Genomic DNA, 72,089 nt, shown 5'->3' on the forward strand with positions numbered 1-72,089 from the left:
TGTGTGAGGCTGAGAGCATCCAAAGAACTTGACAGTGGAGTGGGAAGGTGGTGAGCACAGGGCCTCAATGCACCATCCTCTAGGGACCAGTGCTCTTCAACACAGGAGACAGGCAAAGAATGGAGAGAGGGAGGGAGGGAGGGAGGGAGGGAGGGAGGGAGGGAGGGAGGGAGGGAGGGAGGGAGGGAGGGAGGGAGGGAGGGAGGGAGGGAGGGAGGGAGGGAGGGAGAGAAAGAGAGAGAAAGAAAGAGAGAGAATGGAGGAGTGCTTTGGGGTTTACAGTCTAAACCTGGAAGTGCATTACATCATCTTAACCCACATGTCATGAAAAAGAACTCAGTAATCTAGTCTCTTCTGACTGCAAAGATATGATATATATTTGGTCTTTGTCTGGTTCTTGCAAAAAAAAAAAAAAAAAAAAAAAAAAAAAAAAAAAAAAAAAAAAAAAAAAAACCTCCTAAAACCATTGAAATTGACTGTGATGAAAGTGATAAAGGTGGCTTTTGTCATATTAATAACATGACTCAGAAAGCACCTAAGGATGGGAGCTGGTTGCCAGTAGAGACAACCTCTTGATAAGTGTTGGAACTATTCAGTCCACATCTCTGACTTCTAGGGAAGGAAGAGGGGCTAAATATGAAGTTCAATCACCAATGGCTATTGACTTAATTGGCTATTGACTTAATCAATCATGCCTATGTAATAAAGACTTCATAAAATTAAAAAAGATAGAGTTTAGGGAACATCCCACAGGTAAAGTGCTGGGAGAGTGGCATACAGAAGCTCCTCAGAACTTATCCCAGACCTTGCCCTATGCATCTCTTCATGATGCTCTCCCATCAGGCTGTTCTTTGTTTAACAAACCAGTAATCTGGCACATGGACTTTCAGTTGTAAGTGAAGAGGGCAGTCTTGTAGGACTAAGCACATAACCTTGGGATCTGGAACTTCCCCATGTAGATAATATAGGGGGCACCCAACTGGTGTCAAAGAATTGCTTAGTGTGGGGAAAGAACCAGTACATCAGAATTGGTGTAAGAATGGAAAGGAAAAAAAAAAGGAGGAAAAAAAAAGGAGACTTCTAAATTTACTCTAGCTCTTGATGGAAAGAAGACAGAGAAACTGGGAGGAAATGACTCATTCACCAATAAGGGACTGGACAGTTTAGCTGAATAACAAGGACTTCGAAGGAGTAGAGATTGTGCCAGAAGTTACAAAAGCAGTGGACTGGGAGTGCCAATAGGAAGTAAGGGGGCTATCATTGAAAAGTATTTTCTTACCAAAAAGAAAGATCATCTCAGAAGCTTTTAAGATTACCTATTGTCTGTGTAAAGGAAATATTACAATGGATTCCAATGGAACTCAATACAACATCTTGAGTTCAAAACTCTGCTTTTCTTCTTCTTATCTATGTAACTATAGAAAAATTACTTGACTTTCTAAGACTTGGTTTTCTCATCTACAAAGTTGGAGTGATTACCGTCTTACCTCCCAAAGTTGTTAGTCTTAAATTAGATTAGTAGTGAATATAATAAGAATGCCTGGAATATAACAGGCACCTGGTAAATGTTTGCTATTGTTAACTACATCACTACTGAATAATCCTTTATATTTTGATTATTAAAGAAATAACTTTGTCTTATCTGACTTAAGTAGAAATTTCTAATAATGAGAAAACCCCATCCCAAGAGTATTTTATCTGGAATTTTCCTGTAATACAAAGTAATACTTTTCTGACTTAACCATCTCCAGAGGAGATAATAAAATACTGCAACAAAATGCTATCCCTGGAGGAGCTAGCCAGAGGAGACCAAAAGGACATAGGCCAAGAGCAGTGCAAGCCCAGACACCTCCACCCACACAAGAGAATCATGGACTGTCCCCATAATACATTTCCCCAAATTCCATGGCAAAATTCCCTTCCCATTCCTGAGAAGCACCAATACCTTAGGGCAAATCAATTTCTAGGAATAAGTCCACATGAGAGGTACAGGGACTTAGGGCCACAACATTCGAGTCAGGCTTAGCTAAGGAAATGAGATTGAATGCAAACAAGAAAGATGAGCAGCAAGAGGACCTCTATGAGAAAGAACTGGCAGGGGCCAAGAGCAGGACAGACCCAGCTCACTTGGGAGGAGGAAGAATGAAATGGAGGGTGGTAAACAAGACTACTCTGGGGACGCCAAAAAGTAGTGACACCAGATAAGTGTGCTAATCATGCCCTAAAGTAACAGCCGAGTGAAGCGTTGTGTGTTCAGAAACAGCTAAATGCTGACAGGGGCAGTCTCCTCATGTAGGGTGACCTTTCTTCCTTCTTTGCCTGGGATGGTCTTGATTTATAATTGCTGTCCCAACAGGATTCCTTTCCCCTTACAAAAGTATCATAGCTTCAGAAAAACAACCTTTGATTTGCTAGAGCTGTGGGCTCTTCTAGAAAAGCTAGAATCACTGAACATATTCAGAGGCACTTGAGTCATTTCTGGCCATATCAAGAAGAGCCTTAGGAGACAAGCCAGTAGATAGTAAAAGTCAGTGTAGCCTCTTGTGCTAACAGGAAGCTTTGATATAGCCAACGTAATGTGAACAGCCCTGAGAGAAGCCTTATAGTAAGAGGTTTTTCATCACAAATTGTAGCTGGGTTTTGAAAACTCCCAATGCACTTTGAGAGCACACAGCCTTGGATACTAATGGTTATCATGACAACTTCAAAGAGGCTTAGAAAGCCACATGTTTGCACATGGACTGCTGAGGTCAGTCTGGTAGAAAATTTTTTCCTTGGACAATTGAATAAAAAAGTGAGACTCATCTGAAAGGCAATCTGAGACCTTGATAGGAGTCTCTTGCATAGGGTACATTTAGGTTCCTCCCAAACTCTTTGCTTGCTGCCAGAAAGGCAGAACCTTCTTCTGGTTTGCTGAGTCTCTCTCATGGCCCAACCCAATATGCTATAATCGATATTAAACCACCTTCAGTACTATTATATGCCCAGGTTGCCCAAAGTCATACAATTTATCCCTACCACTGTGACATTTCATTGGAATAATTGAAGTAATTATGTAATGTTGAGCACAATTCAGGTTCTGCAGTTGGAAGAAAAGGCTGCTGTTGATTCAAAATGTAAGCCATGTTACTGGAGCACTCAAGTTGAGGCATCAATTCAACAATAACACATATAGTTTACACTTTTTAAAAACCTACACTGTACCAAGGTCTAGAGTCTCAGTCTTTAATAAAGTTACCATCTAAATCAAGACAAGTACGAAAGTAACTAGCATGCAATATTAATTTGAATGATAATCTGTTCTACGTGTAAATTTCATAATCATGATTTTTGCAGACCCAGTTATTTACATGGTCTTCAAGTAAAATTCAAGTTTTCTCTTTTGTTTTGTTTGTGTGTTTTTTCACCAACTACTAGATGAGATCATCTCAAGCTAAAGGATATTAATAGCAATTATTGCTCCACCATTGAATTTTCAATATATAAACCCATGTACAAAATCTGATGAAAATAATGCAACTTAAAAGATATATCATAACATCAGCATCTAGCCGAAACAGGTTTGGCTCAGTGGTAGAGCATCAGTCTGCGGACTGAAAGGTCCCGGGTTCGATTCCCGTCAAGGGCATGTACCTTGGTTGTGGGCACATCCCCAGTAGGGGGTGTGCAAGAGGCAACTGGTCGATGTTTCTCTCTCATTGACGTTTCTAGCTCTCTATCTCTCTCCTTTCCTCTCTGTAAAAAATCAATAAAATATACTAAAAATAAAAAATAAAAATAACATCAGCATCTAATGATTATTTCCCCTTTAAAGTTGTGACTATAAAAGACTTATTCCAATAATGCTGTTATTGTTCTAAATAATTTTAAAATCTTGCTTTGAATTTGGCTTTAGACCATCAGCCTATTCAATCAAAAACCCTCAATGGTTGAAAACTTCATACAGCTGTGATTTTTTTTTTTTAACAAATCATAAGGCATCATGATGAGTAACTTTTATCCAAGGTGTATAATCAGAATCACGGAATGGTGAAAATAAGAAAAGATTAAATTTTTGTTGTTGTTGCTGTTTTAAATCCTCACCCAAGAATATTTTTTCCCCATTGATTTCTAGAGAGAAATATAAGGCTGGGGGAGAGAAAGAGAAACATCCATAGGTTTGCCTACTGCATGTCCTCCATGGGGGCTGGGTTACCTGAAACATAGGTTCATGTCCGTGACTAGGAATCAAACCTGAGACCTTTCTGTCTATGGGCTGATGCTCTAACCACTGAGCAACTGGCCAGGGCAAGATTAATTGTATAAATAAATCTTTATTGCTCAGACTATTACAGGAGTTCCTCTTTTCCCCCCCCACATAGCTCCCCTCCACCTGATTCCCCACCACGAGCCCTTACCCCCCACCACTGTCTTCATCCATAGGTATAAGATTTTTGTCCAATCACTTCCCGCACCTAGAGACCTTCTTCCCTCTGAGAATTGTCAGTCTACTCCCTTCCTATGTCCCTGATTTTATTATATTCACCAGTCCATTCTGTTCTTCAGATTTTTATTCACTTGATTTTTAGATTCACTTGTTGGTAGGTATGTATTTGATGTCTTTTTGTTGTTCATACTTTTTACCTTTACCTTTTTTCTTCTTCTTCCTCTTCTTAAAGAATACCTTTCAGCATTTCATGTAGTCCTGGTTTGGTGTTGATGAACTCCTTTAACTTTTTCTTGTCTATGAAGCTCTTTATCTGATCTTCAATTCTGAATGATAGCTTTGCTGAGTAATCTTGGTTGTAGGTTCTTGCTATTCATCACTTTGAATATTTCTCGCCATTCCTGATTGGCCTGCATAGTGTATGTTGAGAAATCAGCTGACAGTCATATTGGTACTCCCTTGTAGGTAACTAACTGTTTTTTCTCTTGCTGCTTTCAAGATTCTCTCTTTGTCTTTTGCCTTTGGTATTTTAATTATGATGTGTCTTGGTATGGTCCTCTTTGGATTCCTCTTGTTTGGGGTTCTGTGTGCTTCCTGAACTTGTAAGTCTATTTCTTTCACCAGGTGGGGGAAATTTTCTGTCATTATTTCTTCTAATAGGTTTTCAGTATCTTTCTCTCTCTTCTTCTGGTACCCCAAAAATTCGGATGTTGGTACACTTGAAGATATCTGAGAGGCTCTTTACACTATCTTCTTATTTTTTATTCTTTTTTTCTTTTGTTTTCCTGGTTAGGTGTTGTTTCCTCATATTTCAGATCTTTGCTTTTATTCTTGGGGTACGTTGATCTACAGTTGAGTTTCCATTTATTATTTATTTCAGACAGTTATGCTTAATTTCTGACTGTTTTTTTTTTCTTTTTATCTTTTTTTTTTTCTTTTTTTGCATTTTCATTAAGGTTCTTGAATGTCTCACTAAGCTCCTCAGAAGTTTCACCAAGTTTCTTAGTGGTTTTTAGAAGATTCTGGAGTAACCTTATAAATTTGGTTTTGAACTCTATGTCCTCAGTAGTTTGCTTCCCTCCATTTCTTTCATTTGTGACATGTTTCTGTGTCTCCACATTTTGGCTGAATCCCTGTGTTGATGGAGTGGTTTTGTGTGGTAGGTGACCTATAATGGCCAGTAGCTCAGCCTCCCCAATCACCTGAGATGGACTCTCTTGGTACACCTCTTTGTGGGCTGAGTGCAAAGTCTTGGTGTAGTTAAGCCTTGATTGCTGTTGGTACACTGGGAGGAATTGACCTCCAGGCCAATTGGCTGTGAGGACCCGCTGTGTTTATAATGGAAGAACTGCTGTGCTGTGGAGACACGATTATGGTGCAGGACTTGTTTGGGGGGCGGGGGGGGGGGGGGGGGGGGGAGTTTGTGCTCACTGAGTCTGGCTCTTGAGTGTGTTACTTATGGATGTGAGGAGTTGAAATCTGGTTTCTCACACTGACCACTAGGTACACTGGCTTCTGGATCTCCAATGGGGTGCAGGTCAGCTACTGAGGCCACCCTGCAATAGCTACAGCAAGAACTACAGTTTTCTCCTCTTTCCTTGAGGTTTGGAGGGTTTGGAGCTGTCAGACCTGGATTTCAAGTTTGCTAGGGTAAACTGTGATAGGGAAGGCATTCATATGCAAAAGCCGCTGCTTGGAGCTTGGGTGGATTTGTAGGTTGTGTGGGGTAGGGTCTTAGGCATCACCAGGCTAGGGTGTGGCAAACAGCACCTCTGACCACGTTCCTGTGTCCTATGCCCCAGTGCAGCAAGCAATTATTCTTGCACGCAGCTCTGTAAGTAAGCCACCCTCACTTTCTGACCCAATGGCAGATAGTCCAGCTTCTCTCCATAGGAGTTTGGGTCCCCCATGTCTCCCCAGAAATTGGATTTCAGAGAAATTGGGAGCTTGTATCCCTTTGGGTTGAAGAAAGCAATGCCCACCACCAGCCCAGATTATGCCTCCATACCTCAGCTTTTCAGCACTGTGCATGTCTCATTGCTCTTTATTCTTTCCTTCTAGTTATAGAACTTCCACTCAGCCAGCTTTCCCATGGTTCTGGGTGATAGACATTTTATCTTTTAGTTGTAGTTTTTAAATTGTTGTTCAAGGCAACAGTTTAGGTGTTTACCTATGCTGCCATCTTGGATCCTCAAGATTTTTCTTTTTATATTTCATGAAATGATGATATGATAGATATAAGGGTGGTATATTAGTAATTTGAGAAACACTGGACAACAGAACTATTCAGAGGGGAAAATAAGCCACCATGGGCTCATCTGCAACTTAGCATTAAGAAGCTATAGAATATTCTGAAAAAATACTCTGTAGAATATTCTGTAGACTATTCTGGTAAAGAAAGCACAAATCTCTTATTTTTTAATGCCTTGTGCCCACCATAGTGAGTAGTATAGAGTAATCACCCCATAAATGTTTAAAGGATAAACTATAACAAAATTGGTTCTATTATCTTGTCAGAAGACAATAATTATGCCTTCAAATACATGTGAAAACAATGTAGAGAGCATTTCCCAAGTTACTATGCCATTATGTCATTTGTTTGCTATTTCTAGAATCTCTTTAACAGACTCAAATTCTCAACCTCGGGTTTTAGTTTAGAAATCGTCCTAATTTTTAAATATAAAAAGTACACAGAATACTAGAACAAATGTACTTATCAGCCAGAGTCAACAAATGCTATTGTTCATTCATTTTTTAGTACTCAAACAAAACAAAAAAATATATATAGTTGATATTCAATAATGCAATAGGCAGGATAAAGAAAAGACACCAAAAGTGCACTTAGAAAGCTGTGTCCTTTCCTATCTGGCTGCCTCTGTAACTTTCCACTTTTTTTTCTATTTGTATATTCTCCTGACTCTTCAAATTATACCTTTAAAACTTTGCTTTTACTTTGTGTCTCCACCTGGCTCTTGGAAAGACTTTTGTAATTTGGTGTTAATGGCATATTTTGGGCTGTAATCTCCATTTCACTTATTTGGAGTGCATTTTTCTCCAAATTTCTCTTCCTTTTCATTCAGCCAAACCTTAAAATAATAATAATTTCCTCCAACCACCCACCTTGAAGGCTCTTTTATACACTCCAGCTTACTCCCAGATATGTCCCCCAACCAGACCTTGTAGAATAAAAAGCTTCTCATTTTAAGAGAGAATCAAGCCATTAGGTGATGTTATTTTACTGTATTTAGGTACTATGTTTATCATGTTCTAATGCTCCATGCTTCTTGGCATCAAAGAACATTGCTTTATTGTGACATTTTCAAATGAAAACTACATGACAGTAACTGTTTCCAAAAAACTCTCATTTACCTTGGCAACATTTATGAGTGGTGGGGGGGAAATACAAAAAACCACCGCTTTGAGCAAAATGCTACAATGATTATTTAGCAAACAAGCTCCCATATTAGAGCAGCGGAGGGAAGATTGCTTCTACAGACTAAATTACACTTCACACACAGGCGCTGCTGAATGGCTTTCTACAGAGGTTACGTTTAAATTATAGCTCTTGCTAAGCAAACATCTCATGGTTTGTATGTGTGTTTGAATTATGCATCTAACAGGCAGCATGTTTATGGAAAAAAGTCAAGTCGATAGATTGCTAAATTGCTACAACGTTTATGAGGGACAAAAATAGCTGTGGTGCCGGACAATGAAGAAGCTCTGCGATGGGCCCCACTTACTCTCCAATAAAAAGAGGGTTCGGCCATCCTGAACCACAGTGAGCGATCAACCTCTGACTTCATTCAGAAGCATCACAATTTGCTTTAGTGCTTTCTCTTTAGAAATATAATTTGATGCCTCATGCTTGAAGATTCTGGAAAGTACATTGTATGGCTTCCAATTTTACTTTAATTCCTAGAAATGAGACAGATCTATATAAGTGGTCTGAATCCAGGAGGAATATGCTCTTAGTCCATCAAAACAGGCAAGTCAGGTAAAGGACAACATTAGCAAAAAATAATAATAATAATAATAATAATAATAATAATAAGTAAATGACAATCGACCTTTTCAGAATGTGCTAAGCTCCCAGGTACATCCTGAAGAACAACAGAGTGCACTGCAGCAGAGTGTGTCTTCCCAGTCTCAGTGTACACACATCCCCATAAAGGTGAAAAGGGGACAGATGGCCTTTACCTTCCCGTAAGTCTATAGCTGGTACAGAATGCATTTTTCTATCAAAAGCCCTTGGAAATGGAATGCTCTTTCATTTCTTAAGATTTACCACTCTTCCGCCTGTTGAAAATCCAGATTGAGTTCCTGCTGCAGTTAAGCACAGGTTACATTGGAGGAGTATGGTGGAAGCAAAGTCTTAGTCTAATCACCAGAGAACAACCATTTCTCCTGGATTCCAGTCCTCCCTGAGTAAAGATAATGAGGATGAAGAAAGTGTTGACTGACAAAAAAGACCCTCACAAAAATAACTGGAGAAAACCAAGCTATACAACTCCTGACATGTGACGGTCTAGAAAATGTAAAGGCACCAAACTATACTTCGGTGTATATGTGTGTCAGTTGAGGGCTTTAGGTATCAAAGTGGTCTGTGTGATTCAATTTATATAATATTCTTTAGAGAGCAGGTGAGAGGTTTTCCAAGGATGTGTAAGGCAAGGTGGAGACATATACTTCAAAAAGTAGGGTTTCAAAGGGTAGGGTTTACAGAAGGATTGTCAGATTGAGAAATAGCCTACAGCTGTTCAGGTTTTGGCCAACAGGGGGCAATAACATGCAGATTAAAATTCCCTGAGCTGTCTGGCAATAAGCAATCAGGTTGAGGGAAAGTGCCATTTAGCCATTTCAACAGGTAATCACATTATGTGACTCAGCCCTTGTTGAGTCTAAGTTTCATCAACCTTCTGATGCAATTCTTATAATTATGACATACTGGAATTGGCTCCCAGCAGCCATGAAGGGATCTTTGTGGTGATGAAACTATTTTTATCTGGATTGTAGTGGTGGCCACACAAATCTACATATGTGATAAAATGACACAGAACTTTTTATGTTTTGAATTATGTCCCCAAAATAACATATGTTGCAGCCATAAGCCCTAATATCTCAGAATGTGGTCTTATTTAGAAATAGGGTCCCTGAAGATGCCATTATGTAAGAAGAGGATACACTAGAGCAGAGTGATCCCCTAATTCATTATCACTGAGGTCCTTATAAGAAGGAAATTTGTACACACAGAAGGACGGGGATGTGAAGACACACAAGGAGAAGAGGGGCATGTGATGACAGAGGCAAAACTGGAGTTCTATGCCACAAACCAAGAAAGTGCATGGGTTACCAGAAGCTTCAAGAGGCAAGGAAAGATCCTCCCTAGATGTACAGGGGGTGGGAGGGAGCACGGCCCCAGCGACACTTCGATGTTGGACCGCTAGCCTCCAGAACTATGAGAGAATTCATTTCTATTGCTTTAAGCCATCAAGTTTGTGGCACTTTGTTACAATAGTCCTAAGAAATTAAAACACAACTAAATACACACATATACAAATGAATGCATTTAAAACTGGTGAAGTCTGATAAGATCAGTGGATTGTACCAATTTCCTAGATGTGATATTGTACTATAGTTGTGCAAGAATTACAATTGGGGGAAGTGAAGATCTACAGGACCTCTGTATATTATTTCTGATAACTGTATGTAAATCTACAATTGTTTCACAATAAAAGTATAAAAAAGTGCTCCCTTCAAGTCCATTGGCCCTTTGGGAAGTAGGTCAGGGAACTAAATCAATCCAATTTGAAAAAGAGAAAATCAGGGCTCAGGGAATTTAAACAAATGTTCAAAAATCATAGGATACTAAGAAATCCAGTTCTTGAATCTACAATTCACAAGTAGCAGTCCACCTTGTTTGCTATGCTATGATTATCATGTGCATCATTCAATTGTTTGAATTAACATGGGATGACAAAGATTTCAAGGTCACAGAATCAATATTGATTGTAGAAGAGGGAAGAAAAAGAAAAAAAATGTGGGAAAAGAAGTATAGAACACCCTGCCTTTTTTCCCAAGGAAAAGATATCTGATACTTTTTAACATAAGTTATAAGGAAGAGATGCTGAGGAGAAAACTGACTCTAAGACTGGTCATTGAGAAGGGGCATCACATCCCACCTGGCCAATTTCCTTTTACAATGAAAATGAGGGAAAATTTCACTGCTCTGTAAAGATCCCTCAGAAAACCCAGCCAAATTAAGAAATAAAGCTGTAAAAAAAAAAAAAAAAAGTGATATGAAGCGAGGCATCTAGAGTTTATTCATCACCAAACCCCAGAGCATTAGCGGTGCTCACACAAGCTATCACTTCATTATTGCATTCAAAAATGTCAGACACAGGGAGCGATTTGTCAGCCCTGTTACCTATGCTTGGCAAGCACTGTGCAAGCCTCTCTGGCAACCTGGGCGGTTTATCTGGATGCAGAAGACACAGAAAACATCAGCCACTGAACCATCATTCTAAAGATCAATGACTCAACCCACGTCTTGCCTGGGCTTAACAGGAAAACAGGAAGAAGTACCCAAATGATGTTTAGATTCATGTGTAGATCAGAAGTAATGGGAAAAAAGCACTACAGCAACATTAGTTATTTTCAATTAACATAGATCTTTTTCTCTCCAAGAAGTTTAATGGATTTGGAAAGCCCCAAGTAGATATCCTAGAGCAAAGGAATCATAAAGAGGGAGATGATAAAACATTTCCCCTAAAACTCAAAGTAACAACAGGATTTCAAATCTCCATAAACCAGAGTTTGAGAAAATCTTTTCAGTTCCTTGGGTTTCCACAGTCATCACCTAACCACTCTATTTTTGGAAGTAGGAGTTTCAGTGGATGACAATTCAGTTCTGCTACTGAGCGCTCAACTCCAGGCAGAACAAAGAAGCCAATCAGAAGCAATCTATAATAATAAAAGCATAATATGCAAATCGACCAAACAGCCAAACAGCAGAATGACTGTCTGATCTATCAATCGGGGTGCTCCACGATCGCCCCAAAGAGGGAGGTTCAGGCCACCAACCTGTGGGATGCAGTGGGTGGGCAGGGCCTCCCTCTGTGGGGGCAATCCATTGTGGAGCCCTGGCTGGGTGGGCAGGGCCTACCTTTTTGGAGTGATGGATCATGGGGCTCCCAGATCCTGAGAGGGCACAGGCTGGGCTGAGGGACACCCCCCCCCCTGAATTTTGTGCCCTGGGACCCTAGTCTACAAATACTAAGCTAATACAGAAGAAATCCAGAACAGACTCCTGCAGACATTGATTTTCTCTGTTTGAGGAAGCCCCCTTTATTTTCCAGTCATTGTGTCTAATGAGAGGAAACACAGAAGTAAATGGCACAGAAGCCAATCAGAATCTTTGCTTGCAGGTTTATTATTTATTGGCTTATTATCTGCCTGCACTGAGACAAATATAATTATGAAGCAATTATCCTACATTCTTCAGGGAAAGAAAACAAAAGGTCAGGGATATACTTTGTTCATCTGTTTAAGTTTTAAAAGACTATAAATTCAGGTAGTCATAATTGAAGTATTAAGAAGTTGTACAATTATTTGTGTTTCACTGAAAAGTCAATTGTCATTTTGTCTTATGTATCAATATTTCTGAAAATTTAGTGGGCAGGTGGATTAATAAGATATTTTGGTAAAGTGCAAATTCTAATACAAAAGATATGGGGTAGAGCCTAAAATTCTGCATTTCTTTTTTTATCGTTTAAGTTTTATTTTTAAGTACTTTTATTGATGTATTATTGACATATAAACATTGCATATGTTTAACATGTACAATTTGATGTTGGGGTTTTTTTTTAATTTTTAAAGTTTTTATTATTGACATATAATTTCCACTTAACAAAATGGATGAACTTCAATTGTACAGTTAAGGAGTTTTGACAAATGAGTATAACTAGTTAACAACTAGTATAACTACTAAAATCAAAATATAGAACATTTCCATCACATCAGATCATTCCCATCTATTGTGTGTATCCATAATTTGCTCCTTTTTTTACTGCTCAGTATTATTTTATTGGATGAATATACCAAAATTTAGTCATCCTATTGGTAGACATTTGAATTGTTTTTATTTTTTTATATATTTTTTAATATTGATTTCAAGAGGGAAGGAGAGAGAGAAACATCAATGATGAGAGAGAATCATTAATCGGTACACCCTCCACTGGGGATTGAGCTAGCAATCTGGGCATGTGCCCTGACTGGGAATCGAACTGTGACTTCCTGATTCCTGGGTAGATGTTCAACCACTGAGCCACATCGGCTGGGTTTGAATTGTTTTTAATGTTTGCTATTATGAGTAAAATTGCTATTGATATTTTTATTGGGACATAATTGATATATAGCATAATATTAGTTTCAGATGTACAGTATAATGCTTTGATATTTGTATATATTTTTAAATGATCACAAAAATAAGTTTAATTAACATCTCTTACCAGACATGGTTAAAAATTTATTTTTCCTGCACCTTTGTGTTTGACACCTATAGCTTTTGAAATGATCACCACAATCAAACTAATTAATATATCCATTGCTTCTACATAGTTGCCATACTTTTTTTCTTTTCTTTTTTTTTATAGTGAGACTTAAGATCTATCATCTTAGTAAATTTCAAGTATATAGTACAGTACTAACTTACATGCTACACATTAAATTGCAAAAACTAACATCTTGCATAACTTAGCACCTTTTAACTAATATTACCCCATTCCCCTTTCTTTACCCCCAAAGTCCTTGACATCATACTATTCTGTCTCTATGAGTTTGACTCCTTTAGATTCTATATATTAAGTGAGATCATACAGTATTTGTCTTTTGGAGTGTGAAATTTCATTTAGCTTAAGGTTCCTCCAAGCAGCAGGATTTTTTTCTTTTTTAAGACTGAATAATGTGTGTGTGTGTGTGTGTATGTGTGTGTGAATGTGTGTGTGTGTGTGTGTGTGTGTGTGTGTGTGTAAAGGGACTGAGGGGGAGAGAAAGAAAGGCAGAAGGGAGTGAGAGGGAACCAAATTGGAAAAATATTAATAGTTTTTTATTTTAGTTGTATATATACACCACATTATCTTTATTCATCCACTGACAGACATTTGGGTTGTTCCCTTATCTTGGCCATGATGACTAGTGCTACAATAAATGTTGCTACTGATCTCACACCACATCTTGTATACCAAGGTTTTAGTGCTCACTATCTGGGATAAAATGCAAGCATATTAGTCACTGTTTACACAAGGGCTATGTGAGTCTGTTTTCTTTACCAAGAAATTATTTCCCCAATTTATTATGTGTATGAAACACACAAAAGTGGGAAAAATAATACAATGAACTCATATACCCACCAATTATCCTACCAAATAAAAGAGTAATATGCAAATTAACCATTACTCTGCTACACCCACCAGCCATGCCCACCAGCCACGCCCACCAGCCAATCAGAGTGAGTATGCAAATAAACCTAACCAGGATGGCTAAGGCCATAGAGAACAGGAGGGAGGCTTGGGTTTCCCAGGACACAGAAGAAGCCAAGCTTTCCACCTGCTCTTGCCTGCCTAGCCCTCCACTCAAGGCTACAAAGTTTCAATTATAGAAGGTAAACAAATCCAAACAGAAATGGCAGCAGCCACAGAGCTGGAGAGAGCAGGCTAGAGTTGCCCCCAGCAAATGAGGAAGCAAAGCTTTCTGCACACCCTAGCCAGCCCAGGCCTCTGCTTAAGGTTACAAACTTTCAATTATAGAAGATAAATAAGTCCAAATAGAAATGGCTGCCGGCCATGGAGCTAGCAGGACGCTTGGCTCCGCGCCAGGCTACAAAGTTTCAATTGTAGAAGGTAAATAAATTCCAAATACCAGGGCCTCTGCTTTGGTCACCAGGGGGCATGGCTGGCCTGAAAACCACCACAGGTCTCTCATCCAGGCCGCCCCACACCCTAAGGGAACCCCCACCTTGATTCAAGACACCCTTCAGGACAAACCAGCTAGATCCCACCCATGCACCAGGCCTCTACCCTATCTAATAAAAGAGTAATATGCAGATTGACCATCACTCCAACACACAATAGCTGCCCCCATGTGAACACAAGAATGGCCAGCAGGAGAGGGCAGTTAGGAGGCACCAGGCCTGCAAGGAAAGGCAATTTAGAGGGCAGTTGGGAGGCACCAAGACTGCAAGGAAGAGCAGTTGGAGACGATCAACCCTGCAGATGAAGGCAGTTAGAGATGACCAGGCCTGCAGAGAAGGAAAGTTGGGGGCAAACAGGCTGGCAGGGGAGCAGTTAGACATCAATCAGGCTGGCATGGAAGTGGTTAGGTGATCAAGCTGGTTGGCAGAAGTGGTTAAAGGCAATCAGGAAGGTAGGCAGGCGAGCACTTGGGAGTCAGCAGTCCTGGATTGTGAGGGCAGTCGGACATCCTTCAAGGGGTCCCAGATTGGAGAGGGTTCAGGCTGGGCGGAGGGATGCCCCTTTCCCCGCATACATGAATTTCATGCACCGGGCCTCTAGTAGTCTATATTTGTCTAATAGCTTTCTCATAGTGTTATTGAATTTTGCCAGTAATTGAATCCTTTAAGCATCCTGGCATGATTTTTAATTACAGGCAAAATTCAATAACACTATGAGAAAGCTAGTAGTCTATATTTGTCTAATAGCTTTCTCATAGTGTTATTGAATTTTGCCTGTAATTAAAAATCATGCCAGGATGCTTAAAGGATTCAATTACTGGCAAACATTTTTAACAAGTCATCAAACATTCTTGGCAAGTATACCTAATAGGTGTTGCATGTATCATATTGTATCACTTCTAGAAGTTCATAAAGTTAGGTCATCCCACTATTAGTAGCGTCGACTTTGTTCATTGATTACAATAATAACTCAGATATCTCTATTATAAAGGCACCATTTTCCCTTACCAATTGCAGTCAGTAGTTAATTTGTGAGGTGATAGTTTAGCCATTTGTGAATATCCTACTTCCAAACAACATTTAATCTGATGGCTTTAGCTTTGATGCTTTATACTTACTTCAATCAGAAAATCACTTATGTCATTGGGGATTGAAAATGGCAATTTTCTAATTCGATCATTCCTTCTACATTTAGTAACTAGCATTCCCCACTCTTCCTCTCTCCCAGACCCCACAGTCCATCATAATGAACTCATGACATTTTATTCATCTAATGAGTTGTAATCAATCATAGTTATTATTCTTTTTGATGTTCAAATTGCCCCAAATTTACTCAGTGAGAGTCCCTTCCAGCTGAATTGTGGTCCCTAGGCATAATCGCATTCATCTTTGAGTGTACGTATCTTTATTTTCTGGCACAAGATGTCCTGGGCCCATCTTGTTCTTTCTCAGCCCAGACCTGGAGTCAGCCATGTCTCTAGGGAGCTCTGGTTGCCTCTATCGATAATGACAATTATAATTACAATCTAGATGCTAGGTGTACTCATTGCTACTCAAGTGTCATTGTTTCCAGGTTTGTTCAATGAGAGGTTGGAAATGTGTTTTTTAATTGAAAGTGCACATTGGTATTACTAATTTGAATTTAAATTACAGAACTTTTTAATTTTCTGTTTTATTCTCTTACAAAACCTTAATATATTTTTCTATTTCCTCAAGTCTATAACATACAAAAAGTTCAAAATTACACTTGTTACTGTTAGCAATAACTATTGCATGAAGTTTAATAGATTTCTTTGTCGTCTTTTTTTATAATCTTAAAACATATTCTACTAAGAGTATGCAAAGTCATGGGTACAGAAGTTACTTGAAATAATGTTTTCCCTATCAGTTTGACATAGATTTGTATTTTTCTATTAGGTTCAAATTTTAGTTAAGTTTTTGTATATGTAAAAAATGCATGGTTTAAAAATCAAATGATTCTCAAAGAAGTCTCAGCCCACTTTGAACTCCATTCCCTACTTCCTATTGGTAACCATTTCATTAGTTTCTATTTCTCTTTCTTGTATTTTTTGGCAAAAATAAGAGTAAGTTCATCTATGTATCCTTATTTCCCTTACTTCCTTACACAAAGGTTGCATAGTATATACTCTGCTTTTTTACTTTCTTTTTTCACCTTAATAAGATTTCGTAAAAATCACTAGATATCAGTTTATAAAGATGCTCTCATTCTGTCTCAACAGCTGCATAGCATTCCATTTTGGTGACACATCAGAAGATATTCAAACAGGTGTCTGTTGAAAGACATTAGAGTTGTTTCCAATATTTTGCTATTACAAATAATGCTGCAATGAATAACTTTCTGCATAGTTTCTTGATTTTGTTGAGAATTATCATTAGAATAAATTCATATGCTCATATAAAAGAATAAATATATATGCAGTTCTATCATATATTGCCAAATCCCTCATAGAAGTTGTACCTTTTTGGATGACCACCTGCCATGAACAAGTACTATTTCTCCATAATCTCACCAATACAGTGGAGTACAAATGTTTGAATACTTTAAAGTATAACAGATGAGAAATGATATCTCAATAGAATTTTTATTTGCCTTACTCTTTATGAGTAAGGCTAAGATTTTTTTTTATATGTTTAAGAGAAACTTGCCTTGCTTATCTATAAAATGTCTGTTTATGTCTTTTGTCTTATTTTTTCTAACATGTTTTGGTCTTTTTTTCTTCTAGTTACTATTGCTATATGAATAGCAGACAATGTATATTTTATGACCCAAAAAAAATTACCGAAAAATGAAAAGGGGATATTTCTTAATGGTGATAGGTCCATTTTTAAATTGTAAAATATGACCATTCTAAATCTGCATTCATATGACCTAAAAATAAATAAGGCAAAAAACTGGCTGAAGAAGACAAACCAGCAATACAAGTGTGATATTTAACACAGCTTTCTCTGTAAGCAATAAAGAGAAAAAAAGTCACTGAAAATGTAAAAGTTTAAATATTATTATTGCCAACTATGATCTGATTGATGTTTATAAAATACTGCATCCAGACCATATAGAATACAGTTTTCTGTTTGATGTGGGGAAGTTCCAAAAGATTACATACTATATGATATTCTTCCTTTATACAATGACTAAAACATATACCACTTTAGATATACACATAGATGCAATAAAACTATATTAAAAAGGCAGGAAAGATATGGGATGCAGGGCAATTGTTGCTTTAAGTTCAAAAAGAAAGAGAGATAAGATAAAGAAACTATATGGGGAGGAGAAACCAAGATGGTGTCATAGGTGAACACCTAAACTGCTGCCTCACACAACAATTTCAAAACTACAACTAAAAGACAAAATGGACATCATCCAGAACCACAGGAAGGCTGGCTGAGTTGAAATTCTACAAGTAGAAGGAAAGAGAAAAACACACTATGATTCATAAGAGCTGTGGAAGGCAGTGGTACGGAGGCACGCATGGAGAGGGCTGGCAACTGAGTAGACAGCTGGCTTTCTCAAGCAGAAGGGAGACAAAAGCTCCCTACCTCTCTGAACTCCAGTTACAGGTGAGACTCTGGAAACTCAGACTCATCCGTGAAGAAACTGGACTGTCTGGCAGTGGGCAGAACTCAAGGGTGGCTTTCTCTGAGGTGCTTGCAGCAATTACCAGGGGACACAGAGACCCAGGGGGTGCCTCTTAGGGCAGGGCTGACAGGAAGCCAGAGCTGGTTTCTCAACCCTAAGACTCTGCCCCACCCAAGCTGAGCACAGAGGCTTTTGCACATGAATGGGTCCTTTGAATTCTAAACTTACCTAACAAACTGCAGGTGAGTCAGTGACCCAAGGCCCCGCAGCAGCTTGCACTGCTACACAGCATTGGCCTCATCTGGGCACCTCCAAACCTAAACAAAGAAGAGGAATCTGCAGATCTCTCCATAGCTCCTACTGGGTGGCCTTAGGGAGAGACTTAAATCAGCACCTCCTTGGAGATCCAAGAGTCAGTGTACACAGGGGTCAGAGTGGGACCATCCAGATTACAACTCCTCATATCCATAAGGGACACACTCAGGGAGCAGACTCAGTGAGCATCAAAACCCCACTGAAGCAAGTCTTGTCTCATAAGAGTGTCTCCAGCACAGAAGTTTTCTCATCATAGACACAGCTGATCCTCACAGCCAATTGGCCTGGAGGACAATTCCTCCCAGTGATACCAACAACAATCAAGGCTTAACTACAAAACTGTGCACACAGTCCACAAAGGAGTGCACCAAGAGTGTCCACCTCAGGTAACTGGAGAGGCTGAGCCATTGGGGCCTATAGAACACCTAGCACACAAAGCCACTCTGTCAACTCAGGGAAGCAGCCAAAATGTGGAAACAAAGTAAGAGGTCACAAATGAAAGAAATGGAGGAAAGCAAATGACTGGATATAGAGTTCAAAACCAAGGTTATAGGTTTGTCAAGAATTTTCTAGAAACCACTGATAAATTTAGGACACCCTCGAGAATATGAAAAAGGACCAACTAGAAATTAAGCATACACGGAAATAAAAAAATATTATACAGAGATCCAACTGCAGACAAGGGGATCACAAGAATCAAGTCAAAGGTTTGAAATACAAAGAAGCAAAAAACACTCAACTGGAAAATCAAAAAGAAAAAAAGAATCCAAAAATATGAAGATAGTGTAAGGAGCCTCTGGGACAACTTCAAGCGTACCCACATCTACATTATGGGTGTGCCCGAAGAAGAAGAGAAAGATACTGAAAACTTATTTGAAGAAATAATGACAGAAAACTTCCCCCACCTGGTGAAAGAAATAGACTTAGGAGTCCAGGAAGTGCAGAGAACCCCAAACAAAAGAAATCTAAAAAGGACCATACCAAGACACATCATAATTAAAATGCCAAGAGAAAAAGAGAAAAAGATGATATTAAAAGCAGCAAGAGAAAAACAGTTAGTTACCTACATGGGAGTACCCATAGGACTGTCAGTTGACTTCTCAACAGAAACTATGCAGGCCAGATGGGAGTGGCAAGAAATATTCAAAATGATGAATAGCAAGAACCTACAACCTACTCCACCTATCAAAACTATCATTCAGAATTGAAGGTCATATAAATAGCTTTACAGATAAGAAAAAGCTAAAGGAGTTCATCACTACCAAACCAGTATTATATGAAATGCTGAAAGGTATTCTTTAAGAAGAGGAAGAATAAAAAGGTAAAGATAAAAATTATGAACAATAAATACATATCTAGCAACAAGTGAATCTAAAAATCAAGTAAATAAAAAATCTGATGAACAGAATGGACTGGTGAATATAATAGAATCAAGAGCATAAAAAGGGAGTGGACTAACAATTCTCAGGGGGAATTGGGTGTAGGGGTTGTGGGAAGAGACTGGACAAAAATCGTACACCTCTGGATGAGGACAGTGTGTGGGTGGGGGGGAGGTGGATAAAGGCAGAGGGTGGAGAGGGAACCGAGTGGAGGGGAGCTATGGGGGTGGGGTGGAAAGGAATAATTGTAATAAACTGAACAATAAAGATTTTTAAAAATAAAAAAAGCAAATTGGAAAAAAAAAAAAGCATATGGTTAGATGAAGAGACTCAAGGTCCTAGCTTTCATTTTGGATGGCAGTTTTATAAGAGTTATTTATATTAAATACATGATCAAACAAACAAATGTGAGTTGATGGTATGTTAGGAACCAAAGACGGATTAATCCACTTTTATGCATCTGAGATATAGGATAAACAAACATTAAAAAAAAAAAAACTTTCAATCTATGAAAGGTAATAAATGAACAATGTCCAAAGAAAAGAGAATAAGAGGGATTAATAAAGATAAAAATAACCATTAATGAAATAAAATACTAACAAAATGAAAACTATAGAAATTATCAATGGGGAAGAAAGGCTTATTCTTTAAAAAAAAAAAATAGCAAAGAATATCCTTTGGAGAAAATAAGAAAGTCAGTAATATGCCAGGATATATACTAAATATGTAATAAATCAGTGCTGGCTCTGTGGCTTAGCTGGTTAAAGCGCCTGTCTAGTAAATATGCAATAAATCATAATTTGGTTTTAAAAATACTTTCAAACTTTCTGAACACTATGGTAGAGAAAGCCCTAAAAAGTAGGGTGCTCGCTTCGGCAGCACATATACTAAAAGTAGGTATTTTTCTGGAGTCAAAAAATCATAATTCTAGCTTTTTTGACTGAATAGTCATTTTAAGTTATTTCCATACACTTTGCATATTTTTTTATATATCACTTAATGACTTTTAAAATCCTCACGCAACATATATTTTTATTGATTTGAGAGAGAGAGGAAGAGAGAGAGAAACATAGGTTATCTCCCGTACACACTCCCACCAAGGATCTGACATGCAACCTACTACGAATCAAACTGGCAACCCTTTGGTGAACAGGATGATACTCTAATGAACTAAGCCACCCAGCCAGGGCTATGCATTAGTTTTTAAATCAGCGTTTAAGCTACCATGGTAACCTGAGAGACCATCAACTCTGGATACCCAAGCATTTGATTTGCTTACAGAGGGAATAAAGGAAAGAAATTTGGGAATTTATCAGAGGAGTTCCAAATATTCCTTATTACTACATTTCCTTTTTCTTGTTTATAATGTAAACAGGAAGTTAAAATCGTAATTGTTTTATCTATGTCCATTACAATATGCTATTAAAAATCATCTTAATTAATCATTATCACTATTGGGTAGTGACTGCTTTACCCCCTGACTAACAGGTTCCATTTATGTCTTATTTGTTGAAAGTTCTCTGCATCTGCAAAGCAAAAGGGCAAATTGATTTATGAACAAGACTTATTGTCACAGCGGCAGATTTGTATAATGAGAAATATATTAAATCTAATGAAGGGAGAGCGTGCCTACGAAGTCAGCAAGTCTGCATTGTGATTAAATGGGTCAATATTCCTCAATGGATTAATTTAGACAGTGCACCAGGGTATACAGCCACAGCCAGACCCCTTTGCTCTAATGACAAATGCTAAGCAATGCTGCATATCTGTGCATATGTATTACATTTTTAAGGTATGATGATAAAGTAAGGTGTCACCCACAGACCTCTACATTAACAAGATGAATCCCAAGGATGCAGTTGTCCTACTGGTAGAGAACCAGGAAGATCTATCAACAGTGTCATCTTTTAATTTCTGCTTACAGTAAAGCATTTACTAAAAAATAGACACACTCTTTTACCTTTTCAACTGAGACTAGCTTACAGCATCTGAAAAACACTATGTGCAATCTATGTTAATTTCCCCTCTGGTCCTCAAGAGGGCCCAAGTCAGACACAGGACAATCAATTGCAGGCTCTGGTTTTCAAAGAGAAGAATGCTAGCTATTATTTAATTGTCTGCATTTACACCCCCCATACAACAAGCAATGTCATTTATGAGATTTGAAAGCAACAGTGAACCTGTCAGGACCCAGCAATCACCTTTCTGTAGTTTGGAACAAGTGCAGTTTCCAGTTGTTCCCCACCATTGTGACTACATAACGAAAAACCCTGTAACCTTCAGGTAGAGAGAACACAGAGGGAGTTCTATTGTGCCTTAAAAATAGCATGATTTTAGCACAATACTCTTGGGATATACAAGTATGCTCAACTCACATCACATAGAGACAAATGGGCTGTCTTAGGCCCTCAGTGCCATGTGGAAAATACTTCCAACACTTTACAAAACTACAGGTAGCATAGTAACATTTCCTTCACCCTTTTATTTTCTTCTAAGAGAACAGCATCTCAGGAGTGCCAGCACCAGAATTAAGAAACTGGAAGAAAATAGCTACTTTACTTGGGGTCCAGCAGCCTTAATAAAGAGGAAATGGAATTTCCATTGCCTTAAGTATTCATTCTGATGACTCAAGGACAGGGAGAAATGTAAACTATAGGTTCCTGTCTTTATAATAACTTGAAGAAAGGAAGAAAATGTAACTTCTACACAAATCAGGTGGGGTTTTTTTAATTCATTTTATTTTTTATTTTTTTTAATAAATCTTTATTGTTCATATTATTACAAATGTTCCACATTTTTTCCCTCCATTGCTCCCCTCCACCAGGTTCCCACCCTACCCTCTGCCCTTTCCCACCCCCCATTGTCATCCATAGGTACAGTTTATATTCAGTCTTTTCCCACACCCCCCTCTCCCCTTTTCCCCGAGAATTGTCAGTTCACTCCCCTTCCATACCTCTGATTCTATTATATTCACTAGTTAATATTGTTCATCAGATTTTTTTAATTCCCTTGGTTTTTAGATTCACTTGTTGATAGTTATGTATTTGTTGTTCATATCAAATCAGATGGTATTTAAAAAGCAGCAGTCACATGCACCCAAAAAAAAGGGGGCGAAGAGGCAGATTTCAGCTTCTGCTTTTGCATTCCCCTAGCAGTGGTTCTCAACCTTTCTAATGCCGGGAGCCTTTAATACACTTCCTCATGTTGTGGTAACCCACAACCATAAAATTATTTTTGTTGCTACCTCATAAATGTAATTTTGCTACTGTTATGAATCATAATGTAAATATCTGTGTTTTCCAATGGTCTCAGGCAACCTTGCTAGCAGTTCTCAACCTGTGGGTCATGACTGCTATTGAGCCTAAGACCATCAGAAAACACAGATATTTACATTATGATTCATTAACAGTAATAAAATTACAGTTATGAAGTAGCAACAAAAATAATTTTATGGTTGGGGGTCAGCACAACATGAGGAAATTAAAGAGTCGCGGCATTAGAAAGGTTGAGAACCACTAGACCATTGCAGGCCTACTGCAACCATCTGACCTGTTTGATGTGAGAAATATATGCAACTGAGTTGGTGGGAGGATTCAAATAAGCTGAAATTGGAATCCTATTGTGTAACATATGATCTATGTGACCCTAATTGTGCTCTCTATTCTTTAAAGAATTATTATTCCTAATGATCTCAACATTTCTAAATACTGATACTAATGCAATAAAACAGAAAAGAGACTTTTAAATCATTCTTCTGTTGAGCTTAAGGAGGGTGGCTCCTTGTACTAATGAAGCCTTTTTTGGTGGGGAATGTGGTAGGGAAGACACGCAAACAGAGAACTAAAAGAGGGAAAGAGATGAATTGCTATTGCTCTGCATAAGCAAGCTGTAGTTGTTGGCAAGACCTTGGGGGAAATCGTGTAAAGTACACCCTGCACCTTCAGCACTGAATGTTAAGGCTGGTAGGGAAAGAGAAATGAGACTTGAGAAGACATTCTGATAGTTGGGTTTCACCATGAATACCACTACTTCAGGTTATAAATAAAAGGGCTTCATGAATCCCTACAGAATAACCACCAAGTATTGTACAAAACCCTCGGGCAAGATTCTTCTCAGGGGCCAGGCTGCTTAGCTAGAAAAGCTACTTTTCCTGAGAGGATGAATTGATATGAACAGAAATTTTCTTTTTCTTTTTTTCCCTCCCAATCATTTCTATTCACTCCAGGAAACAACAAATTCACTTCCAACTATTTCTGAAAATAAGTCCAGGTGTTTGTAGCTCCAAGACAACAATGCTTAGTACCAGGGACTCAGACCTTCCCATAAAATCAGATATAGTTAATAACATATACAATTAAAATAAAGCTTACAATGTATCAGACACTGTTCTACATGCTTTACATATATTGACTCATTGATTCTTCACCACAAACTTATGAGGTAGACATTGATGTGATTTGGCTTCCAAATCTGTGCTCATAATACTACACTATAGTGCCTTTCAATACTTACATTAATATGGGTAGAAAGGGAAATAGTAAAAAGACCGAGTCAAACAGACATATACATAGAAAAAAATAAAATATAGAAAAACAGATATAAAAATAGATATAGATATGAGTACAGAAATATAAGCATAGATCTCAATGATTCACTAGAGAAAAAATATATATACAAATCAGCAAATAAAAAAAAATTCTGGAGGGAAAAAGATGCTGAGAAATGCAAAAAAGTTACAATTTGTTTGTTCTTTCCAGTAACTTGGTTTTACACATGAGAGTTGTGTTTGCATTTTGTTTTTATTTCTGTATATATAAACATAAAAAATTTTCAGGACACGAAGTTTGATAAGATCTGATTATGTCTGGAAGTGGTGGGTTTATAGTTAGGAGAATTAGAAAAGTTTCTGCTTCTGATCATGTTGGAGTAACTCTTACAGACTTTCTTGACGGAAACAACTAGAAAATTGGACAACAAAATATGAAGCAAGGGTTTTCAGACAATGGACAATAGGCAGCATAAAATGATGACCCCTGAGAAATTAAAAACAAAGTAGGTCCTATAATCAACCTAATTTCCCCCAAGGGGCACTTTCCAGTCTGTAACTCAGAGAAGGGAAGCTCTGCAGAGCACAGTGGTTTCATGAGATTGAGAAAATGAAGATGTGAGTCCAGGGACACTAAGGCAGCTGGAAATTTGTGAAACACAGTATTGACAAGAAGGAAACTATGTAGAAAAAGAGACCAAGAAAACTGTATAGGGGTCCCTGTGAATCTGTTTCTGAGAACTAAGTTGTACATGTGTAGAGTGGAACTCCATTAAAGTTCTCACCAGGCAGAATGTCGAGGCTTCATGAACACCAAGACATTCAAGAAAGATCTCAGTCAGGTCTTAGTAGTAGGATTATATTATACTAGCCATAGAGTAAACACTACATTTCAACCCTTAGTAATACTTCAAAAGTACTAAATCTTTAAATAAACTTGCTTGCCTACTAACCTGTTATTTAGAGGAAAAAATCCCCCCCAAAAAATCCAGACATTCAACAACATAAAAATATTCAACATCCAATCAAAAATTACTATATATGCAAAAAAGAACAGAAAAATGTGATCCATAACCAGAAGAAAAATTGACTACCAGAAGTAGACCTAGAAATGAAAATGGTAATGGATTTAAAATCATTATTAGAAATATGACCAAGGAGAGAGAGAAACATAAACCTAAGAAGAAAATAATATTATACTTTTAAATGGAACTTCTACAGCTGAAAAATACCATGTCAGAAATGACCAATTTATTTGAATGAGATTTATATCAGATTAGATACTGCATAAAATATGATCAATAAACCTACAGACATAACAATAAAAACCATCAAATTGACAGGAGAGAAAAACACACAGTGAACAACCACAAAAAGAAAAAAGAAAAAAACCTTCAGTGAACTATATTATAGAATAATATTACTAAGTGTGTAACATCTATGCAATTGTGTCCTGGAAAGACAGGAGAGAAAGAGGGAATGTGTTAGAAAAAAATAAATTAAAGGTCCAAACATTTCCCAAATGGGAGGAAAACCATTTATGATGAAAACTTTCCAAGATGTTAAACCTTAAGCAAAATTAACACAAAACCATAAAAGGCACATCAAAATCCAGTGAGTAAAACTTTCCGTCAATAATAAAGTGGGAGGGGGGTGAGGGGGAGGGGGTCTTAAAATCAGAGGGAGAAAAATTAAATGAGAGAAGATAATAATTATCACTGCCCGGCCGATGTGGCTCAGTAATTGAGTGTTGACCTATGAACCAGGAGGTAGGGGTTTAATTCCTGATCAGGACACATACCCAGGTTATGGGTTCGATCCCAGTGGGGGCCTTGTGGGAGGCAGCCAATCAGTGATTCTCTCTCATCATTGTTGTTGTTTCTATCTCACTCTCCTTCTCCTTTCCTCTCTGAAACCAATAAAATATATTTAAGGAAAAAAAGAATTATCACTGAGTTCTTGATAAAAATAAAATGCAAGAAGAAAATGGAGCATCTTTAAATCATTGCTGAAAAGAATAACAGATAAAATAAATTGCCAACTGCGTATATCCAATGAAAACACACTTCCAAATCCAATGGGGTTTTTCAGACAACCAAAAGTTAAGAAGAGTTGCCATCAATAGCCCTGCATTGTAAGAAATGTGAAAATTCTTCAGACTGAAGGAAAGACTAACACAAAGCAATAAGTAACATTAAAAATGGTAAATTATTTTTAAAATTTTTTAAATATCTTTAAAACATTTTAAAAGCAAACATTATAACATTATGTTGCACAATATGCAATATTATGTAGAAGAAAAACAATATTTTGTGCCACAAAAACCATATCCATCAAAATTTCATGCAAACGCCATATAGTGGAATACTAAAAATAAAAATAGCTATTGCTACACACAACATGTAAAAGTTCAAAACCATTATGCTGAGCAGAAGAAGCCAACACAAAGAAGTATATGCTGTACTGAAATTCTAAAATAATTTACAGTGAGTGGAGTCAAATCAGGGGTTGTCTAGGGTTGAGACTAACATGGACAGTAACTGCAAAGGAGCCCCAGGGAACCTTTTAGAGGAAATGAAAATATTCTATATTGATTTGAGTGGTGACTACAACATAAATGCATACATTAATCAAAATTCACTGAACTGTGCATACACTTAAGATGAGTTCAATTTATTATATGTAAATAACTCAACAATTTGGTTGTTGTTTTTTTTTTTTTTGAAGTTCCTAGAAGATCTTTACTGCTTCTCCACCCCATTTTTCAGTGAGGTAAGCTAAAAAACAGAGAGATTGAATGACTTAACAAATGTCACATTGTCCCTTTAAGCATTACTGAGAGTGGTGCTTAAAGCCTTAATATAAAGCACATTGCTTTTTATAACCAGGCATAGAACAAGAGAACAGGGGTAAAATGAATCAAATATGCTGGAAAATGAATTTATTCACAGAGAGAAACAGAAATGCTTAAAAGGGTGGCAGAAAAGGTTTTCGCTGTTGTTTCAGTACAGGGGTGGAGAATCGTTAGACCAATTTGGTACAAATTGTCTTAACTAATTCTCTATGTTGCCTCTTCCTCCCTGAGTCCTGAAAAGACCCCATTGAAAGTACTAGTATTCTCCCTACACAGAGAAAGTCCTTACATTTCATGTTCAGAGTCATTTATTTCTTGTTTTAAAACAAATTTCGAAACAAGCCTTCTCATGTGCTAAATTGGCATAATAATATTTTCAATTTATTTTAAAATGATCTGGCAAAAATGGATATATACTTTTATACACATATCTATACACATGTGGAGACCAAAGAGGACTTAGAAAAATGGCAAGACAGTAACAATCTCTAGATTTGAAAAGGTGGGTATGGGTGGATGGGAACTGGTATGCATATATGCATAACCCATGGACACAGACAATAGTGTGGAGAAGGCCTGGGACAGGAGGCAGGGGTGGGCTAGACAGATTCCATAGGGGGGAAAAGGGGACATCTGTGATACTTTCAACAATAAATTTTTTTTTTTAAAGAAAAATGTTTAAAATAAAATATTTGAAGTCCAGAGAAGAAAGAGAATAGCAAAAGGAATTTATTCATTAGAGACCTCAGGTCATTGCAAAAGGAGGAGGAGGGGACCCAGAGTGTAAAGTGGAGGAGGAGTAAAATAAAGAAGAGGATGTAGAGGGAGGAGGAGGAGCAGCATAACAGGAAGAGAGATGGGGAGGCAAGCGGACTCTGCAGGAGAAGCTCTCCTTCTCAGAAGCTTTTGCATGTGCCTGCAAGCCTTTTGGTAAATAGTGGCCACAGAGCCCTGACTGGTTTGGCTCAGCGGGTAGAGTGTTGGCCTGCGGACTCAAAAAAAAAAAAAAAAAAAAAAAAAAAATCAATAAATTACAAATAAATAAATAGTAGCCACAGGCACTAATTTTTTGGAAGAAACAGGCCTATCAACAACTGAACTGCAGAATTATTCAGGAATATCTCTGTGCTCTTATTGGAGGTAACTAAAAAGAAACGCTTTGATGCTTTTCCTTGCAAATTAAGAAAAAGCTCAGCTCCCTTACCTGGATAAACGCGCCCTTTTTTGATGTCCTCAGCCATGGGAAGCCCCCCCCCCCCCCCCCCCCCCCCCCGTGTGACCTCCAAGAGCCTCGCTGCTGGAGGGGGTCACAGCCAGGCTTACTGGGAAGGGTAGACGCTGTAGCCCACCCCTGAGCTTGCCCTGGCCCCAGCCCAACCCCCTTCCTGGGAAACAAAATAAAATGAAAGAAAACGCCTCTTCAACAACAGGGCTGTTTGGGGAGAGGCCGGGAAAATGAAGGCTAGAGAAGCCAAACTTTGATAAACTTAATTAAATTTCTAAATGAAAACAGAGGCAGCCTGTAGTGATTACTCTCTGTAACGGAGACTAATATTCCAATTAGGCTAATTCATCCCCTGATGCTCTAAACATAGCTATGGGCTTCATCCATATTTCTCCCCTCTCATCAGCGATAGATTTCCATCATTTTGGAAGCTCTGGTTTGGGTCTAAAAAAGCAAGGGCTCTTGGTCTCCTCTGAGAGGTCGTGTGTGGCTGAGGTCAGGGTGCCTGCCTTCCAGCACAGTTGGTTTTCTCTCCCCTCCCTTCTCTGAGCGCCCAGAATTTTCCTGCACCTTTCAAAAGCCTCGCTTCAGTTACCATTAATCTTGCTTGTCTTCTCACTGTCTTGTCAACCCTCCTCCAAAATTTTTTTAAAGTAAAATAAATGCGGCAGAGGAAGTGTTTCATTCTTTCTACTCAGAAGCGGAGACGAACAGCTATAAACCATGGCTGATTATTAGCACCAGAGAGCCAACTGCACTCCACTGCAAGCAGGCGTGCTCTCACATGGTGCCCGGGGCTCAGGGTGCCCCTCTCCCCCGGGGCAGCCACCAAACAGAACATGGGGAAGCAGGGGGCCTGCGTTTGCATCTCAGCTCCCCCCTTAGACATGCAGAAGCTACTCAATTATCCCGAGTCCACGCCTCCTCGTGTGTAAAATGAGGATAATCAGAATTTTTCTCAGAAGTACCCTTGGCAGTCCAGACCTGTCTCTTGCTTCAACAGTGTTCGGAGGGAACAGACCCAGGACGCCCCTTCTTCCAGCTCCGGCCTCTCTCCTGCGTCTCATCCAGTCACCACCTCCAGGACCACCTCCGGACCAGCCAACACACCGGGTGTTTCCTGCCTTAACTCCTTATTGCCCAATAACCATAAGCTCCCAAATTCAGCAATTATTCCACTCAGTGGAGGCTGGGTCACCGCCTGGCCCCCCTGCCCCTGCGGCTCCACACCCACCTCTCGGGGCTCCTGTTCCCGCCGGGAGGACGTGGCTCTCAGGCTGGGCCGCTCCTTCCTCGATGGCGGAGAAGCTGAGCGGCTCTAAGATGCAAAACCAGCGCGGGGGCCGCCTTCCCTGCCAGGACGTGCTGAAGCCCCCCCAGGACGAGGGGCAAACTCAGGGCGCCAGGAAGGCCGCCTGGTCTTGGGGAGGGGCCTGACCCAGGCCCTTTGGGAGCTGCAGGCCAGGGTCTCCCCGCAGACCCTCCTCTCGGTGACTTCCTGCAGAACCACTTCCGAGGTGAAACTGATCAAGAAGATGGGCCCCACCTGACTCACCCCGCAGGCTGCGGCCCAGGCTGGGCTGGGCGAGTCTCTCCCGGAGGCTCCCCTCCAGCACCGCCAGGAGCCTCTGGAGCCCAGAGGCCTTGGGAGCCCCTCTGCATCCCCTGGTGTCTGCTTTTCCCTGAGCCTCTCCCCAAACTACTAGCCATTCTGTTAACCACCCTGGAGCCCTCTCCCATGCATTGGACTGAATGAAACAATAAAGCTTTTCGCATAAAAAAAATAGTAATAATAATTTTCTCAGGTTTTGTTGTATATGTTAAATGATACATAAGAGCCGTTTTTGTTGCTTATTCTACTATATGTCTAGGAGAATGGTCGGCAAACCGCGGCTCGCAAGCCACAGGCAGCTCTTTGGCCCCTCAAGTGTGGCTCCGTGTCAGAACCACTTCTTCAAAATAGACTCGCCCAGGCTGAAAACCAACTTCTGTGCATGGGCCACAAAGTTTCAATCACACTGTATGTGCATGCCTGCACATGGTATTTTGTGGAAGAGCCACACTCAAGGGGCCAAAGAGCTGCATGTGGCTCGAGAGCCGCAGTTTGCCGACCACTGGCCTAGGACAATAAAAAGCACCTTACCTATACTATTTCATTTCATTCTCGAAACCCCCTTGAGAAAAGGAAACCCCAGCTTACAGAAAGGAAAGACCATGCTCAAGTTCACAGGCAGAGCCAACATGAGAATTCAAGTCTGTCTGATTTCCAAGTGTGCAGTCCCTTCAACCAATACCTTATGGATATGCCTGTTAGGAAAGGGTAAAACTACACACTATTTAAAAAACAGTTTCACTGTCTTCAATATCATACATTTACTCGAACTAATCACTAAAAAAAAAAAAACTTGTCAAATAGGAATCTTTCTCGATATACTTTAACGAACACATAAGAGTGTTTGTAATGAGCACATTGTTTATATGCCAATGGTATTACAAAGTGCTTGAAAATAGTTTGTTTTCTTAATTAGATTAAACAGGCTTCCTGCAATCTTCCTTACTTTATTGATTTACTTAATGAGCCTTTTTTTTCATAGATAGTACAAATGTAAATTTCAGCTTGGCCTGTGAACAAATTATCTTAAATTCTGAATCGGTGGGGCTTTAATTAATGAGGCTTTACTCTATATCACTAGTGAGGCACTAAGATTTATTATGTTAAAATAGTCATAATGAGAACAATTCTCCACATGTGGCTTAGGAAAATGGTCTTGCTCTGGTCACTAAACAAGGAATTGCTTTCCTCCCATGATTTTTCAGTTACTATTTTTCAGTTACCTGAAGTGGCTGCCTTATTGTCACATAAGGACCCAGTTAGAAGCAAAACACAGGAGACAGGAATTGAAGGGAATAAGGAATAAGGGAGGCCCTTTGAGAACGAATGGTTAAAGGCAGAGCAGGCACCAGGAGCTAAAACAAGTGCTGAGTCTGGGTCAGAGTGGCAGGAAGGGGGACCTAGCCTAGAGATTGGCAGTTCTGGCCACAATGTTAAACACTAGAGTTAAAGCAAAATGTGGCAGGTCGATCAGCAGGTGGTCAGAAGCCGAGTAGCAAGGCAGAAACTAAAGTTGAGATTTTATTTTGAGATTTTAATTGAGAGTGAGTGAAGTGGTCTCAGCAAGGCAAACAGAAAAGAGGTGGGCATACAAAATGCCAGGCCCCCTGAGCTTGCTATGGTGGCCCAAGTCACAACAGCTCCCCAGAGCAGCCAGCTGAGACTCCTATGGTTCCAAACTACTGGCCCCACTCAGGCATAACCACCTTCTAGGTAACCTTAGAGGCACCTAGACCACATCCAAATGATCTGGACATCCAAGATCTCAGCCACGCACTTCTCACCTCTAGGACATTGTCTAAGGCAGTGGTCAGCAAACTCATTAGTCAACAGAGCCAAATATCAACAGTACAACGATTGAAATGTCTTTTGAGAGCCAAATTTTTTAAACTTAAACCTCTTCTAATGCCACTTCTTCAAAATATAGTCACCCAGGCTGTGGTATTTTGTGGAAGAGCCACACTCAAGGGACCAAAGAGCCCCATGTGGCTTGCGAGCTGCAGTTTGCCGACCGACCGCTGGTCTAAGGGCTAAGCGAGACAATTGGCCCAAGGCAAGAGTTCAGTTATTTAGAGAACTATAAAGCTACATAAAATGACAGACATTGATTAATATTACTTAACCATTCATTGGCTGTTCTCTTTGTGCCTGGCAGTGTGCTAAGCATTTTACAAACACTATTGAATCCTCACAACCAGAATATTGAGAAAGCAAGCAATTTTGCCAAGGGATAGGGAATCTGCGAATCCTTTGTTTATCTATTCCTAAGAGCTCCAAGTAATTTAAATGTGTAATTAAGAACTTTACGGAAGAAAGGAGGAATAATTGGGGTGCTTTTCCAATGCCTAGCCCAATAAGTACCACTAAGCTGTTTTAGATATGGAGAAGCTAGGCTTAGAAATTTCAAATAACTTGTCATACAACCAGTAAGTGGCAAAGCTAAGGTGGGTCTGACTTGGAGGCGGGGACCAGAGCCCACAGAGAAACATGCAGTGATGTGCTATTGAGGAGATATAAAGGGTCGGGAACCAGTGAATAACTATGAGCAGACACAGCTGACTTCAGGTATCCAGAGCATCGGGGGGAAACTTACGTTGTCCTCAGACAACTGTGTCAGGGAATCATAAATGGTGAGCTATCGATTAACCAAAGGTTTGATCTAATCTGACAAAGCATTGTTTGTCTCAAGGCAGGACCTGTGTCCACATTAAAATAGACCTAGATTCTATGGCTGAAATAGGGAGGTGCTACCTGCATCCCATTTGTCCAGCTGATGACAGCTAGGACAAAATGGGATTATGGAAAATCCCAATAGGTGATGCCACAGAGCCTCTTTCTATTTGTGAATAATGGGCTTCCACCACCATACTCTACAAAAGCATCACCATCCCTTGAGGTAGTGGTAGAGAACTTGAGTTCCGGTGACACTCAGACCTAGGCTAGGATTCTTGTTCTGCCTATATTCATTAGTTATGTGATACTGGACAAGCAACTTAACCTTTAAGGCCTGCTTTCCATCTGTAAAGTAGTGGTACTAAAAATAGAAGCTGACTTCATAAAGTTGTCATAAGGATTAAAATAAATCGTGTATACAAAATGCTTAGCCAAGTGGTTGGTACACCGTGCTCATAAATGTCAGCTACTAATATTATTTATGCTTTTAGAAACTCTTTAACAATCACAGTTTCATCTGAGTTGGGGAAATCTGGTGTCAAGCTTAGCATATAGGTCTGAGGGCCTATATAAGATATCAAAATTGTCTTATCTCCATTTCTGTTCTGTTCTTCCAGGAAGTGACATTTCCAAACGGAGCTGGCAGGCCAGCAAAAACCATGTCCATGACCATTTCTTATTTCCTCTGCCCAGGTGGAAAAGGACAACAGTGAGGACATCGTTCACTAAACTTTGAAAATGTTCAACAACTAAGCACAGTAACCCTATGTGCTGAATGTCTCTTGGCACAGATACCAAATAACACAAGGGAAAAAACAGAAGTTGACCTTCAGAAATTCTGACTTCTTCTCTTCTCAGTACTTACAACTTTGCAGAATGTGGAACGGGTCCCTTAGGTGTGCCAGTTGACACTTACAAATAACTGACTCATGTCATTGCTATTTTAAAGTACACATGAACTGTCTCCCTAATTGTAAACTCTTTGAGGATGAAATCTTTGACTTATACTCTCTTCACTTTCCCTAGGGGCATCTAGAATAATGTTGTATGCATAAAAAGTATCCAATGAATATGCAACGGTTCGTTAATAGAGAGACTCAATCTTCAAAAATCTGCAGTTTTGTCGAGGTGGGGAGATCTCTGAATCCTTTGTTTGCTCATTCCTAAGAGCTCCAAGTGATGTGGATGTGTGATTAAGAACTTTATGGGAGTAAGCAGGAATAGTCGGGGTTGTTTTTCCAATGTCTAGCCCAATTGTACTAGAGAATCATGTACAGGGGATGCTTAGCCAGCAGGGCACTGAAGCCCTACATGCCTGGAGCGCTGAGGTCCTGACTCACTGATAGTGATTCCTCTGTACCTCATGGCTGAGAAGAGAAAGAATGGCATCCTAAAACCCAGGTCCAGGCATTTCTCAGTGTGAGATGTAACTGTCACCATCAGTAACTCAAAATAAGTAAAATCTCCTTGCCTGGAGATTGGCTTAGAACTGCTGGCCCAGTGTGGAAGCATAGGTGGGCATTGGGGACCCCTTCCAAGTCCAACATGACAATGTTATTACTTTTCCACTTACTGTAGACTGCAGGAGAGAGTCTGGCACTGAAAGCAAAGTATCACATAAAATTGAGCCACTGAGAGTCAAAATGTTTAGAAGAGCCATTTGGCAACTTCTATTACTTGCTTATTGACAGTGTAAACTTTGCTTGGCAAGTTGAAAAGCTGTGTCAAACAAACACTATCTCTGGCAATTAGAAACATTTAAATAAGCTAAGATAATCAATTATATCTTTCCATTTGCCAGACAGCAATTACAAGGTTTAATTTTCTGCTGATACACTTTCCAAACTATTGTCAGGGGGTGTTTGGGATCTATTAGGGACATGTATTGCAATTGCATTGATATGTTCTATGCTGAATTCCTATACCCACTTTCCTTGAGACTAACCCCACCCATACCTAGAAGTGAAATGATTGTATAATAAAAAAAGAAAAGACATAGAAATCTACTTAATTTTCTTATTTTACAACATTCATATCATCTTCTTGCCAGTTTTCCCACAGTTACCTAAAAATCAGTTGCATTAATGATAGAATCCAAATACAGAAAAACACTAAAGAAAACACATAATGCAAAAATAATAAGGAAGGAAGGAGGGAGAGAAAGAAAAAAAGAAAGAAATTAGAACACTAAATCTCTTATCATGGCCTAATAAAATTTGAAAAGAAAGTCCCCTGATAGAAAAAAAATTGATGTAGGATTTCAGTCAGCATAAAATAGATGTATTGACCTATTCGATGCCCTTGAGCAAATCCTGAAAATGCTAATATTAATTAAATTATGATATTTAAAATATAATTATTGCCAAGACCGGTTTGGCTCAATAGATAGAGCGTCAGCTTGGGGACTGAAAGGTCCCGGGTTCAATTCCGGTCAAGGGCATGTACCTTGATTGCGGGCATATCCCCAGTAGGGGGTGTGCAAGAGGCAGCTGATCGATGACTCTTTCTCATCGATGTTTCTAACTCTCTATCTCTCTCCCTTCCTCTCTGTACAAAATCAATAAAATATATAAAAATAAATAAATAAATAAATAAATAAATAAATAAATAAATAAAATAAAATAAAATATAATTATTTGGAAGATAACATAGACTATAAATAACTGTTTCCCCCAAAAGAAGATCTACTCCCAACTGAGGGACAAGATGCAGAAGTCCCTGTATCTGGAAAGCACTAGAAAACAGTGGTGTTTTTCTATGTGTCATTAGAAGTAAGTAACCAACCATATAAATGTAGATGAGCAGCCATCTCTTAGAAAACCGCAACCAGAGGGATGGCAAAAGTCCCTTCGTTTTAAAAATCTTGAATAAAAGAAAGTAAAATTCATCAGCATTTCTCCATCAACTGAAAAGGATCTATTATTTGGCTTGTATATTTCAGTCCACTCAACAAGCATTTCATTCAGTAAGAGTTAAAACACCCAAGCAGTCCATCTGTAACATATCCAGAAGATTTCCATCTGTTTTTGCTCAGATGTAGTTATCAAAATACCTTTATGTATAATTGACAAAGATGTCCTCAGTAGATGAGTAGATTTTTAAAATGGTGGTACATCCAGATAATAGAGTATTATTCAGTGCTAAAAAGAAATAAGTTATGAAGCCATGAAAGGACATTTTTAAAAACTTGGATGCATTTTACTAAGTGAAAGAAGTCAATCTGGAAATGCTAAATAGTGTGTGATTCTAAGAATATGACATTTTGGAAAAGGCAAAAAAACAACAACTATGAGACAGTAAAAAGATCAGTGGTTGCCAGAGGTTGGGGCAGAAATAAATAGATGAAGCACAGAGGATTTTTAGAGCAGTGAGAATACATTTTATAATATTATAATGAAAGGCATGTCATTATACACTTGTCCAAACCCATGGAATGCACACTACCAAGTGTGAATCACAATGTAAAATATGGACTTTGAGTGATAATGGTGTGCCAATGCAGGTTTATCTGCTATAACCAAATGCCACTCTAGTGAGGATTATTGATAATAGAAGAGGCTATGCATTGTAGGGGCAGGGAATACATGCGGCATCTTTGTACCTTCCTCTAAATTTTCCTATGAACCTAAAACTACTCTTTAAAACATAAAGTCTTTTTTTTTCTTTTTTTTTTTGTAATGTAGAGTGCTAACTTAAATTGCCCAGCATCTTGATAGAAAAAAGGGAGAGAGAGCAAACCTGAGAACTCAGTCAAAAACAGCTAAAAAGAACTCAGCTGGTGTGGCTTTGTGGTTGAGCATCAATCTATGAACCAGGAGGTCACAGTTCAATTCCTGTTGAGGGCGCATGCCTAGGTTTGGGGCTAGATCCCCAATGTGGGAGATGCAGTAGGCAGCCAATCAATGATCCTCTATTATCATTGATGTTTCTATCTCTTTCTCTCCCTCTCCCAATAAATCAATAAAAATGTGTTTGTTTGTTTTTTATAGTTGTGTGTTTTTTTATCTGAGAAGAGAAGTCTGAAGGTTCAGAACCTGAGTTCTAATGTCAATTTGCCACTTTGGTCATGTGACTTAGGAAAGTTATTCCAACCATTCTGGAGTTTGTTAAGAGCTGGCTCTTCCAGCTCATATTTTCCATAAACCTGTGGTATTCTGATCATTGAAAAGCTGTAATCCATTTTCCAAATTACTTGTTTTTATTTTAATTTAAAGCAGCCTTCTTTTTAAGTTTGTTGAACATAAGTTATTTAAGATGTTGAACATACCGTAAGTTATTTATCAGATGACTTATATATCATATATATAATGATATGGTCTGAATGTTTGTGTCCCCTCAAAATTTATAAGATGAAATCCTAATCCCCCAAAATGATAATGTTAGGAGGTAGGCCTTTGTGAGGTGCTGAGGACATGAGTGTGGAGCCCTCATAAATGGGATTAGTGTCCTTCAACAGAAGTTCCTGAGAGCTCCCTTGTCCTTTCCACCATATGAGGATACAGCAATGCAGAGGCTCCTCTGAACCAGGAAGAGAGTTCTCATCACATTACTTTGATCTTGGACTTCCCAGCCTATAGAACTGTTGTTTAAAGCTATCAGTCTGTGATATTTTGCTATCAAACAGATTAAGACATGTCATGTACAGTATATATAAATAACCTTTTATGAAGATAGTAGTAATCTGGATAAATTTAAGAAAAAGTATAAAGAAGAAAAAAATATTTTGTTTCAACCATAATCACTATTAACCTTTTGCTATAAATCTCTATAATCTTTAAATATATATATGTGTGTGTGTGTGTGTGTGTGTGTGTGTATACATGCTTTTGTAAAAAAAAAAAACATTGGAATCTGCTCTACTTTTTTTTTTTTCTTAACAAAATATTTTAAGCATTTTCCCATGGCATTAAAAATTCTTTGAGATCAATTATTTTTAATGGTCACACAGTATTCTAAATATAGATGTACTATAATTTATTTAACCAACCCCCTATTGTTTGACATTTAGGTTGTTTCTACTACTTGCTATTATAAAAAATGCTGTGATAAATTTAAAATCACATATAAATCTTTGGGCCTACCTATAATTATTGCCTTAAGATAAATTCCCAGGCTTTGAATTGTTGGGTCAAAGGGTAGGAATGTATTTAAGGTCTTTGGCACATATTTCCAAATTCCCCTCCAAGAAGCTTGCTCGAGTTTACAGGCCCACCAGCCATGTACAAAAGCATCAAATAATTTTAATAAATGCTTGAAGAATTTATGTATGGCTAGAAAATCTGACATTTGTTAGAGAGGAAATACATTACTTTAAATGGCATGCATCCCATAAGGTCTATCTTATTAATTAATTCAGAGGATCTTGGTTTCAGGTACATTATTTATGTGGGAGGCTTATCTTAAATATTGATATTGGTAGATTATCTAAAAAGATGATCTGAGATGTGAGATTCTGAAAGTTCATTGGCTGTTAGTTGTGATTTTATGCCTGGAGTTTTTCCCTCAATGAATATGTTTTGCTTTTATAAAGAAAATTAACAGAAAAAAAATAGTTATTAATTGGCTGAAAATATTTGATAGTTAAATTTATAGAACTTGTCCAGAAAATGAGATGCATCTGTTTGCATGTAAAACAACAAAGTCCAAGCAGTAGCTAGCAACTCATTTACTCTCCCAACTGCTACCCATTGGTGCTTCAGAGCTTCTGGCTGGAACATTCTGAATGGCAGAAACAAATCCAATGGTGATAGTCCCATTTTCCAAGCAAAGAAACTAAAGGCTAGAGATATAAATGGACTTTGCTAAAATCACAGCAAGCATTGTAACCACCACAAAACTCCAATTTTCTTTATTATATTGTGTATTTTCATCTATTCTATTAGTTTGTTTTGTTTTTTAATCACAACCCAAAACACAGCAACACCTGTGTTACATATGTTCAACAAAGGAAGGTCTTTCCCAAGGTTACATACCACTGGCAGGAGCACATGCCTGAAGGAGAATGTTCCAGCCAGAGATTCTGAGGGACCAATGGACCGCAATGCCCTGAGTCACTCAATCACACGCTCACTGGTCCATGGGCTGTAGGAGCTTTGAAGGGGTTGCTGCTGTCATCTGGCCTGGGGTTTGCAATTGTAGAACCACACAGATCCCTAATGCAGACAACAGAGTTATTATTGGCCAGAAATTAAGTGTTTACTTGGAAATAGGCCTACTTCTCTAGCAATACCCTAGGAAAAATAATTCAATTAGCAGTTGACACAATTTTGATCACAATTTTACCTTCACTTGAGTGCATTGCTACCTATCTCTGCATGTCAAAACCTTAGTTATTCCTCCATGTTAAACTCAAAAAGGGTCTCTTCCCAGATTCCCCAGTCAGAAATAATTATTCCCATCCCTGGTCTCTCAAAGTCCTTCATCTCTATCCCTTATTATACTTAGTAGTTCATATCTCACATTATAATTACTTATAAACACGTCATATCTGGTCCTCAATGACCTGGCAGTCTAGCTGAGGAGACCACTACCCTTTTTACCCATATGCCTTATAGAATTTTGTGCAATATATCAAAGCAGAAGCTGTTCAATGAATATTTATAGAATAATTGAGTGAATGAAAATGTATTACATGATCATTTCCTGCAGATCTGATTAAGTAGCTCAGATACTAAGCAACAACTCTCTAGAACTTTTTCAAAGTTGGCTCATGGATCCAGAGGTGAATTATAATGTCAACATAGATTTCCCCCTAAAACACAGAGCTTCATTAGTCCAGTTTAATTTTTTGTTTTAATAAGTTATAAAGGGACACCAAACGCAAGATGAGAAATGATAGCATATGCCCACTGCATGAACAAATTCACCATTCTGGAAATTTTTCTCATCTAGTTTTAAAACAGCCAGATCTTCCTCCAGTAAACACCTGTATTCACTGCCTCTCACAACCACATCAAAACTACAACAATCATCCAGAACAACCCGTAAGCTGGCTGAATGGAAGTCCTACAGCTAGAGAAGTAAAGTAGAAAGCACACTGAGACTGGTAGGAGGTTCAGAGGCACAGAATGGGCTTTTTTAATTGGGAGGGAGATCTCCTATGTGAAGGTCACCAGAGGAGCAAGGGGCCCCAACCCCACAGCAGACCCCCAGTTAAGGATCACAGAATGGGAAAGGAAGTCACCCTAACCTATGTGCTGTAAAAACCAGTGAAGATTTCAGCTCAGTGATAGAGGCTGCTGGAGACCCAACTACTACTCTTAAAAGACTGGCACCACAAACTGAACTTACAAGGTTCTGTTTCTTCTGAGCTTCAGTGCCAGGGCAAGGCTCTGGGGAACATATTTGTCTGACACCAGGGTAGAAACTTGGAGGAGGCTTTCTACCAGATAGGGGTAGTAGCAGGAATCACAGTTCCTGTGCTAGAACCTCCCTGGTAGCAGGGCTGATTGGCAGCCATTTCTGTTTGCTCCCCTTAGTGATTCCCTAAGACCCACCCCACCCCCACCTTGCCTCATCCAATTTACAAATCCACCCAAGCTGCATGCAGTGACTTTTGCATATTAATGGCATGTCCTTGAACATCTCAAACAAGCTGTAGCAGGGTCAGGGAGCCCCAAATCTATCAATAAAAGGCCCAAGATCAGGCACACACCAGCACCAGCTGGCCTTGCTTCATAGTTGGGCCTCATCTGGACACTTCCAAACCCAATACAAAGAGGAGGAATCTGCAGATCTCTCTGGAACTCCTGTTGGGTGGCCCCAGACAATGGTTGACTTTGCATCGCTCTGGAGACCCAAGAGCTAGTGTATCCAGTAATCAGTGTCTGATCATACCAGATTACAACTCTACACATCCATAAGTGACACACTCAAGGGGCAGACTCAGTGAGCACCAAAGCCCCACTGAAGCAAATCCTGTTCCATAGGGGTGTCTCCTACATAGAAGCTGCCCCACTGTAGGTGCAGCTGGTCCTGACAGCCAATTGGCCTGGATGTGACACCAATAGCAATCAAGTTTCAACTACAACAAGACTGTGCTCACATCCCACAAAGGGGTGCACCTAGAGCTCCAAGCTTAGGTGACAGGGGAGGCTGAGCCACTGAGCCCTATAGGACACCTACTACACAAGTCCACTCTACCAACTCAAGGAGTCTTAGCAGCTCTACCCAATACATAGAAGCAAACACAGGGAAGCAGCCAAAATGCAGAGGCAAAAAAAAAATATGTCACATAGTAAAGAAATAGAATAAACTCCTGGATATAGAATTCAAAACCACAGTTATAAAGTTACTCAAGAATTTTCTAGAAACCTCCAAGGGACTTAGTGAGACTTTTAAGGATCTTAGTGAGAATGCCAAACATATAGAAAAGGGCCAGTCAGAAATTAAGCATAAACTGATTGAAATAAAGAATAATTTACAGGGATTCAAAATAGAATAGAGGATTCTGAGAATCAAATCAATGATTTGAAATATGAGGAAGCAAAAACACTCAACCAGAAGAACAAAAAGAAATAAGAATCCAAAAATATGAAAATTGTGTAAGGAGCCTCTGGAATAACTTCAAGAATAACAACATTAGCATTATGGGGGTGCCAGAAGAAGAGGGAGAGCAAGATATTGAAAACCTATTTGAAGAAATAATGACAGAAAACTTCCCCTATCTGGTGAAAGAAATAAACTTCTAAGTCCAGGAAGCACAGAGAACCCCAAACAAAAAGAATCCAAAGAGCACCACACCAAGACATATCATAATTAAAATGCCAAGGGCTAAAAACAAATAGAGAATCTTAAAAGCAGCAAGAGAAAAGCAGTTAGTTAACTACCAGGGAATGCCCATATGACTATCAGCTGATTTCTCAACATAAAATATGCAGGCCATAAGGGAATGGCAAGAAATATTCAAAGTGATGAATACCAAGAACCTACAACCAAGATTATTCTACCAACCAAGCTATCATTTGGAATTGAAGGTCAGATAAAGAGCTTCACAGACAAGAAAAAACTAAAGGTATTCATCACCACCAAATCAGTTTTATATGAAATTTTGAAGGATATTCTTGAGGATGAGGAGGAAGAAGAAGAGGAAGAAGAAGAAGAAGAAGAAGAAGAAGAAGAAGAAGAAGAAGAAGAAGAAGAAGACCAAAAGTATGAACAACAAAATGGCAACAAATACATACCTATCAACAATTGAATCTAAAAATCAAAATAAACAAATAAGATACCTAATGAACTGGATAAGCTAGTAAATAAAGTAGAATCAGAGGTATGGAAATGGAACAGATAGATGCTTCTCAGAAAGAAAGGGGAGGGCAGGAAGAGATTAAACAAAGATCTTATATGCATATATGCGTTCCCTATGGACACAGACAATAGGGTGGCAAAGGCCTGAGGCAGGGTGGGAACTGGATGGAGGGGGATAATGGGGGGGGGGGGGGGGGAGAGGGATATCTGTGGTAATCTCAACAATAAATATTTTTAAAAGAATTAATAATATAAATAGATAAATAAATAAATAAATAAATAAAAGAGCCAGATCCTCAGCATTATAAATATTAAGTCTCCCATATTTGTCTGAGAGGGCCCAAGTGTAATATCTCAGCTTAGAGATAGTCTTGATAGTAAAAGTGAATATATTGCTCATAAAGTTATATGGTTCTTCTAGAAACAGTTATTAATATCCACTCCATATAAGCTCAGAGTAGATTATATGGAAATAACAGTAAACAAAGCAATATTTTATTTTTAATAGTATAGGACCTTTTTGAATAATTTTTAGGTAAGAACCTCTTAGTTTATCATTACAAATAAAATGTGTCCGTAAAGGTGAACACTCAGAGCCTATAAAACCTCAGTCAAGCACACAACTAATAGGAGTATGCAGACAGGCCTGGCAAAGAGACAGTCCCCATAGTGCATGGAACCACATTCAGGGTGTAAAAAAACAACAACGCCTATATAGTACAATACCTGTGTGATCCTGGGGTGAGCACTCCTAGAAGAGTGCCCAGGAGACATCAGCACAGAGATCAGAAACATGAGTTTATATGGGTGAAATGCTGAGCAAAGGTATTTGTAATTCTTACAACAACAATCTGATGTGAGCAAGGTAGTTATACAATACGGAATAGACCAATTGAACACATTTAACATGATGAACACTCACAAGGACAAGTATGAAGATTATGGAGAATTGCTGAAGCCACAGGAGAGTTAGTCAGAAAAGCAGTTAAATATAATATCTCTCATAACGTTAAGTCAAAGGGAAAGCTACTCTATATCCACAGTCCTGACCTGTGCTACAGAAAAGCAATATGGCTTAAAGAAATGAAGGACTGGACTTTGAGAGCTATAGGTTCAACTCCTAGTTCTGTTACTAAGCAACAGGAATATTTCCCCGTTTATTAAAGCAAATCTTTGTGAGGTATGAGTGTGAGTTATGAGGAAGATCAGAGGGCCTTGATGAGTGCACCAGCTGGTCCCTCATGAGCACAAGTGCATTGCAACCTGAAGTATTGCAATGCTTACTGAAATCATCTTTGAGAGATGGTTTATGATTAAAAACAGGTTTCTCTTCATTTCTTTGCTAGAAATGGTAGAACTGGTTATAACTAACCCATCCAGACAATTGTAATCAGAACAGTGTTTTCTCTGAAATAACAATGGGAAAAGTAGTTTGATATTGAAAGGAACTCCATCTGTGCTGCTAGTCTAATAATACAAGCTCTGGTTTCTTCATCCAGAGGTTTTCAATTTTCAGGTCATGCAATTCCATGGTTTCAGAGAAACTTGCCCAAATTATAGGGTAACAGCCTCTAGGAATTGCTGATATTTTATAAAATAAATGTAAGTGAAGGTATATGATCATGTATTTTAAAAATACTTTCTAGAATTGAATAGATTTGTGCTCATGTGTGTATTTAAACTATCTTATTTATATTATAAAAGCTCAATATAATTTTAGCTGATGTTTATTTGTGTCACTGATCATGAGATAAGAGCAGTGCAGAGAGATTCCTACTGTTAGAATAAAGTAGCTGTCAATTTTCTATCTATGACCTGCAATTTTAGCTATAAATATTTTGATACTGTTGGTGATGCAGAAAGATTAGTAAATGTTGTTCCCAATGTGACATACACCTTTTACTAATATAAACTATTTATTTTGGTGCCATACAATGCTTTTTATTTGGAATTCACTCTTTTCTAGTATTAATAGTTGTGACCTAGTTTTTGTCATTGTTGCTTATTTTTGGCTTGGGAGTTTGTTGCCTGTCTTTTACATACATGCATTCATCTGCCTGATATAGCTTTGCCTATTGATTTATATTTGATCAATTGGAGTTATTTTATTTTAGAAATGCCCTTATATAATATGAGACATTTTATTTTAAGTGAGTTTATTCCATTTATACTTATTTTTATAAGAAATATGGTGAGTCAATTTTTCATCTTATTTTATGTTTTTGTACTTTTATTTACTATCTTCTTGTAGTCTATATCTTTAGTGTTAATTTTTTGGTTATTTAATTTTTTATTATTTAAAAGATTTGTTGTCAGTCTCTTTTCAAAAATTACATGCTTTAACCCTCTGTTTGTTAACTTATCAACTTTGTGCAGTGTCTTTTAACTTCCAACTATGACAGATGAGGAAATTTGTACCCTCTTGTACTTCTAGTTATGTTATTATCATTTTTTACATTGTCAAGATTTATATTAGTTACATCCAATTCTGTTACAAAAACACCCATAGCTTTAAAAAAAAAGAAAAGAAAAACTTTTTTATGTGTTTAAATGGATGCATTGCCTACCTCTGGTCTTTCATAGTGCTGCTTCCCCATCGCTGAATCCTTTGTTTAATTTTATTTGTTGGCTGTTGGATTCCATCATAAATTGTTTTGAGGGGGTTCATGAGCATTACATTCCTCAATTACTTGCATGTTTAATAATGATTTCTTTCCATTTGGAAGACAAATTGGTATGGAATAAAATTCTCCCTTTTACCCCTATAGAGATCCGTAGACATTTATCCATCCTATGTTAAAATTAAATGTTAGAGTGGAGTAAGCTGAACTCACAGCTTCCCCCTTGCTTTTTCTACCTGGATGTACAGTATTTATCCTTCTCAATTACCAAATTAATTGGGCTACATCTCAATATATCGATATATTATTCTATATAATTTTTCTTCTCTTGAAACAGTGTGCTTTTTAGGACAATGGATTCTTGAAAGTTTTATTAAATTTGTATAATTTCTCTCATTATGGACATAATAAATTCCACTTTGTTTTACATTATCTATTTTTATCATTTATCTCTTGGTTCTTCTCCATTTGTTTTTATGTGATTTTCTGAAGCATCTTTTCTATATCCCTGACTCCATCTACTCTACTTATAGCTTCTAACATGGCCCTTTATCCTAGTAAAATGTTTATGGTTATTTTCAGTTTCTTTCCTGAATGCTGCCATCCACTTCTTATGCTACTTTATGTTACCTTTGAATTCTTATATCTTTTTGTCTCAGTTAGTTGGTGTTTTCAAAATTCAGAGTATTTTATTTTTATTTTATCTCTAGAATAAATAGTAGCTGTATAATCTTAAGCAATCCCATGTATAAGAAAACAGTTTCTCATCGCTATAAAAAATAAAAATAAAAAACAGAAATATCTCCCCATATCTCTACCTAAGTCATAGATTTGTTGTAAATATCAAAAATATCAATGACAAAAAAACACTTCTTAACACATAAATTATTTTACAAGTATAATCTATTACCCCAAAAATGGCACATCATACCACATAACAGTACCTTTGTTCATAACTACATAAAAGTTACTATTAAGCTTCAACAACTGCTAGCCACCACTTGCTGAGAACTTAAAATATGCTACTATATTTATCACAGAAGTTAGGTCATTTAATCTTATTGATAACACAATGAAATCAGTGTCATGGTATATAAAGTGTACATTCTATAGATGGGATTAATGATACTTAGAGAGTTTAAGTAATTTGCCCAAAATCACAGTTTGTAAATATCAGAGCTTAGATTAAAATGAGTGTGTCTGATATCACGTTCATGCTCCCTGCATCACTCTAAGCATACATAAGAAGCAAACAAAAAGATAAATGTATTTAAATTTCATATTCATTATAAACCCCTCAATATTTTTTATTAATCGGTACTTATGCATATACTGGAGGCCCAATGCACAAAATTTGTGCATGGGATTGGGGGTCTCTCAGCCCAGCCTGCACTCTCTCCAATCTGGGACTCCTCGGGGTATGTCCGACTGCCAGTTTAGGCCACAGGATCAAGCCTAAACTGGCAGTCAGAAACTCCTCTCACAATCCAGGACAGCTGGCTCCTAACTGCTCACCTGCCTGCCAGCCTGATCACCCCTAACTCCACCCCCACCTCCCACCCCCGCCAGCCTGATTGCCTTCAACTGCCCCCACCCCCTGCTGGTTTGGTCACTCCTCACTGCCCTCCCTGCTGGCCTGGTTGCCCCATGCTTGCTGTTTGGTCTTTTGGTTGCCCCTCATTGCTCCCCCTTCCAGCCTGGTTTCCCCATGCAGCCTGCTGTTCAGTCATTTGGTTGTCCCTCACTAACCCCCCTGCCTGCCTGGTTGCCCCATACAGCCTGCTGCTCAGTCATTTGGTTGTCCTTCACTAACCCCTCTGCTGCCCTTGCAGCCCCACTCAGTCTGTTCAGTTGTCCGTTCGGTTGTTTTAGTTGTGATGGCCCCTGACTCTTTATATATAGAGATTTTAGGGTGTTTTTAATAGATTATTTTTAGAGCAGTTTTAGGTTCACAGAAAAATTGAGTGGCAGGTAGAGAGATTTCCAATTACCTCCTGGCCCCACAGATGCACAGCCTTTCCCTCTATTTGCATCTTGCACCCGAGGGGTCCCTTTGTTGCAATTGATGAGCCTACCTTGATACATCCCTATCTCCAAAAGCATATAGTGTACATTAGTGCTTCTAATTCTCTTCTATCCCTTGTTCTTCCATTTCCTGACTCATTCTGTTTCTTTTATCTACCTTCCTGTTGAACACCAAGATTGGGAGACAGTAGTGGTGAAGGAATTAGAGTATAAAGTGTATCTCTGTCTGCCCTCTTTGTTCTTCTGCTAACTATACATTTTCTATTGAATGTAATAATTATATTTTGTTCTTTTTAAATAGTATCTTGCCTAAAGATTATGTAACTTTCTCATTGGCTCTCACACCCATGTCATGCAGGTCTCCTAACACCTCACTGACCAGTGCAAGGAAGCCTGTTTCTCATATTTTAGGCTTTATAGAGAAGGGCATCGGTTTTGGACACTAGCCTCTGTAGACTAGTCGTTCTTTTTTTTACCGAGAGTTAATAATTCACCCTTCAGCCTTAATTTAAAAGTTTCTAATTCATTAACAATGCAATTTTCAAAATGAGATTTGCTATGAGATGCTTAATAACTAAAAGGCGTTATCAATCTTCTCCCTCTTAGAACCAGATTCTATACCGAGATTTTAGAAAGTCAAGTTCAGATGCCGCAGGGCAGTAATTTGAGCTCAGCCATCAGAATAATACTGATAGCACAATCTTGAGCAGCACCTTAAGAGTTTACGAAACACATCCATCCCTATGCTCTGTTTCACTTCCTCTGGCAACACCTTTGGAGAGGATCCAGGTCTTCCTGTAATTAATGAGAAGCCTGGGTCACTGTTCTCCCATCTCACGTAGGAGGTGGTAGCCTCAGTGTAACCCAGGCTGGGGCCTCTGGCCATACACTGTACATTATGCAGCACTAATGATGCAATTAATTCCTACACCAGCTGACACATCATTCCTTAAAGTAAAAATTCCCAAGTTGACACCTTAGGGGGGGAAAGGTTGAAAAGGCAGAACTGAAGGGCCCGCAAACAAGGACTATACAAGGAGTCTGAATTCATTCCCGGCTCCTGCCTATTTTATTGACAAATCCACTTCTTTAATCTCTCCCTACCAGATCTCACACACGTGGCCAGAAGGCTACGTTTGTAGAGTTTCTTCTTTTTCTTCTACTGGTTGAAAGAAAGGTTCGTGGTACAAATACCTCACAGCCAATATTTAAAGGACATACTGGCAGGGGGAAAAAATTATATAGTCAGTCTTGCTAAATTAGTTTATCTAAAATTGTATGTGTGAGTGATTTTAATCAAAATCTAATTTCCCCTCTTTTTAGAGTAACTGAAATGAGATTTTTCTAATTTACTTTTTGCGGTTCAAGTTTCTCATAATTCTTGTATGGTCGTGACAGCACTGTGAACGTGTCTGCTACCACAAAGCATTAAAAAAATTAGATTTCCAAATTGATGTGCTAAATTAAAAATGTTTAATGTTTCTCATCAAAAGGCACAGGGGTATGCAAGGGGCCTTCAGTACAGTTAAAGGCACAATATTTCTTTCATCTGTTTCTTTAATTCACAACCCAGGGCAACTGTACTGTGAAAATTAACAAGCTCTAAGTACAGGAATTCTTGTAAGCTGTGTCCTCTAAGAAGCTTTCTTTTAATTTCCTCCCATCCCTTGACATGGTGACCTTAAGGATGTCATAATAAAAATGGATAATGGTGCCTTGGGCTTGTTTTTTGTTCATTTGCTTGCTATTGCATATGATGTGGTGTGTGTGTGTGTGTGTGTGTGTGTGTGTGTGTGTGTGTTTTGTTTCTTCTGCCCCAGTTGGAGTTTGCCAGATGTTTTTAGGGCTTGTGAGCCTTTGAGTAATTGTAACTCTCAGGCTTGACTAGCTAATTCCAATGATTTAGAAAATCATATTACTTCTGTAAATTGGCTCCAGTTGTTATATTAAAATCCAAGCTTCTGCCCTTAGGAGATGCCTGCTGCCTAGCTCAGGGTGTGGTTGAGCATATCCCAGGAGCCACATAGCCAGACTCTGGAAGATGGCTCAGCAGGTGAGAGGCTTGCAGACGGTGACAGGGATGCAATCTGCTGTTCCGCCTTTGCTTGCATCAGGTTCTCCCCAGCTAATATGTGGGAGTTCAGGAACACATCTAGCTGTAAAATAGAAGTTTATTTATTTTTTAAATAATGATGGGTAAGATCCAATTCTCAAATACTACAGCCTTCTCTGCTTTTATACAATACAAGCACAAGTTCTAACTAGGAACAGAGCAGCTACTTCTATTCGGCCCCTCTTTTTCACCAGCCCTGTCATGGATAGTAAAAGAAAGTGGATCTCCTGAGAGAGGAATGGATTTGCCTAAAGCCACGCAGTAATTCCTGGCAGTCAGGCTGAAGACCTAGCTAACCTAGTGTCCTGTGGAATGTTCTCTTCACCCCATGGAAACACTCTGACTGTTACACTAAAAGGGATTTAGAGATAAGAGAGGCAATTAGGATAGGATCCTTGGGAAGGAATGCAAATATGATGGGCAGGGCCAGCTCCAGACCAGCAGAATGTTTATCTTACAAGTTCAGAGGGCAGCAGACTGTTACAAGTGAAGGGGCAGAAGAAGGTAGAGTGCTGGGTGGGCTTTAAATATCACCAGTGAAGAGAGGAGTCTCTGGTGCCTTGTTTGGTTCATAGTAAAACTATCAACCCCCACCCTATAGGCAAGCATGCATATGCATGTTCCCATCTGATGCTCAGTGAGCTCAGCCAACCTCTTGATCATGACAGGAAAGAAGAGAGAAGGCAGAAACCATGTGTCCTCCAGTCCCGCAATGACCAAAGCATTGAGCACATTTTTCTAAAGCCACTGATACTATAGGTCAGCTCTAGTTCATCTTTCTCTTCTGTCTCTCCCATTCATACTTCATGAAACTCTGTCAATTTCCCATTCCTTTCTTCCAGATCACTATTCTACCTTAAGTGAAACTGAATCTTTTTAAAAATATTTTTTTATTGATTTCAGAGACAAAGGAAAAGGAAGAGATATAGAAACATTAATGATGAAAGAGAATCATTGATTGGCTGCCTATTGAGAATTGAACCCACAATCCGAGGATGTGCCCTTGACTGGAATTGAACCTGGGACCCTTCAGACCACAGGCCAACACTCTAGCCACAGAACCAAACCAGCTAGGGTGAAACTGAATCTTAATGGGCTCTCCAGATAAGCAAGGCCCTGCTATATAAAACTACCCAACATCAAACCTCTAGGTAATAACATTTTAATTCATCTACAGAGTAAATGTCTCCAGAAAGCACTGGTCTACAAACTCTAATGGTGGAGATTTTGGTTGCTGCAAGCCAGGGGAAGAATAACTGGAAGGCATCTTGGCCTAGAGGTATGGGCCACACCACACAGGCAGCGAGTCTGGCTTTGCATTCTGCCAACAGGTTAAACCTCTTTCTAACAGCATGAGAAGCAATGCAGTTACATGGAGAAGTCAGTGCAAACTCTGCTTTCATGGGAGGTGATTAAGACACCCTACTTCAGTGAGGTTTTTCCTTCCTGTTGATGCTGCCCTAAGCCAGATCCTCCTCCTACCCAAACCATTCCCAACAATTCAGTTTAATTTTTGGTTTTTTTTAATGCCATTAATTCCTTCTCCCTAGTCTCTTGTAGGACTTTCAATATATCATTAGGCTATTTTGTGCTTTCTCATGATTGTATAAATTGTTTCTTTTGTGAAAGCTGCAATTAAGCCAAGCAATATTGTTTTGAGATCATTTCTCCATGGCGTAGTTTGGAGAAATGATCTCAAAACCTAATGAAAAGTTTGTGGCTTTCACTGTCACCAGTGCTGAAAAGGTGATAGCTTCTGCAGTGTGTGGTACATAGTACAGCCTGAGGACAAAGGAAAAATCAGTTCCCCTAGACAATAAAATTACAGTTATGAAGGAATTAATCTCCTCTATAGTTTACTCTTTATAGGTATTCAGCAACTAGTTAATGACTTCATGAAGAATTCCAAAGCCTGAATTATGAGTGTCAGCCTGTGGACTGAAGGGTCCCAGGTTTGATTCCAGTCAAGGGCATGTGCCCAGATTGCGAGCTTGATCCCCAGTAGGGGGCATACAGGAGGCAGTTGATCAATTATTCTCTCTCATCATTGATGTTTCTATCTCTCTCTCCCTCTCTTCATATATATTGTATGTATGTATGTATGTATGTATGTATGTATGTATGTATATATATATATATATTTCAAAAGCCTGGTTGTCAGTAACCATTAGTCCTTCAGTTATCTCCTAAGCTGTATGCTTATAGAAATAGATGTTTTCTGAATTGTATTGAGGAGCTAAGGAGTTGAAAAGTCCTATTAGACAAGATAAGAAGGCGCTTAAGGTTCTACTAATGTAGGTAGGAAGCTAAGAGCACAGGAGCAGAAGGGGTGGCCAGTGACTCAAAGAGTAAAAGACATTCAACTCCAAATAATCTCTTGAAGTTTTCAACATAAGCTTGAACTTCAAGCTGAACCAGGTCATTGATTCAGAAGTTTTGCTTCCTTCTGAATCAATGACATGAACACGAAGACAAATTCTGCGGAATCCAGGATTCTGGGGCTGAGTAATGTTGCTTACACAGAAGAAATATGCATCCAGGAAAAATCTTGTAAATACCAAGTCATCGTCATTCAAAACATCGTTAATATTGCTTGCCTTTAAGCGCTGAAAGTAGAGGAAAATATGAGTTCGGTTTTGCCTCTGTACCAATAAAATTACATAAAACATAGGGTATCATGTAAATAAGAGGCTGGTGACAGGTATTTGTGACACTGCTCAAGGGAACAAACTGCTTTAAACACTTTAGAAGCTCGTGCTGATGTATAAACAATAAAAGTTAATTACATAGCATTCCGATACATTCACAGAAAGATCTATATTTGGCAAAACATCCTGGAAACATTTTGTTAGCTTAGCATATTTACTGTGCCCATTTGAAAGTAATAAAAATGGCATTTCTGAAAAAGCATCCCATAATTCAACTATTCACTGCCCCCTCTGTGAGTGCAAACCAGGCAGATTTCACTGTAAAACTTGTGAAAATTCTCTGCCTTATGAAGGGTGCCTGACCGGTGCTTTAGGTAGTGTGAGTAAGCAGTTGAGTAGTGTTAACTAGTCCCAGAGTTTTAGATTATTAGAGCTTGATAAGCAAACTCTGGTCACCCACTCTAACCCCACACAATACTGATGAAGAAGTCATCTCAAGAAAGTCAAATCTTTTATCCAAAGTCAAACAAACAATAAGATGTATAGGTGAGACTTGAACCCTTATGCCTCCTACCTCCCAAACTCCTAATTCAGAAGATCACAGTTCTAGTGTTTTTTTTTGTTATTTTTTAATCTGCAACAAGCAACTTTGGAATAACAGAAGGCTACTATGGAACAGAGATTCCCACTGACTGCAGTCTTCTAAGTGCACAATGACATTGTCTGCCCCTGTCCTATTCTTCCCTAAAACAGCTGAACTTAGTGTATTTCTTCTTTTCTATAGTAGAGCTGAGTTTCTATACCCTCCATGAGCCTGTTTTGTGGATGAGTCGGATCATACAAAGGAAATTTCCTTCTTTACTTGATAGTTACATGGGAAGACAATGTACTTTTCTCGAAACTTAGCCCCAAAGCAATTAGTTGACAAGACCAGAGTAGACCCCTGTGGAAAAGTGAAATATAAAGACTCTCTGGGTAGCAAGTGTTTCCCTTTTAATGACAGCTTCACTAGTGAAGTGTTGAGTGGAGCACTGTCATTTCTCCCTGCTGTGCGCATTGGGCTGGGAGCCAGTACAAACCTGCCTAGATGACATTTCAGGTCAAGACCATTATGTCAGGAATGTCCTACAAAGCCTGTGCAGGGAGGGTGGTCTGCAGCCTGCACACCTATAACTAGATTCAAAATAAGAGAAATCTGAAGAAAGAGGGGCATTTTTAGGGGCACTGTTGTCAATTGATAAAGCCTGTGAGGTAGTAGAAGAAAACAAAGTATGGGCTTTGCCTGAAAATGTTGGCCCATCTACATTGTATGGCATTAAAGAAGAAAATTATACAGCAGGGTGATGGGATGAATGGAGAAACAATAGAACAGTGTTTAAGGCTATAGTGATTCTTACCTTGTCATTCCTTCATTCAATTGATTTATATTATTAAGCTCCTTCAAGTGGCAAAGTATCAGCTAGGAAGGGAGTGAGAAACTAAAAGCTAATATGCCTTAGGATCTATCTTCATATATACAAGCAAGTTTTAAGCACCATAAAATATGATCTGAAAACAAAGTCCTTTTCTAATTTAAAGGCAACAGAGGGTATTTTTCTGCTTGGGATAATAGAAAAGACTTAAAAGAAAAAGTGAATTTGCTTAAGTAGAATTTATATATAATATTTTATATATATATATATATATATATATATATATATATATATATATATATATTTATTCATATGTTCAGGGGAACTAAAAGAATTTTCTAAATTTAGTAATCAGGATAAACAAAAAATTAGCACATGCCATGAAATACCAGGAGAGAAGGAGAACCCTACTCTAACGGGAACAAGGTTCTTTATAGGAGAATCATAAAACTTAAGCCTGAAAATAGAGGCCAAGGTGGTGAAGTGCCTCATATACCTAAATGAGAAGTATTTGCTTTTATTGGGAGAAAGACAGAAGGAAATGGTAAAGTAAAGGGGGATAAGGCGAAAAGGTAGATTGAGTTCTTTTGGATTCATGATGAAAAAGGAGGAAAAAATAGAAGAGAGAAGGGTGGGAAAGATGATAATGATGTGAGTTAACTTGAGATAACAGGAAGATAAATGCATAAAAGCATAGATGAATGAAATCTCAGAAAATAACCAGCTCAACAATCAAGGGATGCTGAAAAGCATTTTTGTTATAAAAAATAGCCAAAGGGAGAAATGGCATATGACACTAGTGTTCTGTGGCAACCAGGCAGGATAAAACAGTTGGAGTTCTAAATGGCAAAAGAAGGAAGGGCCAAGAGAAGTACTCTCAGATAACAGAAAGAGAAAAGAAGATCCAGTGATTAAGAGCCTGTTGTCTTGGTCAAAATATAACAGACTCCAGTTAAATTATCTGATGATTTTGCAATCATTAGGTTGGGAAGATTGAAAAAATAAGAGGGGAAAAAATTAAAAAGGAGAGTAAATTTTGTGAGTTCAACTCACCAACACCCTGAGTATCCAGTAGAGAAGACATGAAAGTTTAAGCCACCCAACAACAGTGATAATGGAAAATAAGCACCCAGGTATAGTAAAGAGCTCTTCACGCAACTTTTCCACTCACTGGTGTTGGGAAAATGGGGAGCAGAAGACTAACAGTCTTGAATGGCTAAGAAGATACTGATGACATTGATTTAAAACAATATGCAGATTAAAAAATATGAGTTAGTTTTTATGGAAAAAAAATGACAAATTTGGTCTGAGTCATACTGAATCTGAGAGGCTAGCACAATGTTCAGATGGTGACATCTGCCAACTGAAATCCATGAATTTAGCTTAGGAGAGAAACTGTTGAATTTGTACAAAAGATTTAGAATTCAAAAGCATTCATACATTGGTTACAGCTGAAATCAAAGTGGAGAGACAAAAAAAAAAAAAAAAAAAAAAAAAAGTAAACACAGATCTAAAGAATACCTGTTCTCAATCAGTACATGGGAACCACAATCAAGTGACCCAAAGATCTAATAAATAAGTCTGTCCTTAGAAGGTTATATCATATATTGACACAGAATAGATCCAATAAGTTATATTTCAAAATCTTAAGAGGATAGAATGATTCCTAAAATTAGCTATATTCCCTACTTCTGGAATAGTCTTGGTACATAATAAATTATTTTTTTTAAATATTACTTTGCATCTTTCTGATGATCAGTGACTTAGAGCATCTTTTTCCGTTGGTCTTTGGCCCCGTGATCCACTTCAGAAATATATCCTAATAAACCTAAAACACCAATCAGAAAGAATGTATGCACCCCTATTTTTATAATCGTACAATTTACAATAGCTAAGATCTGGAAACAGCCCAAGTGCCCATTAGTAAATGAGTGTATAAAAAAGCTGTGCTACATTTACACCATGGAATACTCTGTAGCAGTAAAAAGAAGGATCTCTTACCCTTTGAGACGGCATGGAGGGACCTGGAGAGTAGTATGCTAGGCAAACTAAGTCATAAAAAGATTAGTATCAAATGACCTCATTCATATGTGGAATCTAATGAACAAAATAAACTATTGAACAAAATACATCCAGAGACATAGAAGCATGAAACAGACTGTCAAATTTCAGAGGCAAGGGGGGAGGGGGAGGTAGTGGGAAGAGATCAACCAAAGAACTTACGTGCATATATGCAAAACTCATAGAACACAGACAATAATGTGGTGAAGGCCTAGGGTAGGGGGCAGGGGCAGGCTAGAAGGGATCAATGGGGAAAAATAGGGGACATATTTAATATTTTCAACAATAAACATTTTTAAATATATTAGGTTGTTGAAGATAATAATTGATTTTAATTAGATTGAAGATCCATGATCAAGGAAAGAAGGTATTGATGAGAGGAGGAGCAATGTAAAGGTAGAGGTTGAATGTCCCCACCCAGAGCATTCAGTCTTTCTCTGTGGCCCCTGGGCAGATGGGCACATACTGTGCCATTGAACAAGTGGGGATATTTCTGGCCCAAACCACCAGGACGTGGATTTATGACTGAGAGTTTAAAGACTTCAGAACATTCAAAGCAGGGAAGTCTCCTATTTATGTTTCTAGTCACACTTGGAAACCTTCTGATTATAATTTGGTCCCCATGCAGTTTTTTGACAGGGAGAAGATGTGCTGTCAAATGGAAATGAATATTTGTTTCCTTTGATCATTATGTTTCTCATCAGAAGTAAATAATTTGCCACTATGTGTAACATATCAGTGTCTTATGAACTTTGTGTCCTGAGTCTTCCTACACAGCTGAGTTCAGTCATTTCTGGGACATCAAAAAGATCAATTATTGAAGTTTGCAGGGCTGAGAGCCAGAGGCTGGGCCATGGGGAATCCAGCAGGTGCACAGCATTCTGAGAGAGCTCTCAGGAGCCAGTCGATAGATATCTTTTAAATAGCTGACAGGCAGGTCCTATGTTGAACCACTTTGTACATTTTTGGTAAAAACAAATTAAAATTGAATAAATTTTAGCTAACTTTCCAAGATAAGAAGTAAACGAACTTTCAAACTGGCAGTGAAAGTATTAAAAACCTTTCTTTCCTGTATTGATCAAAAGACAATCATTCCACAACATAATACAAAAAGCATGTGTTTTGGAGCTCCAATTGAGCTCTTGGGTTGCAATTCAGCTCTGCTACTTACTGGCTGTGTGACCTTGAGACAGTAACTTGTAACTTTCAGTTATAGTAAAAGTGGTGAGATGTTTATTTATTTAATAACTTAAATTGTTATGAATATTAAATTATTGTTATTAAATATCTATTGTAGGAATCTCTTTTACGGCCCGTGTGGAAAGGGTTCCCATTCAGGGTTCAGGTTCTGGAGAAGGGCCGCACACAAATGAAAAGAGACTTGAAGAAATTCAATTTGGCGATAGGGGGAGCCAGCAGGTAGTCCAACTCTAGTGGGAGAACTATTACTGCTCTGGCCCTGCCATCCCCTTTTATTAAGGCTTTGGGAAAAACATCTTAGGCAACATAAACAGAAATTTACATGTAGCCCTTTGGCAGGAAATAACAGAAACTTACACGGGACAAACAAGGTGGAGGCTGCTTCAGCTAACAATGTCTCAACTAAAGGGTCAGTGGTTAGAGCAATTAAGGTTGACTGGCCTTCCTGGCTTCCTGTCAACATCTCTTTTTAGTGAAACTGATTTGTCTTCCAGCAACCTATTACTATCCTATATAATAATATAGGAATATGCAAATTTTCTGGGATGCCATAATGTCAGAAGGCATGCACAGCAGGAGTGGGTGGGCGGGGCCTGCCCAGGGCAGCCCTCAGTGAAGGCAGCCCAGCTCAGAGGCTGCCCAGCCCAGCCAGAAGGCATGAGCAGGCTATGCAGCCCAGCCTGGAGGCCACCTGGCCTGGAGGCAGCCCCTGGTGGAGGCATTTTTTGCAATGTAATACAGAGCAAGGGATCTGTAGAGAAAGCACGCACAGAAGAAAAGGTTTTTGATACTAAACACAAAGCTGTAACTGAAGTGTGTATGCCCAAATGTACTGTGAATCAAACATATGGTGATATTTATCGTCTGGTGGGTCTGTTTGAAAGGCTTAGTTAATCAGTTCTTATTTCACAAAAATAAAATAATGTAAATAAATTATTACTAAATAATATACTTCTAAGGAAAAGTAGTTTACCCACTTTGTGTACTTTTTGCACGTGTATAGCACAGCAAGGATGTTTATAAAGTATAACTTGGATGATGTGACAATGTCGTTGAGGAAGGGAGTGTGGCCGGTTGTTTTTAAAAATTAGGCACCTCAGTTTTTAAGACAAACGTGTTAACCTAAAATCTTCACAAGGCAGGGTCAGGGGTCTTTTAAGATCTTTTTAGGGTGTGGCCTAAAATAAACTTGTTATTTTCAGTTATTACTGTCTTTAAAGTAAAATAACATTTTTGCAGCCTTTTTATGTGAGGGTTTTTTTTTTTCCACTTTCATTACAATATTTGAAATAGGCATTGTCATTATTTTAAAGCAATAGTTTTTTTCTTTTAATATCAGAGACCTAAATTTTCACACACACCCTACAAATGTTTATTTGAAATAGCTTAATGCATTTGGACTCCGTGTGGCCTAATTCAACATTGCACATTTAGCTGATGTAGCTGTGCCTCCACCTAAGAAACTTTCTGGGTACCGGCAGGGTAGGGTAGTTGAGGGTGATCAGGCCAGCAGGGGAGCAGGTGGGTATCAAGCTATATAATAAAATCCCAGACGGAAGGGAGTAAGGACCAGAATGACCAATCGACCAGACGCTCAATACAGAAGCTACTCCCTGGTGGTCAGTGCATGGCCCTCTCACAGCAATAGCAGCTGCTCAGAGGGCGGGTCTACAGCCACTGGGCTAACCAGGTTGAGCTGCACTCCCACAGTAGGCTGATCCCCACAGGCCACACCCCACCAGTACGGGAATCACAGCACTAAAAGCTGACGGTTACTAAGAACCGTCCTTGTTGGGGGGAAGGCCAGGTACTCTCCATGGAATCTCAGATAACTTCAGAACCTGCCTCACAGGGTTGATCTAACTTAGACCTAACAGTGTTTCCCAAACTTTTGACATATGTGTATCCCTTCTATAATTTTCGTAACATTGAGTACCCCTCGTACTCATGAGAACGTAGAATTAGGCGCAGCTAAACACGGTGCAGTGCATATCCCCACCAAACTTCAGTGCAATGCGTACCCCCACCAAACTCTTCCTGTACCCCTGGGGGTACGCGTACCACACTTTGGGAAACACTGATCTAAGGGTTGCTATTCATAGCTTTCATAGCTTTCAGAATGGAATGAGATCATCAGCTTTTAAGTAGTTGAGGGAAAACACACACTGCTCCTTTTTCATTCTCTTCCACCCGACTTCTTGCAAGAAAAGGAACAACTGGCTCCCATGGCCCACCCTGAGGGCTATGCCAAGAGTCCCCCAACCCTAGCTCCAAGTGAGTCTGCTTTCCGATGGCCTTTCCACCCAAGCTGCTGCTTGAGCATCTTAACCCATATCACTGCCTGAGCACCTGTCATGTCCTAGGTGTGCCCTAGCAGGGAGCCCCCGCCCTGTCCTACTGGGTGTGCATTCCACCAGGAGAGGTCAGGGGAACTGGGAGGAAACAGCCTTGGACAGAGGTGAAGTGCAGCTGTTAGTGGGCATGGACACGACAAAAACATGGGAATGAAGCCCCACCAGGGAGGGGCAAAGGGAGGCTCGCTGAGGGAAAGTGGACGGATGGAGGAGAGCCAGGTGGATGCCTGGAGAGGGCCTCGGGCAGAGGGGCAATAGGAGGAGCAAGAGGTCTAGTGGAAGGGGGTCAAGGCTGGGTAAAGGGCACATCCTGCAGGGATCAAGGGCCCATGAGAAACTGGCATTCTCTGAGTGCAGGGGGCGGCACCGGGGCTATAGGTGAGGACCTACTTGCTTCTGTGTCAGAAGCAGACAGAGGGGGAAGTGGAAGGAGGGAGACAGCAGGAGGCGACAGCACCTCTCCCAGGGCCATGCGGAGATGGTGGAAACTGTGGCAGCCGAAGTGGTGGCTTTGGGGATATTGGAGGGAAGCCAGAGCTGAGGAACATGTGGGGGGAGCAGGAAGGAGGCCCCATGCTCTGCTTGGCCTGGAAAGCAGGGTCTCCAAAAGTGCTGGCAGGGGGCCATCTATTTGAGGGTCTGACTGTAAAATCCACACCTCAGTTTGAGCTCCAAACGGGACGTGGAATGTTCATGACCAGCCTCCCACCCTGAGGCCCAGAAGACAAGTCATTCCCGACTGGCTGCCTTAACCCTAACCCACCCCACCCCCCAACCCCAAGCTCTCTTTAGTGATGACACGTACTTATTGGAAACAAGCAAATGGTTTTATTTTTGGTACAAAAAAAAAACAACAAAACAGAACGTACAGCATTATGGAAAGCAAACGTTGAAAACAAGGAAAATGAAGCCCTCTTGTGCACACACACATCAGCTGTGCCCGGAACCGGGTCACCCGTGACACAAAAGCGCTCGGAGTCCAATGCAAAGGGCTTGCCCAGGTGGTCTGACTCCAATCCTGGACTCCAGTTTACAGGACAGAGAGGATCCCACACCACAGAACAGAACAACAGCCGAGACCAGCCCCAGTCCCTAGGCCTAAGGCAATGCTTGGGATGCTTCCCAGAGAAAGAAATGCTCCTGAAATGCTGGGTCAGGGCAATCAGCATCCAGATGGCTGCCTCTAACACCCCCCCCCCCCCCGCCCCGGGGTCTGTGGTGCTCCAAGCTCTGCCTCTCCGTCCCCCTCATGTCCCCTCCCAGGTGAACCACAGATGGCTTTTTGATCCTCCTCCGATGATGGGGGGGTCATGCGGGGAATTGAGGAAGTGCCGCTTGAAGAGCCAGAGACAGTGTCTGTCCACCCGCCCCCCCTTGGATGAACCCATTAACACAGAGGCCTCATGAGTGCGTATTTAGAACCGGTCCTCCTCCAGCCCTCTGACTCTGCCACTGCATAACTTGGGTATTTGGGGCAAGTCTACCTTTGGAGTGTTAATTCTCTCTCCTTTAAAATAAGAACAAGAGCCCAGCAGGCATGGCTAAATGGTTCAATGTTGACCTATGAGACTCAGGAGGTCAAGGTTTGACCCCCTGTCAGGGCACATGCCCAGGCTATGGTCTTGATCCCCCAGCAGGGAGCTTGCAGAAGGCAGCCAATCCATGATTCCCTCTCATCATTGATGTTTCCATTTCTCTCTCCTTCTCCCTTCCTCTTTGAAATCAATAGAAGATATCCTATATAATAAAAACCTAATATGTATATTGTCCCCTCTATCAGGAGTTGGACCAGGAGTCCCCTCACTATGACGTGCACTGAGCACCAGGGGGCGGCACGGAACATGACAGGTATTGGCAACAAAGCACTGGCAGCAGGCCCCAGTGGAGGTGCTGCCAGCCCCAATGGGCTTCCGGGTGAGCAGGGCTGCAGCTGCCAGGACCACAAGGGGCCGGTCTGCAGAGGCTGACTGGGAGAAAGTGTGCTGCCTGCCTGGCTTCCATGTGGCACCACTGGGTGGCCCAGAGGCCCACACTGCACCCCAGCAAATAGTGTCTGGCCTTGCTTACCACATCTTCACATGGGGACTCAGGCACCGTGCGTGACTCAGGCAGAGGGGGGCACGTGGGCTCAGCTCAGGTGCTGCCCAGGGCCCAGAGGTCAGCTGGGACCTGCCCTTTCACACCAGACGCTCAAACTTCGATCGCCAGCCAGGCCTAGGGACAGCACCTGTGTATGAATTTCATGCACAGTGCCTTTAGTTATTTTCATGAGATAAATAATAGTATTTATCTCACAGAGTCAAATGAGTTACTATTTGTAAATATTTCAGGTAGCAGCTGCTAAAATGTTTTAAAATTGACAATACTAAGTGGTAACAAGGAGGCCTCATACATTACTGGTGAGAATACAAAATAGTAAGCAACTTTGCAAAACACTTTGGAAGCTTCTTATAAAGTTAAAATTAACCAGATGACTCAGCAATCTCAATCCTAGGTATTTACAAAAGATAAATGAATACATGTTCATATAAAAATCTGTATGCAAATATAGAGTGTCCCAAAAAATGTGTACACATTTTAACAGCTGGTAACTCACTTAATGTTCACTGCTTTCCAAGTTTAACTGATTTGAAATAATGGGTGAAGCTTGACTAAGCTTTGAATAAGGAACATTTATCTTAAATGCCGCTAGCTTTTTTTATAAGGATACATAAAAGATAAAGTTTACAGTACAAAACCAGTAACAGTCAACAAATTAAGAGCTCACAAAACCAAACAAAATGATCCTTGATGTTTGCAATTCCTTTGCTTTGCGTTATCAGGAGTACCTGAACCAGAATAGTCATCAGTTTGAAAATAGGCAGTAACAAAAAAAAGTATTCATTTCTTTAGATTCTTTTAAATTTTGAAAATGAATTGTATCTTAATAAACACTGATTTTATGATTATTCAAAGTGTGTATACATTTTGGGGACACCCTATATTTGAAGCTGCTTTATTCAAATTTGCTAAAAACTGGAAGTAACTCAAGTGTTTTCAGTTGTTGAATGGGTAAATTCACTGTAGTATATCCCCGTAACTGAATACTAGTCAGCAATAAAAAAAACACACACAAACCTACTGTTCCACACAACAGCATAAGGAAAAGAAACCAAACTCAAGAATACATACTGCCTGCTACCAGTCATATGACATTATGGAAAAGGCAAAGTTACATGGGAAGAAAACAGATCAGTGGCTTCCAGAGACTAGATGTTGGGTATGTAGGGATTTACTATAGGGGAGTACAAGGAAATTTATGAGGGGAGTGGATTATTGAACTGTTGTATATCTTGGTGGTGTTTACATTGCTATATGTGTTTAGCAATGCATAGACCCATGCACCAAAAATAACAAATTTTACTTCAATTTAAAAAATATAAAATACAGGCAGACAAATAGGGAGACAGAAAGAGAAAACTGTGTTTAGCATACAATTAAGTGCGATAGAAATGTTTGTTAAAAAAATTAAACTTTCTTTTTCATATTCCATATTATAATACAACTCTATTATCTAAAAACTGTTGATTGAATTCTTATTTTTTTAGTTCTTACAGGGAATAGCTACAGTATATCATTACATTAGTAATTTATGTTCTTTTTATGTTCTTATAAGAAAGAAAATAGCCGGGATCGGTTTGGCTCAATGGATAGAGCGTCGGCTTGGGGACTGAAGGGTCCCGGGTTCGATTCTGGTCAAGGGCATGTACCTTGGTTGCGGGCATGTCCCCGGTGGGGGGTGTGCAGGAGGCAGCTGATTGATGACTCTCTCTCATCGATGTTTCTGACTCTCTATCTCTCTCCCTTCCTCTCTGTACAAAATCAATAAAATATATTAAAAAAAAAAAAAAAAAAAAAAAAAGAAAGAAAATAGAAGATGCACATAAGTAAAAGAAAAACAATTATCCATAATTCCACCATTTAAACATAATCACAGTTGAAAACTAGCTCATAGCCTGCCAGACATTTTGTTATAAATTTTTTAAAAATTGTTTTCATAGAAAATAGTTTAAATTAGAAAAATAGCTTAATGACATTCATTTTGTTTTGAAACCATTTCTTTATTTAGCAATATATGTTGCAAAAATATAAATCTGCCTCATCAGTTTTAATGATTGTTAATTTGTACTACCCAAATCTGTTGTTGAACATTTAATTTGACTCCAATTTTTGGTAGTGTCAGCCACACTGTGTGGAATATCCTTGGTATATTCAATGCATCTTTATGCACACAACATCATCTCTTCATTGTAAATTTCCAGAATTGCTGTATTTAAAAAACATGCATTATATGATTTTTCATTCATATTGCCAAATTGCTCTTCAGAAGACTATATAATTTACTCATAGCAGCTGTGAGTAAGAGTTGAGGCTGTTTCAGTGGTCCTTATTCTTCAAGATCTGACAGATCTTTTTTCTTTATAATCACTTCATGGATTATAAATATTTATTTTTTTAATTAAAAGATTCTTAAGTCAATCTTAAACACTGTGAAAATGTGCTGAATTTGTATTGAGTATTAAGTGATGTAAAACATAACTAAGAAGGTAAATCATCTGAGCATCAAAAATTACTTTGCATTATTTGAGGGTATCATTCACTGCCGGCTACCTTTACTGAGTAGTTTGGGGGAAAGTGACTTCATTTCATGTATAAGGACACTCTCTAGAAAAATGGCAGTGTTCTTTTATGCGTGTCTCTAGAACAATCAATCATGGCATTTTCCAGTCTTACTTCATTGGTTAGCAGCATGGTCGGCAAACTGCGGCTCTCGAGCCACATGCAGCTCTTTGGCCCCTTGAGTATGGCTCTTCCACAAAATACCACAGCCTGGGCACGTCTATTCTGAAGAAGCAGCATTAGAAGAAGTGTAAGTTAAAAAAAATTTGGCTCTCAAAAGAAATTTAAATCAATGTACTGTTGATATTTGGCTCTGTTGACTAATGAGTTTGCCGACCACTGGTGTTAGCATATTAAGAAATGGTCTTGAGTTACTCATCACAGTAGTCTTTCATTTGGGAGCAGGGCTCTAAATCAATGATCAACTACTTTCTTCTAAGGCAGAAAAATGAATATTGTCTGTATTTCTTTGGTCTGTTAAATCAAAAAAATTTTGGAGGCCAGTGGAAAAACACCACTCACTACAATTTCCCTAAAACTATAAACAAATAAACTAAAATCTGAATTTCATTCTGCACAAAAGATCTATACTTTGTAAAGCACATATGTCATTCCCATACTCCAGTTCCTTATTAAATCCAGACATGGTTTTGCAAGTCGCCTTTAGACTTGTTTCAAGGAAATATTGATGCAGAGAAGAGAAAGTTGGTTAAATTTTCGACAACCCTGAAAGTCAGAAGTAGTAAGTAAAAGTGAATGTATACTTAGCTCAGACAGGAAAACTGGGTCACTTCTCCAAAGTGAAATATCACTACAACTGCTAGCCAGCAATTTTCTAACATATTGCTTGGAAGACCTTGAATTACTTGCCTTAAAATCTAAACTTGCTAAATAATTAGATTCTAATTCATCTTACATTAATACAATTAAGAAGATTTATTTGTTAATTACCACACTGATATGGAAATAATAACCTGATAAGAATGTGTGTATAATACCTTCATTAATTATACTATATAACACAATCAGAATTGTTTTCCAGTTCATGGATATTAACATCCAAATATGTTCCAGGCATTGTTGTTAGGTGGCATGAAAACACACATGCTCCTGCAATAAACCTCCACTACCATGGAAGGGTGAGGTGCAGTCCTTGTGACAGAGGGGACCTTGTGCTTGCTTGTAATAAAACAATGACTAAACTGAACAGCTTGAGTACCTGTCTTCCCTGGCTGGTCTCGTGACCCTGTGGTCTGAGAAACTGACTTGAGGTAAAACATTTCAGTTATTTTGAAAGTGATGGTGCCCATATGATTGGAGTCGTAATAGTAGACATAACTCAAATAATTAGAGTGATCTGTCCTAATGGTTCAACTCTCTCCTGCAGTGATTGTGTGATGGATGACATTTGAGGAGCTAATCACCTATAAAAATACCTAAAAATTCCAACATTGGAACCTGCTTCTGGGGGCCTTGGAAACCTGCTAGGCCTCCTGCTTCCCCTATAAGAGTTCTGCAGGAGAAGCAATACCTTAAACTGCCTTCAGCTCTATCTTCATTGGGATCAATTGAGAAATCTGAAAACAGTGCCTTTGGGATTGAAATAAGAATAAGTGACTGGGATGGGGAGGAAACAAGAGAGGGTGCCTCGCCATAATTTTCCTAAGACCAAGTGTGTGGAGGGAAAGTATCATTGCTTCATAATTGGCTTTTCCAATAGTTTAATGTCTCATAGCAGCCTTCTGTTTTCTTTCCCTTACAGTATTTCTTTCTAAGATATTTCTTCATGGTATATTTATCTTTAGAATCATAAAGTCTTAGAGCTAAAAGATATCCTGGAACTCACATAAACTAAAACCTACATTTTTCAGAGGTGTTCCCTGGCCTGCCTGATGCACGTAGTTAGTTATGAGGGAAATGGACATCCCTCATCTCCTGAACCCCCATGTAGGCCCTCCCAACAGCACACATGACCTTTTTTTCCCTGTTACTACTTTCAAAGCTGATGTTACTTGTACAGCCTTAAGGAACTGACTAATCCTTCACCCTTCAAAAAGTGTTCCTTAGGTCTAATTATATAATCTTAGATCTCCTGTTAACATTACCGAAAGAAGTCATCTTCAAATTCCTACACTGAATCTTCAATTTCAGTAAAAAAAAAAAAAAAAAAAAAAAAAAGTTGTTAATGGTCATCAGTATAATAATTTAAAAAAATACTTTTAGGGGGAAAAAAGGACATTTTTTTAGGTCAAAATCTCACACTGAAAATGTTTACTCCATGGACCAGCATGCTTAAACTTTCAAAAAGAAACACATGGAGATATATCCATTCTAGTTTTAATTATATTGTGAAATTTAACACATATTTTTGTATTGAATAACTCAAACAGTGTAAATCATGGTACCTGTTCCCACAATCATAAGTCAGTAGAGAAGATGTGTATAAAAATATAGAACAAATAATTCTATGATTTTCAAAAAGAATGAGGGGGTCTCTTTACCAAGGTGATAAGAAAATGCTCCCTTGGTAGAGGTAGCATTTATGCTGGGCCTTAAAGAATAAGATCTGAGCAAGAATCTGATGGATGGGTAATTTTAGGTAAAAGGGAAAGCCTGGTAGTAGGAAATTGCAGGGTTTCCTTAACAAAAAATGAGTTTTCTTGATGACTAAGTTGCATAATGCACAAATGTGCCCTGTCGTGGGGAAAGACACCAGTTAATATGAGGACACTTTGTAGAGGGCATTAAAGGTCAAACTTTGGAGTGTTTTTGTTTTTTTTTTTTTTTCTTAATTAGGTAGGCATTTCAGGCCTCAGGATACATTTGTTCCATTTACAAAGCCTTGCCCCAGTGGAGTTTGCATCCTGTTTGTAGTTTCATTGCTTTATCGATTCGCTAACAGTTACCTCATTATGTTTGGGGAGACAGGAATCAAGGAGTCTGCATTCTATTTTGGTGTAGTTGGAAGCGGATCCAAACACTTCTGTTTTCTATTATAAATATCCAGGACCTTAAAAGGTAGGTTTGATCATCTTTACGTGGCCAGAAGATTTGGGAGTTAATAGATTGGGTTTCATTATTTAATGGAGATTTCTTTCTATAACCTTCCAAATATTCTGTGGTTGTCACTTTCACCACTTTAAACAATTACAATAAAATGCTCCAAATCCAGGATATCTGGAACCTCATCCTAGAGTCTCAGAAGGAACCGACTTCTCAGCTCAATGCCTGAGGACTTCTGTGATCCCAGAGCAGAGGCAGGCTTTTCTAAATACTTTCCTAGAACCCCTCCTGTTTGGGATTTATCTGTTCTCCAAGGTGGTAGAAGACTGGCAAATACATCTGTGACTTGTCACCATTTCTTTGCCACTCAAAATTCCTCAAAATGCCAATCACCTCAGTTATTGGCATTTTCACCACACTAAATCATAGGAAATTCACCCACAGACCATCTTTCCAGGTGCAACTCCTCATCTGTCTCAACTCTACTTGAACATGGGCAGGAACTTCTTCGTCCTTTTTTAGAATTGGTTCCTATACTGTAATACCGTTTGCCAAGCAGTTAAGTGTATTAGGTTTTTCCTCATTTTGTGACAATTCTATCTACTGCTCTTCCTCCTAAATCAGTCTTCCATAGTTTCCCAGCATATTGTCCTGTCAATGGAACTGAAACATTTGGGGTAGAGGGGGGAAAGGGGGGGAGACACCTTCCTGTGGAGAACTAAGCAAGTTGCAATACATCCATTGCTAAAAACACCTTTGATCAGCTCAAGTCCAGCTATAATAAAACTATTTAGGCTACATCTTCAAAGGAAGAGCAGCATTTTCTACAATGTTCCAAAAGTTCTTAGTTCAAGTCCATTCCTCCCTATAGATATCTATGTTGACCTGCTTAGTTGATTTAATTTAAATGTTGGATATTACAAAATAACAGAGAGTAATCCTTCCTGTACCAATTGCATTACATGCTAAATATGTCTAGTGTCAATTAATATAATGCTAAATACTGAGCAGGTTACAAACTAAATCCGACTTCTGTATCCTAAACCAGTGGTCGGCAAACCGTGGCTCGAGAGCCCATGTGGTTCTTTGGCCCCTTGAGTGTTATAACACCAGTTCTTCAAAATAGATTCACCCAGGCCAAAAACCAACTTCTGTGCATGGGCCACAGTTTCAATCACATTGTATGTGCGTGCACACACGTGGTATTTCGTGGAAGAGCCACACTCAAGGGGCCAAAGAGCCGCATGTGGAACCTCATCCTAGAGCACATGTGTCAAACACAAGGTCCGCGGGCCAAATCCGTCCCGCCAGGCCTTGCAATGTAGCCCGCACCGCGCTGTCATCACTGCACTCCGCTGCGTTTCCATCACAATGACAGTTTATGACTGTTCAGTAAACCATTCGGCCCGCGATTTAGGCTGGATTTTAGATTTTGGCCCCTTCTCTGATTGAGTTCGACACCCCTATCCTAGAGTCTCAGAAGGAACCGACTTCTCAGCTCAATGCCTGAGGGCTTCTGTGATCCCAGATCAGAGGCAGGCTTTTCTAAATACTTTCCTAGAACCTTGGTTTGCCGTCCATGTCCTAAACTATATAGTGAAGACTATATATTGTTTCCTTCCTAAATTAATGCTAGCATAATCTAGGCAGTTATTTTCAAGTGCAGGGGGCAAAGTAATAGGAGTTCTCTTTATGGGTGTAAATACCCTGTAATTACTATGTGGAGATGAGGTAATTGCATAGAAGTTGTCCTATAATTATTGGATTTTGTGTCTGACTTATATACTGTAATATGGATTACATGGTAATTAATTAATACTAGGTCTTCCTGGTAAAATTTAGTTATTATTCATTAGTTTGTTAGTAAATCTTGCATTCACATAGACCAATGTGTTTTAACTATAGCAATCAGTAAACCTCTAAGATTTGAGAATCTAGCTTATGCATTAAATAACTCAAAAAAAACTAGTATACAGCTATATGTAGTTTGACAAAATTAACCAAAGAAGTGTTCCAACATGATCCTCATTCAAATTACAATGTTTAAAAAATACACATCCACACCCACCCACACATATATGTATTTATAGTTTAGATGTATTTATTTCTGTAAACTACCACCAGTTCCACATCTGTTCCTACCAGGCTGGTAAATGTGAAATGCTGCTTACTACAAAGCTAGTGAGGATAAAATCTTATCAATCAGCACTCAAAATGTTTTCATACTGTTGTCTTCAACCTTGACCATGCATTGCAATCACCAGGGGAACTCTAAAATACTGATATTTGGACTCACCCCCAGGAGTCTGATTTAATTGGTCTGGATAGAGCTGGGACATTAGGAGTTTTTAAAGCTCCCTAGGTGACTACATTGTATAATCCAGATGATTTTTATTTGCAGCTCAGGTTGAGCACCATTGGCTTTGAAATATCACTGGAGATAAGACCTAAAGGTTACTGAATAGTTTCAATTTCCAGAACTCTGAGCTAATCTTTGTTCTATAGCTTGCATTTTTGGAAAATAGTCAAATAATTTTAATAATAACCTTATTGGTAATAAAGCTTATATGGCTTGCCTACTGTGCTTAATGTATTCTATAACATATGTTAATTTAATTATTCACTCAAAATGTTAGCAAAGTATACATGTACATACTTGAAAAAGCTGGATAGTGCCATCAGGCTTATAAAGGAAATCAATAGTTCCTTTCCTTACTTAGCCACACTTCAATATCATAATCCCTAGAGACAATATTAACTCCTTTAGCTGTTCCTAAATAATATGCTTATACTGCTATATCTTGATTTTACAATTTGATACATTGTCATTTGATGTCTTTTTCACCCAACTCATCCCCACCACAATCACACACACACACACACACACACACACACACACACACACGACATACTCTCTACCAACCTTCCAAAGCGCTTAAACCACAATGTTGGTTAATTCAATAGTTAATGCTTATATACTTATTTATGATGGTTTATCCTTGACAACTAAACTTTTACTATTATACTATTTGCAATAGTCACATGAAGAGACATATTTGTTCAATATTCCATGTGCCTATCAGTAATTCCTCCAAAATATCCAACAAAATTCATTTTTAATAATAAAAACATTTTTAATAATAAAAAGATTTTGATGGCTGAATATTATGTACCAGAAACTGTTTTAAGTACTCTGTGTATTAATTCAATCCTCATCTGTGCGGTAGTACTATTATTGTCATTCTGCAAAATAGATAACAGCTAAATAATCTGCTGCATGGTTAGTAAGTGATGACACTGAGTTGAAACCCAGGTATTCTGGCTTTCTCAGGACTGAGTTCTTAACCCTCAAATGATGCAGATAAATGAAGAATAAACCATCAGGCTTTGTTTACCCCTGCCTACCATTACTTCCATATAGAGGAGTTGCTTATCACAAGTCTGCAGTTATGTGCCTGGGACTTCCTTTCACCCACATCAGGGAATGCCTCTCACCTCTCTCCTACTAGTCTCCTGTATCCTAGACCTTATTTCCTACTCTTTCTCATTCTGGGCCCTCATTTAATAGAACATATTTTCTAGTAAATCCCTAATAAAAGAAAAAGAGATGTAAAATGTTGAGGCACAAGTATCAAAAGTGTCTTTACTTTGCATGCCAGAGGAATTGGCAAGAAGTATTCAAAGTAATGAAAAGTAAGGACCTACAAGCAAGATTATTCTACCCAGCAAAGCTATCATTTAGAATCCGAGGACAAATAAAGAGCCTACCAGATGAGAAAAAGCTAAAGGAGTCATTACCAACAAACCAGTATTAAAAGAAATGTTAAATAATATTCTTTAAGAAGAAGGGCAAAATAAGACAAAAAATATAAAGAATAGACCTAGCCAGTTTGGCTCAGTGAATAGAGCATCAGGCTGTAGACTTAAGGGTCCTGAGTTTGATTCTGGTCAAGGGCATAGGCCCATGTTGCAGGCTCAATCCCCAGTAGGGAGCATGTAGGAGGCAGCCAATCAATGATTCTCACTCATCATTGATGTTTCTATCTCTCTCTCCCTCTCCCTTCCTTTTGAAATCAATAATATATATCTATATTATATATATAATGGCAAGAAATACATACCAAACAACAATTATTTTAAACACAAGTGGATTAAATGTTCCAATGGAAAGATAACAGTGACTGAATAAATAACACAAGACTTTTACAGTGTGTCTACAAGAGATTCACTTCAGATTGAAAGACACACACAGACAAAAGTAAAGGGATAGAAAAGATACTTTATAAAAATGGAGACAAAACAAAGCACAAAAGGTAGGGTAGTAATTCTTATCCAGGACAAAATAGACTTTAAAACCAGTCTATAACAAGAAACAAAAAAGAACTCAAAAACTCTACTTCTACATATTTATTTGAAGAAACCCAAAACACTAAATCAATAAGACATAGGCATCCATATGTTTATTGTAGCATTATTTATAATAGTCAAGATATGGAAGCAACATAAATGTCCATCAATAGATGAATGGATAAAGAAAAAGTAGTGCTTATATACAATGGAATCTGATTCAGCTATAAAAATGAGTTAATAAAATCTTCCCATCTGAAACACATAAATGGATCTAAACTATATTTTTCTAGGTGAAATAAGTCAAAGATATAAGGGCAAATACTAGGTGATTTCACTTATATGTGGAATCTAAAAAATAAAATAAGCAAAGAAGCAGAATAGAAACAGATTCATAGCTACGAAGAATATTTAGAGGATTGCTTAATGGGAGAGGGTTGGGGAGATGGGTGAAAAAGTGGTGAAGAGATTTAGAAGTATAAATTGGTAGTTACAGAATAGTCACAAGGATATAAAGTACAGCTTAGGATATATAGTCAATAATATTGCAATAACTATGTACAGTGTCAGAGGGGTACTAGATTTTTTGGGTTAATCATTTTATGTCATACAAATGTCTAATCTTAGGATTGTACACCAAAACCAAAATAATATTGCACATCAACTATAAATGAAAAAAATTTTTTAAGTTTTTAAAAGTTTAATAAATAAAGATTACAGACCCAAAGTTTAAAATTAACATTCATATTTCTTAATACCCCCTATAAAATGAAAATGGCAACACTGTCCAGCATGTTTATAAAATGATGCCATGACAGCAAAACTAAGGCTGAAGTACCTGGCTGGTAGTAGATGCTTGATATATGTCAACCTCCTTTCCCAGCTGATTTTGAAAACCAACTGTTTTATATATAAACTATAGGCCCCGTGCATGAACTTCGTGCACAGGGGAGTAGGTGTCCCTCAGCCTGGCCTGCACTCTTTCCAATCTGGGGCCCCACCCCGATTAGGCCAATTGGCTGGCCACAGTAGGCATCATAGTGACTGGCTGTTATATAGCATTTTGATCATTTAAATTACTTCAAAGTATAAAATACTACTTATCTTCAGTAATAAGAAACCTTTATCCATAGCAATCCTGTGCATCAGGTATTAATAGTCATGAGGTTTGACAGGAGTTCTCAAAAACTGTGTGAATAAAAGTCTTCTAGGAGTTTACACAATAAACAGGTTCCTTGCTTCCACCCCAGATCTACTAAACCAGAAATTTCCCAGAGGGTACCAGGAATCTGTATTTTCACAAGTAATTTTAACAAGTAATTGCAAGGCAACTGGTTTCCAGTGGAGAGGGCATGAAAAATGGTGAGTAACATGTGTCCTTGGGTACTACGAAGACACCAGGAGATTTTGATTCATTGATTTTCAGACTTATATTCTGAATTTACAAACTTTTTTGCTATGTGTTTATTTATTTCCCAGGAGAATTCTAGCACTGCCTTGGGAAAGCAAGTGCAAACTCATTGCATTGCCCTGGAGTGTCATTTACCCTCTGCAGAAGCACTGGTCTCCAGACCGCACTTTAAGAAATACCCCTTTAAAATCAAACTACAGTAGAGTCATTTAACCCGGCCTCATTGAAAACTTGCTGTGAACAATCTCACCATTGACAATGGCATACTGATTTCTTAATTTTTACAGAGAATGTGTTGTGAGTGGTGGAGGTGGAGGGTGTAAAGTGACAAGAAGGGGAAAGAGGTAAGATTGCAATATAAAAATTATTTATGAGCACAAAGAAGAGTCCT

The 72,089-nt window shown here is 38.8% G+C and overlaps 1 long non-coding RNA gene across 2 annotated transcripts; it reads left to right on the forward strand.

Annotated features, from left to right (window-relative positions):
• Window positions 1–8,538: 8,538 nt before the first annotated feature.
• Window positions 8,539–47,842, forward strand: LOC118729461. Of its 2 annotated transcripts, XR_004991240.1 has the most exons (6): window positions 8,937–8,949; window positions 11,488–11,491; window positions 29,291–29,426; window positions 30,825–30,827; window positions 38,481–38,488; window positions 47,829–47,842. It is a non-coding gene; the product is annotated as an uncharacterized LOC118729461 (long non-coding RNA). The 2 variants fall into 2 exon arrangements; XR_004991241.1 differs by lacking the exons at window positions 8,937–8,949; window positions 11,488–11,491 and adding an exon at window positions 8,539–8,569.
• Window positions 47,843–72,089: the final 24,247 nt, after the last annotated feature.

The sequence above is a fragment of the Pipistrellus kuhlii genome, unplaced genomic scaffold (genome assembly GCF_014108245.1).
Source record: "Pipistrellus kuhlii isolate mPipKuh1 unplaced genomic scaffold, mPipKuh1.p scaffold_m20_p_3, whole genome shotgun sequence".
Classification (NCBI taxonomy): domain Eukaryota; kingdom Metazoa; phylum Chordata; class Mammalia; order Chiroptera; family Vespertilionidae; genus Pipistrellus; species Pipistrellus kuhlii.